General features: G+C 46.1%; 2 protein-coding genes across 5 annotated transcripts in view; one reads left to right on the plus strand and one right to left on the minus strand.

Moving 5' to 3' along the window:
* LOC116892343 (zinc finger protein 14) overlaps nucleotides 1-9,341 on the plus strand; it is a 38,039-nt gene extending 28,698 nt beyond the window's left edge. The window contains exons 2-3 of one of the 3 annotated variants that reach the window (XM_032893983.1): nucleotides 2,444-2,570; nucleotides 6,570-9,341. In XM_032893983.1, coding sequence (XP_032749874.1) covers nucleotides 2,444-2,570; nucleotides 6,570-7,933 — 1,491 coding nt within the window. In that variant the 3' untranslated portion in view covers nucleotides 7,934-9,341. The remainder of the gene's footprint in view (nucleotides 1-2,443; nucleotides 2,571-6,569) is intronic. The other 2 variants (XR_004386942.1, XM_032893985.1) reach the window with 2 other exon arrangements.
* Nucleotides 9,342-24,370: 15,029 nt separating this feature from the next.
* On the minus strand, nucleotides 24,371-60,113 carry Znf568 (zinc finger protein 568). Of its 2 annotated transcripts, none has more exons than XM_032893972.1 (8): nucleotides 59,997-60,113; nucleotides 59,040-59,098; nucleotides 50,613-50,739; nucleotides 50,297-50,392; nucleotides 33,946-33,992; nucleotides 31,275-31,398; nucleotides 29,369-29,464; nucleotides 24,371-25,857 (listed from the first exon to the last, which is right to left on the minus strand). In XM_032893972.1, the coding sequence occupies exons 1-8, from the start codon at nucleotides 60,028-60,030 to the stop codon at nucleotides 24,416-24,418; spliced, it is 2,025 nt and encodes a 674-aa protein (XP_032749863.1). In that variant the 5' UTR covers nucleotides 60,031-60,113; the 3' UTR covers nucleotides 24,371-24,415. The 2 variants fall into 2 exon arrangements, with proteins under 2 accessions (XP_032749863.1, XP_032749861.1); XM_032893970.1 differs by having other exon boundaries at nucleotides 33,946-33,995.
* Between the last annotated feature and the right edge of the window lie 835 nt (nucleotides 60,114-60,948).

The raw sequence follows: 60,948 nt of genomic DNA on the forward strand, positions 1-60,948 counted from the left end.
TGGCCTAGCTGTGGGCTCCCTGCTTGTACCGGCTGTGGCCGGTCCACACGCCTTCCTTCCGAGCCTGCTCCACTATCTGCGGGTTACTTCCATCTTCCCCTCTTAAACCTAATAGGTTTCAGGACATTCATATGAGCCATTCGTATTTCCTGTGGGAACCAGCGACACCTAATCCTCTTTCAAAGTCTCTCCAAGGGTCTGTCAATGGCTTTTTACATCTGTATTTTGTAGTTTTCTCCTAATACAGCTAGATTCCAATAATCAAGACTGGACTATTAATTTATCAAGCTTTAAGGGCACAACAACAGAACACTCAGTTTTAATCCTCTAAGCTAATCTGGCCGCCTCCCAGTCAAAGTCCTCACGATAATTGTATTTTAGTATTGATCTGGCTCTCTAGGCTCCATGTTTTTTCATGTTCTGGATTCTTTCTCCATGGCTAATCCCCACTTCCTTTCTCTCTCTGCTCCTTCCCTGGCTGGGAGGACGTCTAGCCGTATTGTCTCCCCTGAACAGTCATTGGCCGATCAGCTAGCTTTATTGACCATTCAGGGAATAATTGGGGAGCAATATTTATACAACATTGAGACAGGAGATTCTTAGACTAAGGATTGCAAGCAGATATGGGGGCTCAGAAGTCAGCATTTGAATAATATAAGGATAACCTTCATACAGTGCACAATGGTGTCATGCCTACATAGGGCCTTGCTCTCTTCCTTCCTGAGGGTGACCTTTTGTGACCTTGCATGATGTGGGAAGCCTTCCCTGAGGCTATTGTTGTCAGTCTCAGCTGTGCCACATCAGCCTTTAGGTGGCAGACAGCGATGAGAGCAGGAATATACACAAAAGACAAAGTCCCACGTCTGCCTTGGTCACGGCGCTACATCCCTACAGTCCCAGTGCTCAGAGAGTTGAAGCAGGAGGACCTCAAGTTTGAGACCAGCCTGAGTTCCATAGGAAGACCCTATCTCAAAAAGAAAAGATGGATTTCTTCCTGAGAGAAGAACCCCTTAAGAAGCCCTTGTGTGTTTTTATGGGATGTACTTGATTTGAGCAAGATTTCTCAACTTTGTGACCACTGACATTTTGAACCAGAAAAATATTATATAGCAGAGGATTGCCTGTGCACAATAGGTCATGTGACAGTAGCTCAATAGGTCCCTGGAACATGCACACACCTTTCCCACTGTTGTGCCAATCAGGTTGTATCCAAATATGCCTTTTTGAGAAACAAAATTAATCTTTGTTGAAAAACACTGTTGCTACTGTGCGTGGCGGCAATCTGACCCTTTGGGGACTGGAGGCAGGAGGATTACTGTAATCATGGCCTACATGGAGGATTTAAGGCCCACCTGAGTTTATCCCCTGGGTCTCATGTGGTGGAGAGAGAGCTGGTTCTGGTAAGTCGCCCTCTGATGGATACACATATAACGAGTAAATACATGGATGAGGAAGGAAGGAAGCCACTGTCCAGGGTGCTGCCCGCAGAATTTTCATGACATAACTGCAACTTAGAGAAGACATTCCGTGAGACCTACTAGGCAGGGCAGGGAAGATGATAATAGTTACGTGAATTTTTTGAAATTGTGCCAAGTTTACACATAATTGTCTGTCTGTCTGTCTTTTTCTTTGTTTTAGCTAGGGTCTTACTATGTAGCCATGACTGGCTGGCTTTGAAGTCACAGAGATCCTCCTGTTTCCGCCTTCCAAGTGCTCTCTCAAATATCTAAGTATTAGAAGGGACATTAGACATATTTAATGTAACCAAGATGAGATCAAGTTTCCAGCAAAATTTTAAACGTTAAAGAATTGATCGTGCCAGGGAACATGTTTGAAATACAACCTGGCTTTGAAGTGCACCTGAGTCCCTGTGCCTGGGATATTTTGTAGCGTATTTGGAATGAGTTTTTTTTTTTTTTGAAGAAAACTTTATCTGTGTGTCTTCTTGATCTAGGAAGCTGAATGCCGTGTTTCTGTAGAATGTACAATGGGAGCACATAGTGTGTATAGCAGATGACTGCTGTGCCGTTGGCTTCCTTTGTGGGTCTCATCATAGTCGTTTCCAGAGTGAGTGAAAATCTAATCCTGGGCAGCAGATAGCTTGGATGGGGATCTGACGTGATATGGGGAGCTGGCTGTTGTGGTTGTCCTCTGACCTGTGTGCATGAGCTGTGGGATGTGTGTAAGTGCACACACATGGGAAATAAACTTGACTTATGTGCGCGTGCAGGACTGTATAGGAGCACATCACCACTCTGCTTCTGAGACACCGAGTCTCCTGCTGTCTCTGTCACAGTTACACTGTTCAGCCCATGTTGTTTGTGCCCTGTGGGCTCCCACTCCACAGTGTGGCAGTGTGGTCTTCCTTCAGTCTCCACTGTCTCCTTAAAAGTAATGAAAAAAGGAATTTTCTCATGCAGTGCCACAAGTTTCTCCCCCCCAGGGGTTAGTGACGTTCAGGGATGTGGCTGTGGATTTCTCTCAGGAGGAGTGGGAATTCCTGGACCCTGCTCAGAAGAACCTGTACAGGGATGTGATGTGGGAGAACTACAGCAATTTTATCTCACTGGGTGAGTGTCTCTAGCCTGGGGGTTAGCTTTCTCTCCTGTGCTAACATAGCTCATTTCTATTCCATGTTCGGTAGACTGGAAATCGGTGTTTCCATTTCACGCCTAGCCATTTTGGCCTGAGGAGCCCTTCTCACGTTCTTCAGACTCTGCTTCCTTTGTGTCCATGTTTCCTTGGTATCTGGGATTGATATGGCAGAGGTATTTTCTACAAAAGCAGGTTTTATACCGCATTTGCACCCAGAATCAGTGTAGACACTTCCCTCTTCTCTCTGATTTTGAAGGTAATGAATGTGGGCAGATGCGAACTTAAAACTCAGGGAGTTCTGGTTCAGTTCTGGGTAACAGACCTCTAGCTGTAGTGTGTGTGTGTGTGTGTCTGTGTCTGTGTGTCTGTGTGTCTGTGTGTCTGTTTGTCCCTAGGTTCAATCAAATAGTTAAAAGTCCAAGTGAGCTGGAGAGATGGCTCAGTGGTTAAGAGCACTGGCTGATCCCCCAGAGGTCCTGAGTTCAAATCCCAGGAACCACATGGTGGCTCACAACCATCTGTAATGAAATCTGATGCCCTCTTTCTGCGTGTGTGACAACAGTTCACTCATATACATAAAATAAATTTTTAAAAAAGTCTAAGCATTTTGTATTTTCCAGTGGACAGATCTACTAGAAAGGCTGTAACACTGCTTCTAGGAGCGTCTTACCCTCTCAGCCCAGGGAGCACTGTAAAGATCAGAGGTAAAGCTCTGTGTCCTTTGTACTTAGTGACCAGCCGCTGCTCTGAGTGTTGTGCAGTGGCTACAGCCTCACAGCTGCTCCGAGAGAGATGATATATCATCCCCACCACAGATGAGAACACTCTACACTAGAGCCTGAGGAGATGACGTTGTGGGTAAAGCATTTGTGCAGAGAGGAGGGCCTGAGTTCAAGTCCCCAGATGCACAGAACATGGGACAGGAAGTGCATCTGTAGCCTCAGCACTGCTCTGGTGAGATATGGGGGAGAAACAGGAGGATCCATGGAGGCACTTATGCCAGCCAGCCCGATAAACTCAGCAATGAACAAAGACACCCATTTCTTTTTTTTTTTTTTTTAAAGAGAAAGCGCTTTTTTTTTTTTTTTTTTGTCTTTCTTTTTTTTTTTTTTTTAAGATTTATTCATTTATTATATACATAAGTACACTGTAGCTGTCCCCAGATACACCAGAAGAGGGCACCAGATCTCCTTACAGATGGTTGTGAGCCACCATGTGGTCGCTGGGAATTGAACCCATGACCTCTGGAAGAACAGTCGGGTGCTCTTAACTGCTGAGCCATCTCTCCAGCCCAAGACACCCATTTCTAACCATGGAAAACTAGGACATGACCAAACCCACTCAGCCAACAGGGTCTCGAGGGAGGGAATGAGGATTAAAGAAAAAAAAAGAGGCAATTAGACACTATAACATGAATCCAGCAGGTTCTGGTGTGGTTTTATTTTTCCCCAGTCTGCTTTTATATTGTTCTAGGAACATTCGAAGAATATGGTCGGTTCTAAGGCATAAACGAAGTAGTCAAGGAACAGACAAGGCATAAGGCATAAGTCTTATGGTATCCAGGGATTTATCAAGATGATCGAGATCCTAAGCTACTTCCTTGTCCTAGCCCAATGTCAGATTCTGGCCAATATCCTCGAAGTGACACCAAGAGCCCTCCACATCTCTCCATTTTATTTCACAGACAAGACTGCATCTGCCTGAGGTTGTTCTGACAAGAACGCTCTCCTTACCCGTCATTGAAAATGCATTGTCCAATGCAACGAACGTGTGTCTCAGGTTGGTCAGGCTCTGTGCAGAGTCACACAGGCCATTGACTGCCAGCCTGTTCAATTAGTGCCTCTGTCTGGGGACCGATTCTAAGTTTCAAGCCGTGTCCTCCGGCCACCAACATATTGATGTTGTGAAAGGCAAGCTTTATCAAAATGGGCGGGAATAAAAGTATTCCCAGGACAAGACGCGCCAACACAATAAAACTATGTTTGCCATTCCTGACGCTTGACCAAGATGCAATTTCTGACCTTAGGCCACAAATAATCTATCAGCAGTATCCAGAGCATTAAAACTCAGTGAAGCAGCATTCTTTTTCTCCCAATTACAGTGACTGTCATTGTAAGTTTTAGAAGTGACACAAATCCATCCATTTAGCATGGTGTCGAGATGGCCTCTTACTCGTCATCTCTGAAGCTGCTCTCCATTTGGATAGTTTCATAAAGAGCATCGTCCGTTGTTCCAAACACCTGTCTAAATCTTCTGGAGCGCTCAGAGCACTGGTAACATTTTTGGCTAAGTGACTAACAAAAGTGTCTGTCTGTCTTCTCGCATCAAAGCGACTGCAGAACAGTGGTGCCAGCTATTAACGTAATCAAGGCTGTTACACCGGCATGATCAAACCCACTGCCCTCTTGCTTCTACTTAAAGCCCGATTCACTTCTTCCAGCGTGTGTAAGCCTTTTTCAGAATACCAAGGTTCGGAATAATTTACAGGAATCAAGCAGACCTCATCCCTGCTTATCTAATGAAGCCCAACCTTTGACCCGGAGGAGCAGACAGCATTTCACCATTTTAAACAAGAACAACAAAAGAGACCATGTGGTTATGTGTATTAATATAAAGACACTACACCACAAAACTCAGCATCCGTTCCTCATCCAAACAGGCAAACCAGCCAATCCTAGTGGAGGCAGGAGACTGTGGGCATGGCCTCTCTTGTTGGTCTTAAGTTGTTATTTTGTGTGTGTGTGTGTGTGTGTGTGTGTGTGTGTTGAGGAGAAAGTGTTCATGTGTGAGGATGTACATGTGTATGCACATGCATGTGAAGGCAGAGATCTGTGTATGATACCTTCCTCAGTGGTGTTTTCACTTTATTTTTTGAGACACAGCCACAGTGAACCTGGAACTCATTTACCGGCTAGAGTGGCATGTTAGGAAATCCCCAGGGTTCCTCATCTTCTGCCCGCCTGGTGCTGGGATTACAGAAACACACTGCCACCCTGGCTTCTCACATGGGAGCTGGGGATATAAGCTCAGGCCTGCATGTCACATGGTCACTCAGCTGTGGTCTCAGCTCCTGGACGCCTTCCTCCATCCATCTGTCTGTGCTTTCCTCCAGTAGCCCAGAATTCCCAGAGACCCACCTGACCCTGTCTCCTGAGTACCAGGATTAAATGTACCACCATACCTGGCTATGATTCTTTATTGTTTTGGAGACAATGTCTCCAGATCCCAGGACATTGAACTGCTGATCCTCTTGCTTCCACCTCCCCGCTGGGATTATTATAGTCAAGCACCACCACACATCCCTTGGCATCTGTCTGTCTGTCTGTCCGTCTGTCTGTCTATGAGACTGACTCTCTTATGTTGCCCAGGCTGGCTTCTAACTCTTTGGGTCAAGTAGCGCTTCTCCCTTAGCCTCCCTGGAATCTGGGAAAATAAGCAGACATCACACCCAGTTCAGCTTTCCTTTTGGTTTTAGAGATGATCTTACTTTGTAGCTCAAGCTGTCCTGAGACTCTGTGTAGCCCATGCTGGCCTTAAATTGCAGCATCCCCCTGAGTGTTTGGATTGCAAATGTGAGCCTGCTTGGGCTCATTTTCACGTGTGTTGTCTCTGCATCTGAAACAGGGGCTTATTTTTTTGTTTCAATATTCATGAGGTAAGCTTTGGCCACAGTGAACACCTTTCCCCCCTTGGCAGAGCAACTGTATGGCATCGTGAGTGTTTTGTGTGTAGTTGTGTGTCAGCTCCTGCGCTTTTTCCCGTGAACTTAATTATTTTTGGTGCAGGATTTTGTATGGGATATGGGTTTGGGATGCATATAGGTAGGCTTTTTTTTTTCCCCCAGAAATGCCAGTTTACAGGAGATACAGTTCATCACCTACAGTAAGCATTGCTTTAGGCCCTGCTGTCTGTCCATAGAACTTTTCTTCCTTCTAGAACAGGGAACAGTGTGTTTCTTTCTTGTTCTCTTTCAGATCTGGAGTCCAGATTCAAGACTGATACTTCATCTTTAGACAAGGACATTTGTGAAGTATATTCGGTACAATGGGAGTTAATTGAGAAAATTAAAAACCTTAGCCCTCAGGTTTCTGGTCTTAGTGATGATCAGGAACATAAACCCAAGACTGGGCTACAAAAGGAACCACAAGAGGGTTATTTTGGGCAATTGAAAATTACCTCCAAAAAAGTCACGTACGAAAAGCACAGTTTTCTTTCCGAGTACCAGAGAGTTCAGAATGGAGAAAAGCTCTATGAGTGTAAAGAGTGTAGGAAGACCTTTATCCGCCGCTCAACACTCAGTCAACACTTGAGGATCCACACTGGCGAGAAACCTTACAAATGCAAGGAGTGCGGGCAACCCTTCCGACAGCGGGCGCACCTCATCCGACACCACAAACTTCATACCGGTGAGAAGCCCTATGAGTGTAAGGACTGCGGGAAGGCGTTTACGGTGCTCCAGGAGCTCACACAGCACCAGCGGCTTCACACTGGCGAGAAGCCATATGAGTGCAAGGAGTGTGGGAAGGCTTTCCGGGTACATCAGCAGCTGGCTCGGCATCAGAGGATCCACACTGGGGAGAAACCCTACGCGTGCAAGGACTGCGGGAAGACCTTCAGACAGTGCACACACCTTACCCGACACCAGAGGCTTCACACTTCTGAGAAACTATACGAATGTAAGGAGTGTGGGAAAGCCTTCGTGTGTGGCCCGGACCTGCGAGTGCATCAGAAGATCCACTTTGGCGAGAAGCCCTATGCATGTAAGGACTGTGGCAAGTCCTTCAGAATATGCCAACAGCTGACGGTCCACCAGAGCATTCACACTGGGGAGAAACCCTACGAGTGTAAGGAGTGCGGGAAGGCCTTCAGACTGAGACAGCAGCTTGTTCGCCACCAGAGAGTCCATACCCACAAGAGACCCTATGAGTGTCTGGAATGCTGGAAGACCTTTAGCAGTTACTCCCAGCTGATTTCACATCAGAGCATTCACGTTGGCGAGAGACCCTATGACTGCGAAGAGTGTGGCAAGGCCTTCAGGCTTCTCTCACAGCTCACACAGCACCAGAGCATCCACACGGGCGAGAAGCCTTATGAGTGCCAGGAGTGTAGAAAGCCCTTCCGGCTTCTCTCGCAGCTCACACAGCACCGGAGCATCCACACGGGCGAGAAGCCTCATGAGTGCAAGGAGTGCGGCAAGACTTTTAGACTTTATTCCTTTCTTTCTCAGCACCAGAGGATCCACACTGGTGAGAAGCCCTACAAGTGCAAGGAGTGTAAGAAAGCCTTCCGACAGCACTCACACCTCACCCAGCACCAGAAGATCCACAGTGGAACCTGACAAGCCTTCAGCTCTATCCCAAGTCGCAACATGTCAGGAAATCCATTTTAGGGAATAATTTATCTTATGCGTGTAAGTCAGCACAACTAAGACTGTGCTGCTTTAAAAGCCCTCCATCCTCACTTACATGTTACGTATCTTCAGCAAATTCCCATCCAAGAATATTTGATGAGTGTAGAGAAACGTCTAGCCTCATCCATTGTCATCCACATCTAACCACCCTCTTCCAGTGCAACACTGGACAGGACCCTAAGCATCAATGCCTTGTTTTGCTCACTGTCAAAATGGGTGATAATAGCAATCACACATACGATTTATTGATATGTAACAAATCAATAGAAAAACAGTAGGTTGAATAATATACGTGTGTTGTCTAAAGTTTTCCATAGATCAAGTGGGGACCCAGGGTCCTCAACTTCTTTTTCTGTCCGGTGAGGGTCCGTACCTCGAGCCCCACGTTGGGCGCCACTTGCCTCCACCACCGGGGACGCAGTTATTCGTGGGGGTTAAGGGGGACCCATATCTGCAGGAGGAGCGAGACCAAGCAGTGTCCTTGTCAAGGTCTGTTTATTGAGAGGAATGTACAGCATTTAAAGCTCTGAAGCAGGAATTGAAGCAGGAACTGAAGCTTAGGGCGGGGGGAGTACTGGGAAGTGCCCAAGGACATAAGGTGAATCATTAAACCGTGAGATATTCTCCTTAGACAACGAGACTACAGTCTTCTGGGGACATGTTCTTTCTTTGAAAAGGTCAAGCCTTCTCAGGAATCTGCTCAGGGCAGGGCTCTAGCTTTGCCTAGTCCGGCAGTCCGTCCCCGACATCCAGGAAAGCCTTAGTTGGGTCTTTGAGACTTCAGCGAAGGCTGGCTGTCCTCTGACAGGGAGCAGGTTAGACACCTGAACACATTCCTTTAAGAGCTGATCCATTGGGATTCTCAGGTTCTGGATGGCCATCAGCTGAAAGATAAGTGAGGCTCCTGGCCGTATTGACTGTCCCAGGGTGGCTGCTGTTCTCATGAGACTGTACAAGCCAAGAAAGGTGGCTGCTGGCAGGATGGAAGCCAGGTAGCCAGAGTAAGTGATCCTCTATGCAGTCTGATCACAGGAAGAACATCCAGTCATAATACCATGTTCTACTGGTTAAATATGGTAATCAGACCAGCTTACTCTCCAGAAGGTCTTGTGAAACTGGATACCGTGGGAAGTAGGCCGTGAGTGAGGACCAGGTTAGAGCCCACCTGCCGTGCCGCACAGTCGCATGGATGACGTCGTTAACACGTGACCAGTGAGCAGTCATGGTAGCCTGTATCGCACCATAATGTCTTATAATTCTTACAGTCAGTATTGTCAATTCCTGCGAAAGGAAGATGAGCCCACGGACGTAATAAATACAGAAATGCCTCCTTTCACATCTCTGCCTTTAAAAACCTCAAAGTCATTTCTCCTAGGTAAGACCTAGGGAATTATAGCAAATGGGAGATTTTTGTCGCTTGAGCAAAAATGTCATGTTGAAAAGAAACTGAGTTTCATGAGTGTGCTGTTAAAACTCAGCTATTAAGGAATCAGAGGAAACGACTTCTTCAAATTTCAAAAAAGCAGCTCATTTAGAATCCCTTCTCTGAGCACATTCATATTGAATCACGACCTCCAGGATAGCGTTCAGGACAACCGGCTGCCTGGGGATCTCCTTTTTATGCACACATATATGTAAGTATTGGGGCCGGGCATGTGGCCCTGTGGTTAAAGTGCTTGCTGTGTAAGCACGAGGACCCAACCTTGGATCCCCAGAACCTAAGTGAAAGGGGTGGCTCATTTGTAGTTCCAGCCTCTGGGCGTAGAGACCAGATATCCAAAGCAAGTTGGTTAGCAAAGCCATATCTAGCCACATCGGTGAGCTCTGGGTTGGATTGAGAGCCCCTGCTCCAGTGCGTACAGTGGAAAAGTGATTGGCGATGACTCCCGAGATAACCTAGGAGCTCCACATGCACCTGTGCACAAGTCCACCTCCATACACACAAACGTATGCAAATAAAGACCAGGCACACAAATATAAAAAGTTTTATAGTCAATATATGTTCAGATTGCTGCATTTTCAATCCATGTTTCAAGATGGATCTTCTGACAGGATCCTGCTAGTACTTTGGTAATTTTCAAGGTTATGGCTGACCAGTCTTCTCAGAAATAGATGACGGTAGGACACCAACTGATTTATTTATAAATGTATTTGTTTACTTATTTATTTGTATTTGAGACAGCGTCTTACCATGTTGCCTTGGCTGACCTGGAACTATGTGTAGACCAGGCTGGCCTAGAACTCACAGAGATCTGCCTGCCTCTGCCCCTGCCGCCAAGTGGGATCTGATGCCCTCTTCTGGTGTGCCTGAAGACAGCTACAGTGTTCTCACATACATAAAATAAATAAATTAAAAAAAAAAAAAAAAAAAAAAAAAAAAAAAAAAAAAAAAGGGAGCTTTAAAAAAAAAAAAAAAAAAAAAAAAAAAAAAAAAAGAAAAGAAAAAAAAAAAAAAAAAAAAAAAAAAAAAAAAAAAAAAAAACAGACCACATCAGGGAGACGGCTCAGCAAAGTACACACTGCTAATCATGACGACTTGGGGGTCTCTGGCAACCATGGGGAACAAGGGGAGGCCTTTCACCTGCCTGTAACCACAGCCCAGGGCAGTGGCCGCCGCCCAGGGCAGTGGTGGTGTGTGCGTCACTGACGGATCCCTGGACCTGCCTGTAAGACTGTCTGGCAATCACAAAACAACAAAGTGTGCCAGGCATGGGGATGACACCCGTGATCCCAGCAGAGGCAGAGGCAGGGGGATCTCTGAATTTGAAGAACCCCAGGCCAGCTGGGCATCCACAGTGAAACTCTGTCTTGAGTTGGGAAGCTGCTGAGGAAGATACCTGATGTCAACCTCTCATCCCCTCACCTCCACGTATGCTTACACACGCACACACACACACACACACACACACACACACACACCACAACGCACAACACACATAAAAAAAAAAGCTCTGAAAAGCAGTATGTAGACAAGCTTCATTCTTCCAAGCCATGTCTTTTGTGATGGTTTGTATGTGCTCGGCCCAGGGAGTGGCACTATTGGAAGGTGTGACCCTGTTAGAGTAGGTGTGTCACTGTGGGTGTGGGCTTTAAGACCCTGATCCGAGCTGCCTGGAAGCCAGTCTTCTGTTTGCCTCCAGAACAAGATGTTGAACTCTTAGCTCCTCCTGCACCATGCCTGCCTGGACGCTGCCATGCTTACTGCCTGGATGATAATGAACTGAACCTTGAACCTGTAAGCCAGCCTCAATGAAATGTTGTCCTTGTAAGAGTTGCCTTGGCCATGGTGTCTGTTCACAGCAGTAAACCCCTAAGACATCTCTCTAAGTCTAAGTGAAGATTTGTAAAGTTTTACCTCCCAGTGTATAAAATGAGGGCATGATCGCTCCAAGATATGGTTGAGGAGGTTTTTGTTGTAGACGTGAGGGAGAGCACAGTTAGAGGCATCTGGGAGAGTCCAGAGCAGAGAGAGAAAGTACACTGTGCACGGGCAGTAGACTGATCCGGGCCGTGAGAGGAGAGAAAAGAGAGAAGGGCAATCAGACCAAGAGAGAGGACCAAAATGGCCAAAATGATGGGGTTCCATAACCTGAAAGCTGGGAGGGGCAGCCCATGAGCTGAGATGTTTAGGGTAGGCTTCGGGTGAGAAGAGGAGTCAGGGTACAGCGAGGACTTTGTAATAGCCTTGCCATGCTGAGAGCCCACAGGACAGCATCACTTCGGTCCGCCAATAGACACCACAGGCAGCCCAGTCTCTTTTGGACCTGACATCTCAGCCTCTTCTTGAAGATAAGGATGACATAATCTCTTCTGTCTCTGCTTCCTGGCTGAAATGAGGGTGTCCTGTGAGGGCCCAGGGAGGCTGGTCACCCAGAGGCTGGGAAGGGAGAAAGGCACGCAGGCTGGGGACATGTGCTGTGTTCACTGCCCAGGCTTTATGGGACCGCCTGACACGCCTGAACTGCAGGCCGCTTTGACGCAGTCTGGGATGCAGGTTGTGAAGGAATTACCTGGGCCTGGTGAGTTCTCAGTAGTTCTGGAGCAGTTTGCAGTCTTGGATTGATTGGAAATCTGCTGGAACAGACATAGATAGACTGAGGACAGAAGGCGGAGTTAAGGACCTCAGGGGAAATCTATCTTGAGTTTACACTTGAGACTTCCAGGCCTGTAGTTCTGGTGGTTGGAGGGAGACCAGAGGAAGTGGGAACTACACTTATGGGGAAGCTAAGTTAGGGACAAGCAGTTGTTTGACTGGAGCACCTTCCCTGGAATCCCTTTGCGATGTGAGAGGCAGATCCAAGTCACAACTCCCTGAGGCTTATGTGAACTTAAAAAATGATTATGTATTTATTTATTCATGTCTGTGGGTGCACTGTTTCAGACGCGCCAGAAGAGGGCATCGGATCCCACTACAGAGGGTCGTGAGCCACCATGTGGGTGCTGGGACTTGAACTCAGGACCTCTGGAAGAGCAGACAGTGCTCTTAACCGCTGAGCCATCTCTCCAGCTCTATACGAACTTTTTAAGTTTACAAAAGAGATAAAAGTTTAGATGTATTAGCATTGACATTGTTTCTTATGTGCACTGAAGTCCCCATCGTGAGTGTCTATAACAGCAGGAGGAACTCCCATCTTCAAGTCATAGCAAAAGCTAGTTTGGGGTTTGAAGCATGAGCACTCTTTCCTCTGTCTGGAGGGCAGAGACTGGATGAGAAGCACTTTATTTAAAGTCTTAGAGAACAACCAAAAGAAATTTGAAATGTTGAGCTGTGACTATGATGATAACTGCCAGTGCCTACCAGGGCTAGATTACTGGCTTATTCGATCTCCACTGATTAATGTAAAAACTCTGAACTTCTGAAGTCTTAGTACAACAGTTGCACACCTTAAATCTCGTCCTTTACAACTCGCATTTGCCCATCTTAACTTACGTTCGTAAGCCCTCACAACTTAGGTAAACTTTAGACCTTTGCTTTCCCTCCACTCACCATGAGACCCAGGTGGTTGGTAACTGAGAACAATCATCCCCAAAAAAGATCCTTTAAATGAAGGAATAGTCAAGCGTTACATTGAAACGGATTTTGTGAGTTCATCCCTTTCACTGTGAAGTTGGCCAGCAAGGTAACTACCTTTCTTGGCAGGAGACCTAGGAGGTCTAGAAAAGTGAGGTCAGGTTTTACTTGGAAATGAACTGACCAGGCAGCCGCAGCCTTGGGGAAGGAGATTGCCACTCCCTGCTCTTCAACTGATAAAGCTCCAGTTAGCCCTCAACAGCATACGAAGTCTGTCTGATAAGGATAAACTAGGGCAGGAAGCATATTTCAAAATTATCAATTAAAATGACATACTTATCTGCCACCTGGATGGCTACCTGGCTGGGAGCTGGCATTTCTGTCTACCGTGGGAGGCTTTTTTAAATTAGGCCTCTGAGGACCATGGATTAAGTATACCTGATTTCAAATGTTTTATTTTAGTGCATGCTTCAGGCTTAACCTTGAAAACATATACAGAAAACTAAAGTTTGCCCCTACAAATGAATTATATTTGTACTTAGCGTCATGTGCTGGGTAGTTTTATGTTAATTTGATGCAAACTAAAGTCATCTGAGAGGAGGGAACCTCAGTTAAGAAAATGTCTTCTTAAGAACAGGCTGTAGGGGTTGGGGATTTAGCTCAGTGGTAGAGCGCTTGCCTAGGAAGCGCAAGGCCCTGGGTTCGGTCCCCAGCTCCAGAAAAAAGAACCAAAAAAAAAAAAAAAAAAAAAAAGAACAGGCTGTAGGGTCTGGAGAGATGGCTCAGTGGTTAAGAGCACTGACTGCTCTTCCAGAGGTCCTGAGTTCAATTCCCAGCAACCACATGGTGGGGCTCATCACCATCTGTAATGGGATCTGATGCTCTCTTCTGCTGTGTCTGAAGACAGCGACAGTGTACTTATTTATAATAAATAAATACATCTTTTTAAAAAAGATTAGACTGTAGGTAAGGCTGTGGGTATTTTCTTAATTAGTGACTGATGAAGGAGGGCCCATCCCTGGGCTGGCAGTCTGGGTTCTACACGTAAGCCTAGCAAGCTGTGAGGAGCAAGTCAGTGAGCAGCGTCCATCCATGGTCTCTGCATCGGCTCCCGCCTCCAGGTTCCTGCTCTGAGTTCCTGTCCTGATTTCTTTCAATGCTGAAGCAATACAGAAGTGTAAGCCAAATTAAGCTTTCCCTCCCCAGTTGCCTTTGACCATGCTGTTTCATCATAGCAAGAATAATCCTGGGCTGGAGAGATGGCTCAGCGGTTAAGAGCACTGACTGCTCTTCCAGAGGTCATGAGTTTAATTCCCAGCAACCACATGGTGGCTCACAACCATCTGTAAAGAGATCCGATGCCCTCTTCTGGTGTGCATGAAGACAGCTACAGTGTACTTATATATAATAAATAAATAAATCTTAAAAAAAAAAAAAAAGAATAATCCTGAGTAAGGCAGATGGCCATGCGCATGGTTCTTTACATAATAAAGAATTCTATCATTCATAATGGGACTGACCATTAACTTGTCAATTATCTTTCACATTTTACATGTCAGTAGCTTATATAAAGTTAGGGGTTCATAATTTTATCCCTGTTAGGGTATAGCCTTCAAAATTTGAATTGAACATCCTTTAGCATTAAAATCAAACTTTAAACGATAAATACAGTTGTAAAGGCAAAGAGACAGGAGATATATCTTCAATTTCTGCTACTGTGAATAGATATGAGGCATTTATAAACTTTACTTATCAGAGATACTCGTTGGTAGACATTCATCTCTGAGCCAGCTGTTATTAATCTGAGTAGGCCTTTATAATTTTAGGAATTTATAAATCTTATTTATTAACTATTTCTTATATATCAAACATATGTTGCTTCCTATCTAAGATTTTTCCGAATCCTGGTTTTAAGTGCAGCTAGCAAAGACATAAGTGGACAGGCGCACATCTCTAAGTCCATTTCTATTAATCTGAGAAGATTGTTATAATTTTTTATAATTATACTAAAGTCCATCCTAATTAAAAACATCTGGATACCTACTGAAGCCTCCTTATTCTAAAAAAGAGATAACACTGATACTGTAGGATTTATTTAATTTGCTTTACAGCACCATAGCTGGGCAGTTTTGATCTATTCTAGTCCTCTGAGGTAAACTGACTACCTCCCGGCCGAAATCCATGAGATACTTACATTTTAGTATTGGTCTGGGTCTCTGGACTTCGGGTGTGTTCTCTCGTGATGTCTCCAGGCCCCACCTCACCCCCGACCTTCCAATCCTCCCCACCCCCCCGGCTGGCAGAAATTCTGTCCTATTCACTTTTCTGCCCAGCCATCTGTTGGTCATTTTTTTATTGACAAATCAGAGAATAAATGGGGAGCAAGGTTTACACAGACTTGGACTAAGCATTACGAGGCCAGGTCTGGACTGCAACAAAGCACAGGGCAGACAAAAGAGCACTTGAATAACAGAAGGGTGACCTTTATACAAAGCACCACACCTGCAGAGACTTTTAAACCAGCCACCTTTGTTAGAAGGTCTAAGCTAATTTTTGTTATAGATTTTTTTTAAAGATTTATTTTATGTGAGGACACTGTCACTCTCTTCAGACACACCAGAAGAGGGCATCAGATCTCATTACACATGGTTGTGAGCCACCATGTGGTTGCTGGGAATTGAACTCAGGACCTCTGGAAGAGCAGACAGTGCTCTTAACCACTGAGCCATCTCTGCAGCCCTAATCTTAAAGATTTTTAAAATATATGAGCTGACAAAGTGAGCATGATTTTAGAGATTTTTAAATTATACCCAATAAACTTACTAATCCTGAAATAGTTAAACAATGGTGTTAAAGAGATTTTGGTTTTGAGAGCAGAGAGCAAAGAAATCACAGAGATGAAAGAATTAAAAGTGGAAAATAGAAGGAGCTTAGAGATAAGAGACTTTTGGGAATTACAGTAGAGAAAGTTTAGATATGAGTCTTGGGTGTCATTTGTTTGTGCAGTGGTGGAAATTGTTATCATATGAGAGAATGTGAAAATCGAGTGTGCCGACTGTCGGCCATGGATGGAGCTGTACTGAGGCCAAGTCATTTGCAGTAGGTCAGGGAGGCTTTAATGAAATCTGAGCTGAGGAGGACAGGAGTAAAGGTCACTAGAAATCTGCCAGAGGGAGAGCTCCAGTAAGCTCAACAGGGAGCTGAGAGACAGAGAACAGGGTGGCCAGGAAGGAAATGGTCACTCTTGGGAAGTCCATGAGAGGGAGTGTTCAAGTATCCTAGGGAGAACTAAGGAAACTCCTGGTGTGTCGGGGACTGCCGGACTAGGCAAAGCTAGAGCCCTGGCCTGGGCAGATTCCTGAGAAGGGCTTGACCTTTTCAAAGAAAGAACATGTCCCCGGAAGACTGTTGCCTTTGTTGCCTCGTAGTCTAAGGAGAACATCTCGCGGTTTAATGATTCACCTTATGTCCTTGGGCACTTCCCAGTACTCCCCCTGCCCTAAACTTCAGTTCCTGCTTCAGTTCCTGCTTCAGAGCTTTAAATGCTGTACATTCCTCTCAATAAACAGACCTTGACAAGGACACTGCTTGGTCTCGCTCCTCTTTCTCGCCCGTTCTCCCGCAGGTATGGGTCCCCCTCGACCCCCACAAATAACTGGGTCCCCGCTGGCGGGGGCACTGGTGGAGCTAAGAAACTGTGGGGAGGGAGGGGAGGGTGGGGGAGGGAAGGGTAAGTGTTCTGGTAAAAAGATTAGCAATTGGCTCATCCCTAAGTGGACTCAGAGACTGTCAGGGGCAAATGTCCCCAGTCACAGAGGAGAGGTATCCTTTTCCACATGATGACCCAGGAGGGCCGGAGCTTTCTGGCCCACCAGTGTGGCTTTTAGAATTAGACAAAGCAGCTGCTCCAGGGTGACCCCCAGGAGAGGAAGAGAGACATGGCTGAAGAGATGGGAGATGCTTTTGGGCAAAGGGAGAGTTCTGTCGGAGGGAGAGGGGTACGTGTCTTAGCAGAGAGGTGCCCACGTGACGGGCATAACAGACGCCAGGAGCTAGAGAGTAGGTGAGGTGGAGGGAAGGTCAGAGCAGGTAGAAGAAGCAGTTGAAGAGCGGGCCTATAGAATTTGTTGTCCAATATGGTGGGTGACAGAAGCCAATGGAGACAAATAATCCATACGTACCTTAGGAGCTCTGTCTTAGTCAGGGTCTCCACTGCTGTGACAGACACCATGACCAAGGCAACTGTTATAAAGGAAGCCATTTAATGGGGCTGCTCTACAGCTTCAGAGATTCAGTCTGTTTTCATCAAGGCAGAAAGCAGGGCAGGCATGACGCCGGAGGAGCTAAGAGTTCTACATCTTGATGCAAAGACGGCCAGGAGAAGTCTTCCAGGAAGCTAGGAGGAAGGTCTCAAAGCCCACCCCCACAGAGGTACACTTCCTTCAACAAGGCCACTGCCTGGGCTAAGGATATTCAACCACCACACGCCATTCCCTGGCCCCATAGGCTTGTTCAAACACTTGAGTTGATGGGGGCCATACCTAGCCATAGCATAATGCAAAATATATTTAGTCCAAGTTCAAAAGTCCCCTGTCTATCACAGTTCCCACCATGTTTAAAAGTCCAAAGTGTCTTCTAAGATTTATGCAATCTCTAAACTGTGATTTCTAAAAAAATAAAAAAGCAGATCACAGACTTGCAACATATTATTTTTCTTATGTGAAGGCGTGTTCTGGCTATATGTCCACCACTTGCATGTCTGGTGCCCACAGATGCCAGAGCTGAATGCTGTATCCCTGGGCCTGGAGTTATGGATGGATTCTGAACCACTCTGGGGATGCTGGAATTGAACCCAAGTCCTTTGGAAGAACAGCCTTAACCAGTGAAGCTACCTCTCCAACCCCTCTTTCTACTCTTAAAAAAAAAAAAGACCTTTACTGAGTGACCTCATTCCTTTACCCTTTATCTATCATCTATCTATCTATCTATCTATCTATCTATCTATCTATCTATCTATCTATCTATCTATCTATTTGCTGTTTCCCACCTGCCCACTCTGTTGCTAAGGCTTTCCATTGGACCTTTAATTTGGCTTACTGGTTTTTTCATTTCCAGAACGATTTCAGTTTGCCTTTTTTTTTTTAAACCTTATATGCATCGGTGTTTCGACTGCATGTATGTGAGGGCATCGGATCCCCTGGGACTGTAGTTACAGATGGTTGACAGCTGCCACGCAGATTGGGAATTGAACCCAGGTCACCTGGAATAGGAACCAGTGCTCTTATCTACCAACCTCTCTCCTGCCCTAGGTTGGTTTATCTTAATTCTATTTTATTGGATTCTATTCTATTTAGGATTGATTTTCTTATTTTCTTTATTTGCTCTTAGAGCACATATGTCTTCCTTAAGTTGCTTAAAAGAGTAATTTAGAATTGTCAAGTTCTTCCAAATCATTTTCACTGGGAACCTGTTGTGTGTAACAATGAAAAAACCAACCCACACTATCGCCATTTACTCTCTGACCTCATCACTAACACCATGCGGCATATACCCAACTTCTCAGGGTTCACTTGCTCAGGAACCCCCTTACATTCCCAGTCATCTGCCCCCTGCGGCTAGCCGTCACAGATCCCTATAATCCAGTGAAATCAAAACTCTAGAGGCTTGTAATTTATCAGTCAGATTTGTATCAGTAAATTCTCAACCCACAGAACTCCCACATAATGAACTCAGAGCCAACTGATATTGATACAAGCTGCCTGCCTAGACTGGACAAATTGTCCTGTTATTCTATCCCTTCTATGATATTCATAGCTACCTGTGGCTATTTCAAGCCATGTTGATCTGATTCATCCTCTTCCTCCATCTTCTCTGTCCTTTTTTCTGTCTGTCCCCTGTCCTCTCTCTGAAACTCTTGGCCCCGCCTTCCTTTTTCATTGCCCAATCACCATCAGTATGGGCTTGGTAAGACATGTTAGCTTGTTTTCTGTTTCTGCTATGGGACTTCTACATCTGGAGTTCATTTTTTGGTTTTCCAGTGGAGCGTACAACATACGGACTTGAGTCATGGGCTCAGGTGGTCTCCTCTGAGCAACTGGTATTTAGGGCCTAGCTTCCCCTGAGGTCTCATTTTTTTTTAAGGTTTATTTATTTTATGCATACACTGTAGCTGTCTTCAGACATACCAGAAGAGAGCATCAGATCCCATTAGAGATGGTTGAGAGCCACCATGTGGTTGCTGGGATTTGAACTCAGGACCTCTGGAAGAGCAGTTGGTGCTCTTAACCGCTGAGCCATCTCTCCAGCCCTGAGGTCACATTTCTGTCCTTGGTCATCTTTGGTCTTGTCTGTAGCCAGACAGACCCCACCATGACTTGTGCTGGGGCCATGGAGCTCCCTCTGCCTGTGCAACTCACTCCAGGCCACCTCAGGCTTCCTTTCTGAATCTGCAACTTCCATAGAAATTTTTGGAACACCCTGTAGGTCCTACTTGGGTCCTAACAGTCACCTTCTGTTGGGACTTCACTGGTTTTGGCAGACATGTGCCTCCTGAGGTGGCCCTGTGGGTCTCGAGGCTCTCACTTGTCAGCCTTGGTAATGACGACAGTGTGGTACTTCCCGACCATGCCGGAGTGCACCAGGCCTGTGGCTTTTACACTAACTAGCTTGACCAGCTTGTAAGTGCAGCTCCTTGGTTCTGCTGACTGGTCTTTAAATGAAGTCTTTATTACATCCCTCGGTGCTGACATGTAGATGCTATCCGCTTCTGTTGTTCTCTCATGAATCTAACAATTGCGTCTGTCCTTGGCAATCCCACACACGTCTGAGAGAGTGAGCTGTAAGAGGATGCAAAGACTTTACATCGCCCACGTGTGATCTGAGTTTGGTTTTATAGACACCATTGTCCTCAGCTATGCTCTCCGCAGACAAGAAATGGCTTCACAAAGACTTCACCATACTTTTCTGAAATGATTTATTTTATTTTATAAAATCTCAACCCAAACCAAGCAAACACAAACCCACGCTTCAGAAATACTGGGCTAACATTACACATAGGGAACCCATTCTCTGCGTTTTTAGGCAGGAAGATTAAAGCCATAAAATATGAAAAACTATTTGAGGTAAAAGAGATTTCAAAAACAAAACTAATAATACAGATAAACACTACTTAAAACGGATGGGAAGGCACACCTTACAGGCTTGATGTGGCCAGTTGTTTGTTTCTGTGAATGTTTTATTGATACACAGTGGTATCCAGTTCTCTCCTGACCAGAAACACACTGACGCTTTGGAGTCTGACATCATTTGTTTGGGGCTGTGTAGTGCACCACAGGACACTGAAAAGGATCTCTGGCCTCTGCCCACTAGACATAAGCAGCAGTCATCTTTAAAGTGACAAAAATGCCCCTGGACGTTGGTGAATGTCTCCTGGGGACGTGGGAGAAGTGGCTGAGAACCGTTGGCTTGTGCAGGATGCTCTACGTGGCAAAGGCTGCAGAAACACAGGCCCCGCCTGAAATACTCACTGTCTGGCCCTTCATAACAACGTCTGGTAACTATGACAGAAACAGGGGCAAATGACAGATACTAGACTAGACAACAAACTGCCCATGTGTGATATGATCTCTTAGGCCTATTACAAAGTGAGACAGATAGCAATGTGCAATTCACAGAAACAAAGCTCAAATGACCTGCAGGCCAGGGAGACACTCCACCTCCCCAGCCTGCAAGGAAGTGCAAACGGAAGGCACGTTTTTCAGTCCTGGTTAGCAAAGTTGAGAAACACACTGGTTCCCGTGAGCTCCACACGGAAACAATAAGGCACCAAGCACATTTTAAGTCTGCTTCACTAAGGCAGTTTAGCTGCTCTCTAGAGACAGAGGCAGCCACCTGAGGTAAAGCATGGTTTCTTTCTCACTGCTGATGGCGAGGCTAACGTTTGCCAGGAAAGAACAGGCTGCACGCACGGGGCCTGTCTGTGCTATGAGACAGGCTGTGAGTAGTGACTAGAACCAACCCTTAGGACACCAGTGTGTGAGAAAAGGAGCCTGTATTCCTGTGTGCACAATCCCACTCTCTACATTCTTCCCCGCCTAGAACCTGCGATCAAGACAAGTCTAGGCTTGCGTGCGTCTCCACAGAGAATGGCAGTGTGGCACCCACTATTAGCACTCAGCAAACAGTGCACGCATGCCGCTTTCTAAGTAACTCACTGCAGGATATTTTTGGTTTCAGGGGCATCATGATACATACAATTGGGAGAGGACATTCAAGTCTTGGAAAAATACTGTATATAGGAGCAGAAAATTAAAAAGCTATCTTCCCAACTCTAAAATCGGTACTAAAAGCACCCTTTTAAAATGTTTATTAATTCAATTCCTATAAAATGTGCAAGTTCTCCTCTTAGAAGAAGTTAAAATTTTCAGATAGATCTATTAAGTTAATACACTAGTGCAGATTAACACTCAGTTATTTCTCCCTTTTAAAAATTACTTTATGGCTTGGGAGCTGGCTCAGTCAGTAAAGTGCTTGCTGCATGCGCAAGCCTGAGGCCCTGACCTCCAAATCTCCCCAGAGCCCACATGAAAAGGCCAGGCGATGTGTGCACCTGTGTTGCGTTCCCATGCTAGGGAGACAGAGCTGAGTGAGTGGATCCCTGGGGTTCACTGGTCAGTCAGCTGAGCCTAATGGGCAAGTCCCAGCTCCTCCTGAGACCCCGAATTAGAAAACCAAAGCAGACGGCTGAGGCAGGACCCTAGCCTGACCGCTGGCCTCACGCCTGTGCACCCATGCCCACATGCTGCCTCAACTGTCATGATTGCTCTGCAGAAGCTGTCAAGTCATTAGCAGCTTTCACTAACACAGGAGGTGATGCTCTGCAGGGAGATGGCAGACTGCTCTCTCCATGGCCGCTTACAGACCAGGAAGGACAAGGAGGGGACTTCACAGCTGACTGTACAGTCCTCACTTGCCCAAAGCACCTCGCTGCTCATTTCCTGGGCTGCTGGGTACCATACACTGATACGGGCTGGTAAATATCCGACTGGATTCCCAATGCTGCTGCCCTCCCCACATCTGGTGAGGTTTGCTGCCTTCCCACCTGAGCGCCTCACGTCCTGAAGAGGTAGAAGGTGTCTGAGCTGTCGGGTGACTGTTTTAGAGGAAATGAGCAGCTTCTCCTTGGCTCTAACTTCAGTCAGGAAAACAATACTTTTCCAGGATTTAAGATATACTATAAAAAGCAGGATATAAAAACACACTATCAAATGCTCTAAGTAAATATACTACATCTTATTAAATTTAAGTTGAATATATATTTCAATAATATGGCTAAGAAAATACTTCGGAGAATAATGCTTCTTCATGTCAGATATACTATAAAAGGCTGGATATAAACATCCTACGTTACTGAAACTGAGTATATCTGGGTAGAAATATTCTTACATGCTGCATTTCCAAGCATTATATATACGGTAAAGATCTGAGTACTAATGTCAGTGTCTGCATTTCTATTCTGTAGGTCCAGGAAAAGGAGAGCTCGTGGTTCCACAATGCCACAAGGCCAATGACAACGTGTGTCCTATGGCAGTCTCAGCCCCAGACAGCAGGCACCACCTGGTGGCATGATGTGCTCCCTGCAGCTGGGAAGACCATGTCCCTGATCTCTTTACTAAGCCCATGGTGGTCTCCTGCCCAGTCAGCCACACCTGAGACCATGGCACAGCCAGGAGAGCAGGCAGGAGACCGATTAACCTCGGTGGATGGGCAGAGCCTACGCTGTCTGCTCATTCGAGCCGTATTTCAAACTCGCTTCATGTCCTGCACAACACTGTGTTTGTCTCATCTACTCCAAGCTTTAGCTTTGCCAAGTTTAATGTTGTTCGTTTGTCAGCTGGAGTTTTTATTTGCTCTTCTGTTCCTTAGAATAGTTACTGAGAACTCCCGGGACTAGGAACTGTAACAGGTAATACAGAATCCTAGACCTTACAATTCCCATTTTTTACACTATGATGGGAAATTCATTTTCCTCAGAGAGTAGTTTCAGTCAGTGTACAAATTTCAATATATAGTGTAATTTATTCCTAACGGACCTTCAGATATAAATGTATTTATATCGGCATCTTTGACATTTCCTATGGAGGATTGGATCTTGGCTTTACTTTAAGCTTTACTATTTTCCAGTCCTCTCGTGTATAGATGACAGCCTGGCTTTTGTTTATGAAAGTTCTGAGACTTCAGGCTACCCACAGACTCACCAGTAGACCAGGAGGGACCTGAATTCCTGTCCTGTTCCTAGCTCCCAAATGCCTGGATTACAGGACATAGGTAGCACCACAGGGAGGCTCAGGGAGGCCTTAGTAAATTATCCCAGTCCCTTCTCAGTGACCTCACCACATTCCAATTATGAGGCTTCTGACCAGCAGAAGGGTAAACTATAAAAGAAAGCTGTAAGTCTTTCTTCCTAAGAATTCTCTAACAGTCAGAGACGAGGCACGGTGTCCCTCCAGTTACTGGACATGTAAGGCGTTCCTCTTGTAAGACTGTTATATAAATTTCACAGTTATGATAATAACAAAGAAAGCAGCTATATTTGGCATAATTTTTTGTTTGTTTTTTTACTCTAGAGTCTCCAAGCTAGCCTCAAATTATCTTCCTACCTTCGGTTTCCAGGTGCGTACACTATCACAGGCGTGTAACAGCACGCCTGCTGCTCGTGGCACTCTTTAGACACTAGCTGGACGCTATTTCACAAACTGTACGCACCCTTAGAGCATAACTAGAAACATGGGGCTGACACTGCTACTTTACAGAAGAACTGAGTAGTCAGTAAATCATTTGCCCTGAAGACATGTAAAAAGTCAACATGGCCGAATCCTTTCCACACTCCAAAGTTCAAATTAACTGTATAAACTAGCAACCATTCCATGAACGTAGAGTGGGTGTGGCAAGTGTACTGCATGGTAGCATTAGTGTGGCCTGAGGTGTGACAGAAGATCGCACTTGGATACTGAGTTCTCTCACGGAGGGCTGGCCCGGGGCAGGAGCGGAAAGGCTCCAACCGCTAATCTCTCAGACATGCCCACTGCCCTCCTGAGGTCGCAGATATCCATCCCCAGGCCTGTTTCTTTGGCTCTAGCTATGGAGAGGCATTCCTCCTCTCTGTACATTCGTGGAACTTTCCAGTTTTTCATCAACTAAAGCTTTATGATAAATTCTGAAGCAAGTCCCGATTTCTGTGATTATAAGGTTTCTTTCTGGTGACATGTGACCAATCACTCTGGACATAACTGGTGTTTGAGTATGAATTCTAGTGCCGATGAGAAACCCTGAAACTTTGTCTTCGCACATTTGTCAGCCACCACAGGGTTTTTAAACTGTATGGGTTTTCCGAAGGCAGCTCACTCACTCCTCTGTCCCGTGTGAGTCCTCTGATGCTGGGTGAGGTGAGATCCCCGAATGAAGGCCTTCCCACACTGCTTACACTTGTAGGGCTTCTCCCCGGTGTGGATTTTCTGGTGTCGACTGAGCTCTGAGCCGCGGCCGAAGGTCTTCCCACACTCCTTACACTCGTAGGGTTTCTCCCCACTGTGGCTTCTTTCATGATGGGTTAGCTCTGACCTGCGAATGAAGGCCTTCCCGCACTGCTTGCACTTGTGGGGTCTATCACCAGTGTGGACTTTCTGGTGTCTAAGGAGCTCGGTGGTACAAGTGAAGGACTTCCCGCACTCCTTGCACTTGTAGGGTTTATCACCAGAGTGGGCTCTCTGATGTCGGGCAAGCTCTGAACCACGACGGAAGCCTTTGCCACATTCCTTACACTTGTAGGGCTTCTCACCAGTGTGAACACTCTGATGGCGAAGAAGGTGTGAGTCGGAGATGAAGCCCTTCCCGCACTCCCTACACTTGTGGGGCTTCTCTCCGGTGTGTGTCATCTGGTGGAGGGCGAGCTGGGAGGCACAGCTGTACACCTTGTCGCAGTCCTTGCACTCGAAGCGCCTGGCCCCAGCGTGAGTGAGCAGGTGGAGGCTGAGCTGGGTGTCGTAGCGGAAGGCCTTGCCACACTCCTTACACTTGTGGGGCTTCTCCCCGGTGTGGATGCGCTGGTGCCGGACCAGGTGCGAGGGGCGCATGAAGGCCTTCCCGCACTCCTTGCACTCAAAGCACTTCTCGTCGGTGTGAACTCTCTGGTGGAGGCTGAGCTGGGCGTTCGAGGGGAAGGCCTTCCCACACTCCTCACACTTGAAGGGCTTCTCACCTACATGCAGCTTTTGATGGTGACTGAGCTGGGAGGGCGTCTGGAAGGCCTTCCCACACTCCTTACACTTGTGCGGCCTCTCACTGCCCTGAGCACTTGGAGGTTTCGGGGTGTCAGAGCCACAAGGGAGGGCGCTTTTCTTATTCTCACTGCCTTTTCGGCTTTCTTGAGGTCTTTGGTGCACTGCCATGTCTGACGTGCAGCTAAAGACCTTCCCACTTTGTGCGAACTCACTGCCCTTTTCCTTACTGTGACTTTGCCCACGTTCACTGGGAGGTGCCTTGCGCACGGGCATTTTCTGACATTTCTCACACATGCAGGGTTTTCCTCCAGGGTGAGCCTCCCTATGGGCTGTGCACTGGATGGAACCAGGCCTCTCGACAGAGGGTACCACAGCTTGTCTCAAGTGTCGCTCCTCATGGACCTGCTGACTCTCCAACTCGCATGTGACCTCTCTGTTACCTCTGGCCCTGCTGTCCTCAAGGCTGGGGCGTGTACGTTTTTTTGCCATCTTTTGTTGTGATGTTTTAATTTTGGAACTGTCCTTTGGAAGGAAGTTCTTGGTTTCTGTCGTAGACTCCCAATCTGTAAGACAGTAAGAAGTGGAAGGTTATTTCCACACAAATAATACAATGATAAGTTAAACAACTTGTAACCCAACATTGGAATTAGGAGGAGGGAGCTGAGAGATCGTGATGACAGCCCCTTTAGGGGACTGTGAAGTCTGGCATTCCTTTAGAATATTCTGGCAGATACCTTCCAATATGGCTCACGGGGTTACTCTGCTCTGGCCCCTAATCCCAGCTACACATGACCCTTCATAGACTAGGGAGCTCGGCACTACCTGCTGTTGTTATAGAGCACATTTATTACACATCATCTCATCTTTTCCAGTACTATGAACCATGTCAAACGCGTACAGGAAAAGCAAACAATCCCATCACCCAGACTGTTCTGTGCACTGTGCTCCATTTGCCTTCCTCTGCATTCGGCATGACACTAGGTAACTTCCATGCTGTCCCATTTTTCGTGGTTTCTCCTCTTAAAAAAATCTCTCCAATACACTTTTTTATTGCCACCCCACTGTAACTGGCTTTTATTGCCTTACGTAACTTTGATGTAGCCAAATTCCAATAGTTAATCCTCTCAGCTCCTCTCTTAGCTACCAGTTGCCCCCATCCCCACCAGATAGGGTTTCTCTGTGTAGCCCTGGCTGTTCTGGAACTCACTCTGTAGATCAGGCTAGCTTTGAACTCAAGAGATCCACCTGCCTCTGCCTCCTGAGTGCGGGGACTGAAGTTGTGAGCCAGCAATACCACATCTTTTATCTAATGCCAGTGTTCAAAGTGATGAGTTTGTCATGGCATTTCCTCACAGGTGTGCCACTATGGTCTGTCTGTCCCCTCCTTCCCCACCTGACCTCCTATGTTAGTCCTTGTTTCACATCACATGCATCCAGTTCTCTGTCCCTTCCTTCTTAAGCTAAGGCTGCTCTCAGGGTTCTGTGAACCCCTCAGATTTTCCTCTGAGCAATCTACCCCTCCTGCCTGGCTCTCTGGCTAGATGCCCAGGGCTGAGTCTTGTAACATTTCCGCTTTCTCCTCTTAGAATGATACAAGATTTACAGCTTGGCAACAGTGATATAGACAAACACTACATTTCCCAGACAGCCTTGCAATTCAGCTTGAGCACACCTGTGCTTGAACGGCAACCGAGTGGCAAACCCATACACCATCCATCCTCATGGCATAAGTGCTAGGGTAAAGCTGGGCTCTGCAGCTCTGCTACAAACTGCCTCGGGACAGAGGCATCGGTGACCTGTGCCTGTAGCACCTGATGGTCCTAGACCCTCCATTAGCTTCTTGCCGATACTCATTAAGCTCACATCCTCCACACACTGCTCTTCTCACCTCCTTCAGACTCCCTCTCTCCTCAGGTCCGCTTTGCCCCACCCATGTCCTTCCTTAGACAACCATCCCAATATAATATAATATAATATAATATAATATAATATAATATAATATAATAGAGCTTATGACTCTCTGACTTAAAACACAACTACTTCAATATTTTATTGCCTCTTAAAGAGCACATATGCAATCATTTTCCTCCCACTAGAACATGCAGTCAATCTGACTGCATGGGCCTTCCCTTGTTCACTGTTCAGTCTGCACTAAGACAAGGCTGTAGAGCGCTCAGTCCAAGCCTCGTGCACATAAACAACAAATGTAAAAGGTTTTCCCACTGTTAGGTCCAGAGAAAGTCAGACAAATGGTTAACTGAAGTGACTGACACATCAAACAGACGCTGGCAGCCAGGTTCTCCAGCATGGCTGAGCTCTGCACGCACCTGTAACAGAGCCATCTTGGCTGGCATGTCCCCTACTCATGTCCTCTCCTCTAATCCTCTCCAAGCGAGGCTTGCTGTCCTGCCCAGCTTCTCCTCTCCTATTCAGTCTAGCCATTTCTGCCCTCGGTCTCATGGCCTCTTCCTACGCTCCCCCCCCCCTTCTTCTCCCTGGCTCCCTCCTTCCATGGCCTGGGGTTCAGCGTGGTCTCTTCCAGCTGCTTCTCCCTGGCTGTGCTCTCCTGTATATCCACAGCACAAACCTCCACCCACACCTACAGCCCTTGTGTCCTCACTCGTCATTTGCCTATGAAAAGCTTAAACCTAAAAGGTTTCATTGTTGAAATCTAGCACTGAAGTCATTTAGCATAAATTCTTTTTCTGTGCGTGTGTTCATGCGTACGTGTGTGTGTGTGTGTGTGTGTGTGTGTGTGTGTGTGTGTGTGCGTGCGTGTGTGGGGGGCGCGTACCTGTACCTGTGCATACAGAAGGCAGCTCATCCGTTACCCTGGGCTGGCTGACTAGTGAGCCGCGGGAGGCCTCCTGTCTGTCTCCTGAGACCAGGATTAAATGTACGCATTACCAGGCCTGGCATGGATGTGAGCTTGGACTGAACTCGGCTTCTCATGCTTGTGAGGAGTGTGCTCTACTGGCTGGAGCTATCTCTCAGCCTTTAACACAAATTCTTAAAAAAGAAAATGTTCTCAAAAGTCAGAAAAAGGAAACTTTCCCAGCTAGTTCAGTATTACCCATAGTTCTCTTTGGATGTGTGCTTTTACACAAGAATTCTAAAACCTTTTAATGACAATGATCCTAAGTGACAAAAGGGACAGCATCATGACACTGTATCAGTGTGAAAGTGAGCAATGTCCTGCCTGACATCACTAATGGGAAATGCCACATCAGGGCAGGCACAGGCTCTACCAAGAATGGCTGCGATGGATACGCCAAGTCAACAAATACTAAAGCTATCCCGCCACGTACTTTACACGGATGAGTTTTATGATCCATGAGGCATATCTCAATGAAGGTATTTAAAAAAGCCAAGAGAGAGGGTTGGGGATTTAGCTCAGTGGTAGAGCGCTTGCCTAGCAAACCGAAGGCCCTGGGTTCGGTCCCCAGCTCAAAAAAAAAAAAAAAAAAAAAAAAAAAAAAAAAAAAGCCAAAGAGGGCTGAGATGGCTGGAGATGGGTTCAGGATGGCTCAGATGGTAATGACTGCTCTTCCAGAGGTCCTGAGTTCAATTCCCAGCAACCACATGGTGCCTCACAACCATCTGTAATGGGATCTGATGCCCTCTTCTGGTGTGTCTGAAGACAGCTACAGTGTACTCATATACATTAAATAAATAAATTTCAAAAAAATAAAAGCCACAAGAGCTGGACAGAGTGCACGACTTTGGTCCCAGCACTCAGGAGGCAGAGGAAGGCGGATCACTGTGAATTGGAGGTCAGCCTGGTCTACAGAGCAAGTTGTAGGGCAGCCAGGGATGCATAGGGAGACCTTGTCTCAAAAATCAAAAAGCCAAGAAAATTAGATTCAAAATACAGGTAAAATGCTTGTCATGGGTTCTTTCTGGGGGAATGGTAGGAAGTGTGAGGAATACCAGTGTGAGAGTGGGGAGTAAGAGTTCCTGACCTTGTGCTAGGACACACACCCCCCCCTCAGTCAGGCCTTGCCTGCAGGCAGTTTTCCCAGAGTGCCTGGGTGACATCTGCCCTGCCCCCCAGCCCCACAGCCCATCACTCACCAGCACGCCACACTTTTGTCCCATTCCTCATAACCATCCAGGGCTCCTTCCCCTGCTCTAGAAGGGAGACCACACGTGGCTTCCTATTGGCAAGACCTGTCCAAAGACAAAGGGGAGTTTATTGTGCACTCAGAGTGGCTGCAGTCCTAGTGTTAGCCTGCACTGCCATCACCTGCCTCAGATATAAGAGGACTTTGCCTCACCGGTTCTCTCTGGTCCCAGGTACAATTCCTGGCCAGCATCTCTCCCTCCCTCCCTCCCCGTCCTTCTCTGTGCCCCCACTCTCCCTTCTTTAAACTCATGGCTCTGCTCTGTTCTATTAGTCTGTATACATGTTTACTCCTCTGCCTCTATCCCTTCTCCATGTCCTTACTCCCCTCCCTTCCCCTAAATAAACCCCCTTATACCAGATATGCTGCATGGCAAAATTACTCAGGTAACCTGGCCTCATTACATTTCATTACACCTAGCAATCTAGAGGCAGAGGCAGGTGGATCTCTGTGGGTTCAAGGCAAGCCTGGGCTACATAGTAGAAATTAAGTCCATGTTTGCCATGAGAGAAAAACAGGTCTCGGCCAAGAAAGGGGAAGTGGCCAAAAGCCCCACTCCTAACCCAGAAGCTATTCTCTGGAACTGACAACTCCCACATGGGAAAAGTTAAATTTTCTCCAAAGGACTCTCACTGAGCATAGAAACCGCACTTCCTGGCAGGCCCCATGCTCATCCAAAACAAACTCCAGGGTATAGCTGGAGGTTCTGCCTCTTGACCTTGTCTCTGAGCCTTTCCCCCTTTAAACATTAGCAGATCTTTTGCTTATACATTATGGTTTCCGAAGGCCTTTTATGTGTGGAAATGTGCCCCCCCCCTCTTATCTCCGGCCCCACCTCCATTTGTTCAGTCCTTTTGTGGCTTATTTTCTTTTTCTTTTTTTTTTCTTTTCTTTTTTCGGAGCTGGGGACCGAACCCAGGGCCTTGCGGTTGCTAGGCAAGCGCTCTACCACTGAGCTAAATCCCCAACCCCTGTGGCTTGTTTTCTAATGACAGAAAGAAAGACTGGATTTGGGGAGGGGGAATGTAATCAGCATATTGAATGTAAAAAGGTCTGTTCAATAAAAGACAGAGAGATAGGGGACAGTGTGTGTGTGTGTGTGTGTGTGTGTGTGTGTGTGTGTGTGTGTGTGTGTGTGTGAGGGAGAAACTGGCCCAGTAGGATGGCTCAATGAGTAAAGGCCTGGCAAACTAAATTCTGTCCTTGGAACACATGTGAAGGTGCATGGCGAGGACTCATGCCACAGAGTTGTCCTCTGACCGCTATGTGCATGTCACCCCACACTCATAACAATAAAGAAAAATAAAATTTCTAAGGATCAAAACGAAGGAATGTTAAAGTGCCGGAGAAGATCACATGCTTGCATGCACATGTGTGGGTGCACAGATGCGTAACATCATTCATTTAATCCAGAGCTTAAAAAGTGCTCATGACAAACTCGACAAAAGCTATTGGTGGTGGTGCATGCCTACTTCCCCAGCACCTATAAAGCTGAGGCAGGAGGACTGTCAGTTTAAGATCATCCTGGGCTACACGGCAGACTCTGTCTCAAACAAAACAAATCAATAGGAAGTGGAGAGGTGGCTCAGCAGTCAAGAGCACTTGCTGCTCCTGAAGAGGATTGGAGTTCAATTCTCACCACCCACATGGTGACTCACACCTATCTGCAATTCAAATTCTAGGGGATCCAATGCCCTCTTCTGGTTTCCACAGGTACCAGGCACGCACGTGATACACAGATATAAATGTAGGCAAAACACCCACACACATAATAAAAAAGAAAAAGCCAACATTCTCCATAAAGGACATGAAGATCACACATGGCACTTCTGAAGTCTGTGGGTGGGCGAGCTTACTCAGTGAAAGCAGGTTGCTGTAATTATCCAACATCACAGCTCGGTACAGATTCCTGTGGGAATGGTGCAAGCACTCCCACTCTTCCAGAGAGAAGTAAATGACCACATCCTCGAACTTCAGGTCCTGAAACCACATACAGACATGCTGTTTGTACAATTAAGACAACAGACAGCAGAGAAGACAGTCCCTGGAATACCTGCTGCGCCCTGACACGGGCAGGTCAGTGTGGGAACAAAGAACCCACCTGCTCCTTGGCACTGCAAATGAAGTCCATGTAACGTGGTGTTTCTCAATGGAATGGAATTGTACAATTGGACAGCACCCTCTAGTCACTGACTCCATGTTCTAAAGCGCACGCGCGCACACACACGCATACGCACACACACACACAGTGCTCCATGTCTCTCTTCTCTGCACCTATAAAAATCTGTCCTACATTTTTACATCTAAATAGTCTCACTATGGGCTCTCACATCCATGACCTAACCTGAACACCTCCTGTCTCATGCTGCACTGTTCGCTCCAAAGAACTTATGACAGTCACACCTCCAACCAGTGCCCCCACACTCAGTCTCTATGTACGGAAACTCAAGAGTGTATAAAAGAGTCTTCTACAGTGAGCAACGATGGAACTGGAGATCAACTATTGGGCTGAGCACTCTGATCTGCCCTAATAACTGCAGGAAATGTATTTCCCACTGAGGACAGCCTTTTTAAAAAAAATAAAAAGATTTATTTATTATATGTGACTACACTATAGCTGTTTTCAGACACACCAGAAGAGGGCATCAGATCCCATTACAGATGATTGTGAGCCACCATGTGGCTGCTGGGAATTGAACTCAGGACCTCTGGAAGAGCAGTCAGTGCTCTCAACCATTGAGCCATCTCTCCAGCCCCCTAGTCTTACTTTTAAAAACAATGGCCTAGTAAATGAGAGCAGGTGAGCTGTCCCTGTCCCTCCCAGGATGCAGCACTGAGAGCAGCCTGCATGCTGCCTAGGTAGCATAGTAGTGCTGGTCCTGAAGGGGAAGCCATGGGGAGCCAACCCCAAGTGTGAGAGCATGGGCGTATTGGTTCAGCCCCTTGCAGGCTACACCACTTGGGAGAGTGGGCTGGAGCCTTGAGTGGAGGGGTCTGTGTGTGTGTGTGTGTGTGTGTGTGTGTGTGTGTGTGTGTGTGTGTGTGTGTGTGTGTGTGTGATGGAGAGAATGTAGCAAAGGCAAAGGGTAGATGATGGGAAAATGAGTGGGATGATGTGAAACTTCCAAAGAACCACAAGAAAGTTAAAAATAAAATAAAATAAAATAAAAAAAAAAAACAAAAAACCCAAAGACCTAGGAAAGGGGGAGTCACTGTCACCAGCTGTGTAACCACTGGTGACCAAACCAGGCACAGCACAAGTTCAAATGCAAGAATGACAGCTTGCTGTAGAGGCTCATATTTTTAGTCACAGCATTAGGGAGGCAGAGGCAGGAGGATCTCTCTGAATTTGGGTCATCCTGGTCTTTAAAGTAAGTTCCAGGCCATCTAGGGCTGTACAGTGAAACTCTCTCAAAACAAACAAACCAATGTGTGAGTCACACAGATAGCCCTGGTTAAACTATGGGTCACAAAACGAACCTGGGAAAGAGACTGGGGTGCTATTGGGATGGGAGGAAGATAAGAGAGGGTCGGGAAAGAGTTACCAGGATGTATTCTATACCCACATGAAACTGTCCAACGAGCATCATTCAAAAGAAAAAAGAGGGCTGGAGAGACGGCTCGGTTGTTAGAACAGAGGTTGCGGGCTCAATTCCCAGCATTCAAAGGGCAGCCCACAACCGTCTGTAATTCCAGTCTGCGGATCCACCATCTCCTAGCTTCCATGGGTACCAGGCACGCATGCAGTGCAAAAACACATACATATACAGGCAAAATACCCACGCACATATAATAAAAATAAGTCTTAAAAGGTAGAAGATTTTAAGTCACCACACAAATGTCACCTTAAGGCTGGGACAGGTGCTGTGGCATGGCCGTGGCACTCACAGGCTCACTGCAGCCCCTGCCCAGGCCCGATCCTGCAGCACCATCAGCACTAATGGGACTCGGGGTAAAAAAGGCCTAGAGGGACATCGGGCAGTCTGGAGGAGGAGACAGGGAAGGCTGAGGATGCATGTGATCAACAGACGCTATTGTCAAGGAGTAAATAACGGTTTACTACTGAGAACTAATGACATCGCCATAGTTGTCTCACAGGGTTGTGCCTAGGACTGAACAAGATCACAATTGGGAGGACCCTCACACCACCATGACACAAAGTGTTTAAGCCGGTGGTTTCTGTCAGCATGTCCATGCACTGGAAACAGAGTCTGGGGCCAAGCATATGCAGAGCCAACAGACTCTGAAAGCAGTAAGCACTGGGTGCCTTCTGGGTGACTAATGTTCTTATCAGTTCTCAACTTTTCTACAGAAATCTTCTTTACTAATGTGCATACAGAACGCAATCAGGGTTTTCCATCTTGTGGGAAAATGAGTTGAAGAGGCCAGGCCTACCCTAGGCTGTTAGAACTTTTAACCAAGAATGTCATCATTGCAGTGACAACACAGAGGCAGCATTCCTCAATTTTCAGCAGCATTTAGAAACCAAGAAGCTTTTCCACGAACCAAGTGGCAAACTCGGCTTACCTTGGCCATGTCCTTAGAGAGAAAACTCTTCATTCCTCCTCTTGCAGCTTCTTAGAAAGAGAAAGAGGTAGGAAATGGTTAGGATACTGTGCTCAGAGAGATCCTCCTGCACCTACCCCCAAGAGGACAAAGAGGCCAGCCCTCACCGCCTTCTCCCACTTAGTAGAGGTGACCTTATGACCCAGATTGGGATCCTGGGGCAGAGTCCCAGATAGAGCTCTATTAAGAGAGAGCCGTCTGCAGCCACCATCTGTAACAAGTCAGATCTCATCCACCGCTGACTTAGGTAAGCAGGGCTGGGCTTGTCTGGTTAGTACGTGGATGAGCGAGAATCTTACTCCACGGTCTTCAGACCCAGCATTTTACAGTGAGCCCAAGTCTGGCTCTAAGGCACTGCTGTCCGACAGTCAGTGGCAGCTAGCCTGAGCGAGCAGCATTCACAGCACCGAGATGTACCGGGAGGTGTGGAGAGTGGCGGTAGCTGTGGTCCTTGCTGCTGGGCACAAAACCATACCATGAGTTCAAAGGTTTCCTACACAGTAGAAGCACATGCTAGTCCGTCTCCAGCCAGTGTAGACCCAGCTCCCGAAGGCAAACGTCCACTGTGCTCACAGAAGGAAAAGACTGCGTGCCCTGGGGCATGGCTGGTCCTGGGCATCATGGAGTGTCCCATATACTCATCTACTAATGTCCCTAAGATAGGAGCAAGGAAGAGGAAAATGCAGCAACCAGAGCCAGGAGGAGCTCTCTTCCTTCGGTGTCCCTTTTGTGCCCTCTACTAAGTCCGACATCCGACCAATCACAGCTCACGCCACCTCAGTCAGGTCATCAACTGTAGATGGCAGCCTTTCCTGGCCGACGGCTGCTCAGTTCCTCTGGACTAGACGCACACTTAAGCGACTCTTAGTCCTTCATAGCAATCTGCAGCTAAGCAAATGAGAAGATGCACAATCCTAGTAGCTGACCGTCAGCACTAACTGGCTAGTTAGTGGCTATATCAATCACTTTTCAAATTTAGGTGCATCACACAAAACAGTCTTTACCTAAATAGTAAGTTATGGCTGGCTGTGTGGTGCACGCCATTAGTCCCAATATTCTGGAGGCAAAGGCAGGTGGATTGAGGTCAGCCTGGTCTACAGGGGGAGTTCCAGGACAGACAGAACAACGTAAAAATAAAAAACATAGATAATATCTAAACACATGTAACAAGAGAAAACGGACAGTTACTAGCAGCCTTTACACTGCAATTGGGTACGTGTTATGCTTGAGGGCAGGGGCTTCCTTTTCAAGAATGCGCTCTGTGCCACTGTCCTTGGACATGCGTGTACAGGGCCGCTCGTGTCCAGAAGTCTTACAAGCAGGGCGGCCTAAGCCTTCACTCCTGAGGTCGAGCTCCTCAGTCGTCCCCCGCCCCCCACTGCTGCCATGCCCCAAGTCACACAGACGGAGCAGAGCAAGCCAGTGCCTCCTGGGCTCTATCGTCCCCACTGCCTCCTGCAGCCACAACCCAGTTTTTCATGAAATCAATCATTCCAACCAGTAAGGTGCATTTCTTCCTACTCATTCTCTTTCTTAATCTCCCCCCGCCTAGTGTGAGTCCTGCGAGCTACCTGACAAAGTAGCTGAGTCTGAGGAGCTATGTGACCTCAACGCATAGCCCTCATAGCCCTCATAGCCAGTTGACCAAAAGTTAAAAACCACGGGAGCTTCTGAGTAGGGGCAGTGTCAGAACTCACTTTTATTAGAGAACACCCAGATTATGTCGGCTGCACCAAGTGTATGGGCACAGACAAATGAGAAGTCACCTTCATTAGTGACAGCAGTCATCCCATAGGACACGCCTTACGCTTACTGCATCACCTCCTGTCAACCATCTCTCGGGTGGACTTCAAGTCTGTCATTTTAATATAAAGATCAAACAGGCTCAGGGCTCCTCATGGTACAGTTAACATGGCTTACTTCATCTTCAGTACTGGTTTCTTTCCTTCTCTTCCCCTCCCCCATCCCTCTGACCCCCTATCTCAGGTTTCCTGTCTGGAACTCTTTCTGTAAACTAGGCTGGCCTGGAACTCAGAGACCCGCCTCCCTCAGGCTCCTGAGTGCAGGGACTACACGTGTGTGCTGCCACAGCCCAGCCTTCCGGAAGGTAAGCTGAGAGCGGGTTTTTCTGGAAAATCCTAGTACTGGGTGAGTGTGTCCTCCAGGCTTGGAGCAAAACCTACTGCCTTTCTAAGGACACCTATTCTTCCTTGGTTTATCATCTGTGACATCTGTCATGCTAGGAACGGGGTTAAAGATTCATGAAGATTGTTTCTTATTCCTCTCAAGTGGATAAAAATCTCATAATGGGTCTCAAACACTTTACACACTCAAGACACCTTCACACAGTTAAGACAGCAAAGGGACATGGTTCCTAGGTCACAGCCTTTTCTGCCTTGGAAGCTGCTGTCCTCTCTGCCATTGTTACAAAAGCCGGACCTGCAGTGTGGTGGTCTTGGGAGGCTGATCTCAGAGTTCCAGGACAGCCAGGGGTACACAGGGAAACACCATCTTGAAAAACAAAATAAAACAAAAACCAAACAGGAAAAAAAAAGCCCCTCTTTCTAAAAAACCCCAAATCCCTCTACTGGGGATGGCCAATGGCCACAAGCCTTCTTCCCTTTGTGAAGCAAGCAGCCTTGCACAGCTTTGTCCCTGCTCTGATCGGGGCCAGCTGCTCGGGTTAACACCCGGGTTCTCTGCTCACTTCCCAAGCTGGTGGGAGTGAACACTTGCTGTGCAGCCAGGGCCTGCCTCCAGAAAGGCACACCGAGGAACCTGCCACCTTGACCTGGTGTAAAAACCCCACCACACCTACACTTGCAGCTCCCTTGGCCAGACAAGTACCAAGTTCTCAATCCCTCAAAATGTCCACCCTCTCTCACAGAGTCCTTGACAACCTAACTCCCTTCCCTCTGTCTGCATCTCCTTAGCTGCCCTGCAGTGCCCATTAGCAAGAGTGGAAAGCCCAAATGGGTCTATGTCTCATTTTTCAAAAAAGATTTATTTTATGTATATAAACGCTGTAGCTGTCCTCAGACACACCAGAAGATGGCACCAGATCTCATTACAGATGGTTGTGAGCCACCATGTGGTTGCTGGGAATTGAACTCAGGACCTCTGGAAGAGCAGTCAGTGCTCTTAACCACTGGGCCATCTCTCCGGCCCCCATATGTCCCATTTTTAGCTGGAAGTGACAGCTACTTCAGCAGCTGCTTCAGGAGCATAACTGACACCTGCGCCCATGTAACTGTCTAGGGTGACTCACTGTCCATTGACACAATTCCTAAGACTTCCATGATAAGTCTTTATCCACCCATGCCCAGCAGGAAAAGAACGACTCAATTCACAAGTGTCCCCCTTCATCTGGCTAATTAAAAAAAAAAAAAAAAAAAAAAAAAAAAATGGGGTTGGGGATTTAGCTCAGTGGTAGAGCACTTGCCTAGCAAGCGCAAGGCCCTGGGTTCGGTCCCCAGCTCTGAAAAAAAGAATTAAAAAAAAAAAAAAAAAAAAAAAAAAAAACAAGGGGTTGGGGACCAGTGGTAGAGCAAGCAACCGCAAGGCCCTGGGTTCAGTCCCCAGCTCCGAAAAAAAAAAAAAAAAAAAAAAAAAAAAAAAAAAAAAAAAAACAAAAACAAAACCAAAAAAAACCCAAAACCCTCAAGAATGTTAGCTAGAGGCACACCAGCGTCTGACCGTCCTCTACTAACTTGCTTTTCTGGATTCCCGCTCTTCCCCACTTCCAGGCAAAGCCTGCCTCCAGGTCATAGAAAGCCTCACTCAAGCTACTGGTTACCCACCCTTCAGACGTGTGTAGATAGGAGTCCTAGAACCTCCCCCTTCTAGGACAGACAGAAGGGACAGACAGCCACTCTGAGGCACAGGGCTGCATTCCTGAGAGCCCCCCTGTGTGTGTGTGTCTGTCTGTCCTCTGTGACGTTAATGACTTTTAATAAGCCTCATACATAAAAAGAAGAGAACAAGGCATCGAGAATCATGCGCAACGGATCTAAAATGGGGAACCAGTGAGCTTCTGCCAGGCTCACTAACAGACTATATTAGGAATACCTGGTGAATGCAAATGGCTTTTTGTGTTGTTAAATTTAGTTGGAGCAGAAGCAGCGCCTGAGGTTAGTTACGAGGGACAGGCGGGAACAGGTGTCAGTCGGCTCCTGAGGCAGCTGCTAAAGTTTCCCACCCGCCCTCGGGCCTGTTTTGTGCAGCTGACACCCATTTGTTACTCACTGGTGTAGTCATCAGTCAAAATTACCACTGTGACCGAATTCCCATGGTTCGTTGAGCTAAGAAAACAAACCATGCGGATGGAATCCACAGCACAGTGAGTTTTCATAAACACACGCCTCACACTTCCCAGGCACCCTCACCTCACTGTTCATCTAGTCAGGAGAGATGAAATGCTTCTCTGTATGACACCTCCTGCACACGCTATGGTTGCTTTTTCTGACAGCCCAAACTGTAAGCTGTTCAGCTGGTCACCGACAGGTGACTAAGTTAGTTGTGGGAACATTACTAATGGAGAGAAGCCACTGAGACATCAGTGTGGGAAAGCTCCCAGGATCTGAGCAAATGAAGGCAGCTGCCACAGATACCGACAGTGCAGGATTCCACTTACATGACACCATAGAATGCGCAAACTAATTCACCAAGACGGAAGCTAGAATTGCTGGTTTTAGATTGGAGTCTTGGAGGGATGGGGCAGAGGACACTGTCAGAAAGTGGACTAAATATTCTATTTTTTCTTCTAGGAGTAGAGACATGTCTCTCTGGGTAAATTTATCAAGATGCAGACTCTTTTAAATGCTTCCACTTTTTAAAAGGAAAAATTTTAGTCTTTAAAGAAGTAGATACAGTTTCTGGAGTCCAGGCTTGGTAAAGAACCGAGAGAAGGAATGAGAGGTTACGCAGACTATTTTGGAGCAAAAGTAGGGAGCAGCTAATACGCTGGCTTCTCATTTTGAGTTTATGAGGCTTGGGAACCTTTTTTAAACTCTAACAAAACGATTTTAAAAACCGACATCTTCTTGGACCCACCTAAACACTGCGACCCAGGGGAAACTATTCCTCCCAGTTCTGAGACACACACAGGCAGATGTGCAACCACAGAAAACAAGTCATGGGGTAGAAACCCCACACTCCAGCTGACGGATTCCCAGCCGGCTTTACTGAGCAACGCCAAGTCCCAATCTCAGGAGAGCACCCAGACAGTTTGATGAGTTTCTTAAAAATAAGGGGCTGGAGAGATGGCTCAGTGTTAGAGCACCCGACTGCTCTTCCAGAGGTCATGAGTTCAATTCCCAGCAACCACATGGTGGCTCACAACCATCTGTAAAGAGATCTGATGCCCTCTTCTGGTGTATCTGAAGACAGCTACAGTGTACTTATATATAATAAATAAATAAATCTTAAAAAAAAAAAAAAAAAAAAAACCCAGGATGGAAAAAAAAAAAATAAAGTGGATTTTATTTAAAACATAAGGGGGCGGTATCCATTTTGGTTAGTCAAGTTGGCCTGTAGCATTCTAATAGGATTCTAATGCCATCACACAGATTGGCATGCCAAGGGCACTTTGAATGCTAAATACAAGAGTGAAGAGACTGACTAGTTTGGGTGGCTGAAACATTACACCCACCCAGCAATTTCCCTCCCCTTTTCTACAAATCCTCAGGCAATGCCATACTTGCATCTGGCAGCTCAAGTTTCAACATTTCAAAGCAGAAGGGTTGAGAAGCTGGCAAAATGAAAAAAAAAAAAAAAAAGCAAGGAAGAAAGGAAGAGAGAGTAAACTGAGAAGTGTAACCGACAGAGGCAGCTGCCACTGTGGCAGACCAGAGACCAGTCTCAGGTCAGTTTTTTCTTCGCAGTTGCTCTGACATCTTCCCAAGCAGGCTGTGCTCACTACGCTCTTGAGCAAATGTGCCCAAGACTCAGGACAGAGAAGCCTGGAGAGCAAGCAGACGGGTATGCTTTGATCCTGCTCCTAAGGGGTCCAGGTGACCATGGAGAGCCACAAACTGGGGCAGGACTGAACCTCGAGCAGTGGGGTTTCCTTCTCCTGACCCGCACAGCCTCAGCAGCTACAGCACCTGTCACGCTCCCCGGCAACAAAGCCCAGCAAACACATGCCAAGCCTGGCTTCCATTGCCCCTCAGTGTGTCTGAGCTGCCCACTGTCTACTGAGCAGCATACACAAGACAGAAATAGGTAGCACCAAGAAATAATTGTAGTTGTCAAAGGTCTGTTCTCTCTCTCCAAAATTTCCGCCCCACTCCTAGAGTTCCAACCTAAGCCTGTCTAGCATCGGGAATGGCGAGTGGTGGAAACAAGCACTCAGTCAGGCAGCAGGCCTTTCCGGCGGGGAAGAGCCTCAGTCTGAACTCTAGCTGCCTCACCAGGTTCTTAGTTGAGACCACAGAAACTCTCCACTGTGCCTCTGACAGGAGGGTGGGAAAGTCACCTTCTGAAAAGCACCCAGACTTTCTGTTCCTCACAAGGCCAGCCCTAGGAGCCTTATGCAAGAGCCTAACCTTGTGGGGTTTCATTGACGCTAGCCTGAAAAAGGGGGTTCATTGCGGCCACCCGCTTTACCTACAGGGTAAAGCTCAGAGGCACTGTAAAGGTCACAGTTTACTGGACGATGGAGATCAGCTAATCCCTTCACATCAGGTGAGAGAGCAGGGGCGACTCACTGGAAAGGGAAAAAGTGACTTCAGAATGGAGATGCTCACAAGATTCCGGGTTTCCTTCCTCTGCCCACACCTGACCACTATATCACTATAGGTCTGTTTCCTGGAGTTACTTTTGTCAAGAAAAGTCTAGTTTTCAATAAAAAACAAATTGCAAGGCACAGTAAAAACAAAACACCAGAGTTAGTACAAGAACCCAATTCAGGTATGACAAGACCATTACAGTTGAGCAGATGGGATTTAAATAGAAGGGCATGCTAACGGCTTGGGGGAGGGGGGTGCGTGGCGGATAAAAATTCCAAAAAACATAAAACAGGAACCAGTGGCACAGATCAGAAATACTGCAAAGGAAACAAAGAATGCCTTTGTGGGCATACAGCTACAACTCATGTTTACAGAGAAAATCTCTGAGCTCCTGCATGTTTTGGTAGAAACTTCAAAAGCTAATAATAAAACAGGGAAAGGGAGAGAATATCTAACTCCAGAAAAATTATAAAAGGGTTAAAATATGAGATACAGATTCAATACACAAGTAACTTTGAAAACAGCAAAAGGTCCAGAAATGTTCACTGGTAAACTTTACCAGACAAGAAAGAAACCACATCAGTTCTGAGGAATTGCTTCCTAACTCATCCTGGATAGGCCATTCCTAACAACAAAAAGACAGTTACTGTAAGACACAACCAACGGCGGACTAATACATCTCTGAACACAGACGCAAAAATCCTGAACAAAACATCAATCAAAGTCCAACCAGATACAAACAGAACCACGCACGCACGACAACCGAGAGCTGCAAGTGTTTAATACGCGGAGGTCTGTCAACGTGACCCATCGCACCGATAGGCTTAAGAAGCAAATCCCAAGGTCGTGTCAAAAGATACCCAGACAACCATGATGAGATTCAGTGCACGGGCACCATTTCTCTCTGAGTACTCGATGCATGTGTGTGTGAGGCAGACACCGTGTGTCACACATGGAGGGCCCAGGCTAATTCTGGGCATCTCCCACTGCTCTCCTCCACCTCAGCTCTCAATCAGGAGCTTCCTCACACTGGTAGACTGAAGAGTTTCAAGAAACTTCCTGGTCTGCTCTCCGACAAGGGCTGGGGCTACAGGCACGAGCCACCTCACACGGCTTTTGTATGTTAGGGCTTGGAATCTGAGCTCAGGTCTTCAGGCTTGCACATCAAACACTTTACCCATTCCATAAACACAACAACATGACAACAAGAACCACCCCCAAACTCTCAAGGGGCCAGCAAGATGGCTTACTGGGTATAAGATACCTGCCACCAAACCCAACAACATGAGTTCAACCCTGGGATGAGCTATCTCTCCAGTCCCCTTAATGAAGGCTTTTTTTTTTTTTCTTTTCTTTTCTTCTCTTTTCTTTTTTTAGTGCCCAGACATCTTTACAGTCACTTCACTGAGGCCTGATTCCCACTCAGGTCTTGGTGACTCAGTACTGCTCACATGGGAACCTAAGGGAGTTCATCTTTTCTTAGAAGACGCTCCCTCCAGTCACCCTGTCTTAGTTCCATGGCTCTGCTTTCTTGTCTGTGCTGCTTCTGTTCATTTCTGTGTTCAAACGCTGAAGCTCCCCAAAGCATCAGAACATCAGAACATAGCTCTCTCCTATCCAGTCTCACAGCTTGAAAAATCAGTCAAGAGGACCAGGAGTTCTAAGACCAGCCTTGGCTATATAGGAAGTTGGAGGCCAGCCTGGGCTACATGAAACCTTATCCTTAACACCACCACCAACAACAACAAAAAGTTAAGAAAGGAAAACATCATTGGACATTGTTTCTTTAGATTCAAGACCTACATATACAATCTGGACAAATCTTTGGTGGGTGGAGGAATGGAATATGCATGGAGTTCAGAAAGCAACTTGTGAGATCAGCAACCTGTGATTCAGATCTCTCCTCCAACCATATGACCCCAGGGATAAAATGCTTGCTGTCCTGCTTGGCACAAGGGCCTTTACTGGCTGAGCCATCTCAAGTCTTTGAGAGAAGCTGAGCCTTCCATACTTAGAGGACTCCAAAGTGGCCAGGGAAATTAACAGCTAGGGAACTAAAGAAGGGGAAAATCATTTCTGCTATCGCCTACTTTAGGAAAGACAGACTGGGTTTTATGTTTAGTCAAGTCCCGCTTTTGAGATCAAAAGTCAACATGCTTCCAAGAAGTGTAACAAAATGGAGCATCTTTCTGTCTCCCCTTCATAATAACCTCTGCGTCCTGTGATTCCCCTCTCGAGCTCCTGACCCGCTCCACTGTGGTCCTGACACTTCTCTGGTTTCTGTAGTCACCATGTCATATATCACACCTGAAGACTTGAAGCTAGAACTACAGATGAGAGACAAAGTCTTTCTGGGTCTGGGTTACTTCTTTTAAAAGTCCATCCACTTACCTGAAAGCCCAGAATTTACACTGTTTACAGCTGAACAGTACTGTGTGTAAATGTAACCCGTGCTCATTATCCACTCATCTGCTGACGGACATTTGGATTGTCCCTGTTTCCTGGCTATAATAGATAGGGTGGCCACCGACACTGCTGGAGGAGGGGCAAGGGACAAAGAACACCAAGCTGGTTGATAAAGCCTCAAGGAATCATCCTCCCTCCCTCCCTCCTTCCTTGCACTTTTAGCATGATAAAACAGATAGTTTCCATATTTAATCTGTTTGGCGTTCTTTCACACCTATTGGATCGGTGGTCTGCCATCTTTAATTTTGGAAAGTCTTAGCTATTAGTTGTCAACATTTTTGTCCCTTTATCTTTTCCTTCTTCTGACAGTCTAGTGACAATTATGTCATCAGTTTGAAGAACTTCAGCTGATACATTTCCAGCGGAGTGTGTCTTTCTGTGGCTGTGCTCAGTAGGCTGAAGATTCTTTTGAGCCGCAGGGGTCTTCCCATCCCTTTGCTTACTACTCATCTGCTTGACACTTCCCACAGCAGCCCTGAACACTTCAATCACACTTATCTTAGTCTATGTCACAACCATGTCATTCCTGCAGTGTGTATCCTCCTGCTGCGGAAGGAGGGGAAGTACTCTAATTTTACAGCCATACTGAATGGTCGGCAGCGGAAGAGACAAAGGGAACAAGGAACAGAATAAAGACCCCAGAATCAGACTCAAATAACTACAGTCAGTTGGCCTTTGACAAAGGAGCACGGGTAACACAACAGGGCAGAGACGGTCTTCTCAACAATGTGTTGCAACAACTGGACATCTGCACCAAACCAACTGTGTCTAGACACAGACCTTACACTCGTCACAAAGCCAACAACCACAGCACCAAGGATAAGCACAACGCTGTGAACAGGACAAGGCCAGGGCCATGGCGGGGGGCTGGAGAGAGGGTGATAAGGACAAGGGCCTGATCAATGAAAAAAAGCAAGCTGAGTGCCATTAGAACATCAAAACTTCTGCTCCGCAGAAGACTCAGGCGAGAAGACAAGCACAGACGGAGTACGCACAGCAGATACGGGAGAAGGATCATCATATGGCATCATGATCATCATATGGAAGGATCATCATATGGCATACTCAAACAACACAGAAAACAAGCCAGGCAGTGGTGGCACACTCCCTCAATCCCAGCCCTTAGGAGGCAGAGGCAGGTGCACCTCTGAGTTCAAGGCCAGCCTGGTCTATGGAGCTAATTCCAGGAAAGCCAGAGCAACGCAGAGAAACCCAGTCTTGAAAAAAATAAAGCAAAACAACCCCCAAACTCCAAACAAACAAACAAAAGCCTTACGAGGGGAGGTGTGGCTGAACATGCCTGTGGTTCCAGGTGGCTCACAGCCATCTGTAATGGGATCTGATGCCCTCTTCTGGGTGTCTGAGGACAGCGACAGTGCACTCACATACATGAGATAAATAAATCCTTAACAAAAACAAAGGATGAGACAGTTCAAACTATCCTTCCTAAACACAACCACGTAAGTTGGCATGTGACTGCTGGACCTGCCCTCTGCGTGTCTGAGCATCAGACTCAGAACTAAAGAGGAACCATGCATGTTTCTTCGGAGACTAAAACAGGCAGCGAGCACCCACAGCTGGAAAGCATTTCTTTAGTTCAACCACAGGTACTTTCTTGATCATTTTTCGAGAAAGAACTCCCTCAACAGCTCACTCCTTTAGGACTAACTTCTGGAAGCTTAAAAGGCAGAGTTTCTTTAGTCCTTCTCCAAATTTGGTGAACCATTTACTTTCCTCACATAAACCCCTGACATAGCCGCTAGTCGCTTTCTTTGCTGTAACTGGACCTTACTATACCGCCACTTACACCTCTGTGTAAGAAAATGGCTGGGTCTCTATAACGAGGCAGGAGAAAGGTTTATTTCTGGAGAAAATGAACCAAAGAGGCTCTAGACTTAGAAGCAAGCAGATGCAGAAGGACTCAGGTTAACAAAAAGAGTAGGAGTGATTTAATGTTTATATACTGAATGCTGAGACCTCCAATCCTTTTCATTAGTGTCCTGCAGGGTGCTTGGCATGTGCCTCCAGGTACACGGAAGTTTAAAGAAAAGAACCCTGGTATTTGGGACACTGAATAAAACTTTTAGGTTCTGATTTAACCAGTACAGTCCACTACTCAAAACAAACATGAAAATTTGTATTGACTTTTTTTGATCAATAGATAAGATAGTTTTCCTAAAGGTGGGGAAGATAAAGTGAGATTAGCCACTGTAGGATCTGCAATTTCTATTGATTTTGGAGAAAACTAAACATGCATAGAAAAAAACAAAGAAATTGGGCTAAGGAGATGGCTCAGTTGGTAAAGTGCTAGTCTTGCAAGCAGGAGGACCCGAGTTCAATCCCCAACACTCACGAAGAAACAGAAGGATCTCTCTCTCTCCTTTTTTTTCCTTTTTTTCAGAGCTGGGGACCGAACCCAGGGCCTTGCACTTGCTAGGCAAGCGCTCTACCACTGAGCTAAATCCTCAACCCTGAAGGATCTCTTTATAACTCAAAGGTCAGCCAATTTAGCCCAACTGGTGAGTTTCTGGCAAAGAGAGGTTCAGCCTTAAAGGAAATAGATGGCATTTCTGAGGATATTTGTCCTCCGTCCTGCACACACCATACAGAAATAAAAATAAACTGTACAAAAGGAAAACAACAGCTCCATGAGAGCAAGAGACACAAACCACAAGTTCTTTTTCGCCTCCATGAACTCTCATAGAATCCTGGTAAATCTGTGCATTCTATATACCAAAGCCCAATTTTCATAAAATAATAATTATGAAAGCATTTGAAGATTAGATTGTCCCAATTAATTCCAATCCAAAACTGTTAGTAAGTATGAAGAGAATGTCAACTACCTAGTTATAATTTATTTTTATATATGCTTAATGAATGAGCCATATTTCCAATAACAAGTATACAGTGACCCAGAGTCAAGCCCCCTCTAATGACTGTCATTCTCAGACAGCAGGTGCTGTCATCTTGTCCTGTGGGTTTCCACACCTGTGAGTGCCATCAACGGTGAGGCACAGACTACGTTACACCTGCTCCGTTAGGTCTCCCAGGGATCTTTGTAACTTTGCTGCCTCTACATACAAGCCAAACGACACACACAATGAAAGAAAGAACCTTTCAAAGTCCTGCAACCAACTCAGGAACCGATTAGGAAAACAAGACACAGGTTTCCTCTTGGAGGGGAGCGGGGCTTCACAGTTAAGTACTGGATACCAAAGTGTGAAAGCAGCATCAGACTCCAATCCCTCTGGGGGAAGAAGAGCGGCAGGACAGGGACACTTACTGGGGACTGAGCTCAACATTAATTAATTGTTGAGTCCCCAGGTGAACGGAAAAGACACAGAGAGTTCTACAGTTCTGGAGGCATTGAAGATAACACTCCCACACTGTTGTTTCTAGAGCTAAGCGTCAGATTAAGGAGATGAGCACAGACATATCAGGTAGGCACACAAAAGGAAAGTGTCCATATGTAACTTACAATGACCTGAACCTGAAGGAACGAGGGTCCTGAACTGCACGGTGTCACGGGGGAGGGCCAGGGATGATAACATAAAGAAGACACAAAGCCGGAGTGAGGACTGCGAAAGCTATGGACCATGCCGGCATCGTTATTAGGCATCTTATACACTGCTTGCAGAGAAGCGGACAAAGCCAGCAGCAGACAGCTGTCACACAATGCGATGAAGTCAGCAGGAAGCTTCTCAAGGAATGTACAGAGGAACACAGGCTATCTTGAGTGTGCACAGATCGCTGGCCTTGGGAATGATAACCACAGCCCTTCCTGGGGAAAGAGTCTGTTTCCAGGAACTGAAATCTTGACTCCCTTGAGACCCTGGACCCTACCTCAGCTCTTGTCAAGTTTACCCATGGGCAAGAACACAGATGTTACTGTTTCCTTGTCCTTCCAACAGAGTCTCTGAAGTTTTCAAGTAGTCTGGTCCCTAACAGTCCAAGGGAAGTTGAGAAAAGGAGTCATGCAAAACGCATTTTATAAAACAAGAAGAAATAAACAGTGAGTGAGACCCAAAGAAAAATCCAAGGGAAGAAAGAGGAGAGAGGAAAGAGGAAAGCTATTTCCAAGAAGGGTGCTTTATTAGATAAATAGAGCAGAGGTTTCCCTGATTCAGTATGGTGCATCAAACACATCTCACTCTATAGAAAGAAAGAACAGAATAGTACATCCTCATTGAAACTTTTAACTCCAGAATAGGGCTAGAGAGGTGGCTCAGTGGTTAAGAGCACTGACTGCTCTTCCAGAGGTCCTGAGTTCAGTTCCCAGCAACCACACAGTGGCTCACAACCATCAGTAATGGGGTCTGATGCCCTCTTCTGGTGTGTCTGGAGACAGTGACAGTGTACCCACATACATAAAATAAATAAATCTAAAATAAAAACAAACTCCAGAATATAAGCAAAGAACAGAAAATGGGTTGATTAAGGTAGAGAAGAAGTCCAGAGCTTACTTCTCTCAGATAAGATATCTAGGAAACCGAGTTCTGCCAAACATAGACAGGTATTTTCCAACTCTGACACAGTGGAAGGAGGCGCCTAGCTGACTTCACACGGCACTGACAAAGGGCAGAGGAGAAACACTGAGTAAGCAGACGCAAACAAACTTTACTCTGGAAAAACACGCTGTTGGCACAGGAGGGTGGGAGGGACCAGAAGATAAAAGAATCATGAAGATGACAGTCCCTTCTGCTTGGGACAATGGGTAACCAACTTTGAACCTGATGGCATGGTCAGTGTGAAGCACAAAGACTTTCTATCGGCTCAGAACGTTTTTTTTTTTTTCTTTGTAGTGGATGCAGGAGAAGATACCGGGACAACGAGGCCCTGACAAACAATGAGAATCAGAAAACCACGCCATCAGATCTGTATAAGGACAGTACAGAAGCAAAACCCCAAAACAATCTCTGGGCTGACGGAGGTGGCTGCAGGTAGAACACTGGCGTAGAATGTACACACTGGGGAGGGTGTGTGTGATTCCTAGCACTGGAAACAACACTAACAAATGTGGGGAAGGAAGAAAGACAATCCACAAGTCTAAAAGACACTGATCACACTCGGCTGCGTTTCTAAAGCCTTAAAGAAAACACAACAAAGCAACTCCCCAGACACGAATCCCTGACTACTTGTGTGGATGATCAGGCCAAGTGACCTGAGGAGAAACGACTGGGCTTCTTTCCCAGCAATATTTAAAAGTGGAAAACGACACAGAACTGACAAAGGCTCACAAGATACTACCCACAGTAAAACTGTGGGAAAGAAAATAAGGCTTAAGAATTTGTTACAGGGGCTGGGGATTTAGCTCAGTGGTAGAGCGCTTACCTAGGAAGCGCAAGGCCCTGGGTTCGATCCCCAGCTCCGAAAAAAAAAGAACCAAAAAAAAAAAAAAGAATTTGTTACAGCCAACCTTGTCAAATGCAGTAATTTAGAAAAGTATTCTGCTGGAACTGGATTTACAGTGGATACGAGCTGCCCATTGTGGTGCTGGGGACTAAACCCAGGTCCTCAGCAAGGCACACGCTGTTACCTGCTGAGCCATTCTTCTAGTACTCAAAGGTATTTTCCTACACACAAAATAAATTATAGGCTGGGATGTGGCTCAGTTGGCAGAGGACGTGCCCAGCATGTAAGGCCCTGGGTTTAATCTCCAGAGTCACATAAACCCAACACTTGAGGTAAAGAGGCAGAGGGATCTGAAGTTCAAGAGATTTCAAGGACATCATGGTCTCTCTAGAAATCCAACAAAAAAGAAAGAAATCAAAGACCCATCCGAACACACACATGCTAACTTCTAAGATCCATGTACATAGACTTTGTTTTGTACGTTGTTACAGGCCCAGCTTCAAACAGCATTTTATTTTTACTGCTATTACTATAAATGGACATTCTTTTTTTTATGTCCTCTTAGTTGTGAGGTATTCGTGAAAGGTATTAGTTTTTGTGTTACCTTCCTAGTACCTCACTGGATTCTTATACAACTTGACACACCTTCTCAATTGGTCCTAGCATTTTCTAGGGATATAATCCCAACATCTGTAAATTCAAATGGTTTTATAATTTCATTTCTAGTTCTTTCAAAAATGTTTTTAAATTTTCATTTTGTATTATTTACTTCCCAAGGAGGCCAGAGAAGGCATCAGATCCCCTGAAAGTGGAGGTACAGACAGCTGTAAGCTGCCATGAGGGTGCTGGGAACCAAACTCAGGTCCTCTGAAGAACAGCCAGTGCTCTTAAGTGGTGGCCATATCTCCAGCCCCCTTTCAATTCTTAAAGAACTTGTTTTTTTTCTGTCTAATACGAAATAACAATAAATAACATACAAAATGTTAAAAAAGAGAACTTAGAAAGCTCCACTTCTCAAAGTAGACAGAAGACAGACAGACAGACAGACAGACAGTTTGGCAAACTCATACATCGAGTATAGTCCTAAGGAAAAAATCAGCATGGTTTTTCCAAAGAAGACAGTTAAATCTAAAATACATATGGCAAAATAACCAGGAGAGCTCTGGAAACAAGGGAGTGAATGCGGCTGAGAGAGAGAGGACAAAGTGTACTGATGAAGGACACTGTAACGTGTGTTTTTGGATGGTTAGCATTTTTTAAGCTAGTAGGCATTTGAGGAAGATGTGGATAAGTGGAAGGAGAGCCACAGTACTGTCTAAGGCAGGAACGCAACCTTCAAAACCACGGGACTAGTGAGGCCTATGCAGTACAATGGAAGGCGCCACTCACTTCAGAACACAAGGTGAAGCCTTCCAGAGTGCAGTGAAGCCAAGGACTAAGACTGTGTAAGAAGAGAAACTGTGAACATGAAAGAGGAGGGGTGCAAGGATCACAGGAAGGTACAATGATCACAAGGTAAGCGGAGACACACTGGAGGGCGGGCACGCTGAACTCACAGGGGTTCTGCCCTTCTGGAAGAACACAACTCCACAGAGCAGCCATCCCTAGAGTAGAAATGTCACACGATCTGACACGTGGCCCGTCACGCACACACCTCTCATTTAGGAGACTAGGGCCATTAGCGCAGTGTTGGGAAAGGGGAACGGAGCCCTCACCGAGCTCTGTCACATGGCTTTGTCGTTAAGAGCCTCTCCTCACTCCCTCACCTGGAGAGCGTCTCCAAAACATCTCCTCCTCCAGCACCCACGGCTCCTCTTCTTGTTCCAACTTGAAGATCACATCTGGTTTGGTGACATGACAACCTGGTTCAGAAAACAGGAGAGAACTTGCATGTTAATGCTGGTGACATCTACAGATATGGGGCTGGATCCGGTGTTGAGGACTTAGGAAGGAGAATCAAGGAACTTGCACACTGACACAAGTATCTACCCTCAGGGCTGGAGCACACACGATCATGAGGGGAGGCTCCTCCAGCCAACTCGGAGGGAAAAGCAATGTCAGTGACTGGAAAGCTCTCCTTACCCACGGTCACTAGGTTGCTGTAGGTCTCCAGCATCACATCTCGGTACAAATCCCTCTGAGCAGGCTTCATTTGCTGCCATTCCTCCTGGGTGAGGTCCACAGCCACATCCTTGAATGTCACTGTTTTCTATAGAAAAAAAAAATTCAAATTAATCTGAAGCCATCAAAATTAGGGCTTGTGATCAAAGTAAGTAAGAATCATTTGGCTGGTAACCAAGGGCCAGTCCTCATATCTGCCAAGCTTCACGTATACAGAGGGGCACTACATGGTAGTGAAATATCCTCTAAGGCCACTGAACCCGAGTCGGCGAGCATTCGCTCACGCTGTCACTAGCGACTGAGCTCTACTGTGAGGGATGAAATAGCAGAGCATGACTCATAAGGAAGGGGCGCAGACCTGACAGGCACTGAGATACTCCACTTAGCAGAAGGGAACGGGGCAGAGCAACAGGGAAGAGAGAGAGGCAAGAAGAAAGGCATGAAGATCTGAAACGGCAAAGGTGGAAATTCCTACTGCACTTCCAGATAAAGCATCCAGTATGCAGTGAGACATATGACGTAAGGAGCAGAGAATGCAGGTAATCCGTCTAAACTAGAAGATAAACCCATGGCAGCAGGCATGAACGGTTGACGAGAACATGTTTTTCAAACTTAGGGTCAAATATCCCAGTAGTTTTATGTTGGCTGGCCTCTTTCCTTTACATTGATAATAGAAAGCATGCCCCATCACTAGCTGTAGATGTCAGTTTCTTACTTTGTGTGAGAGAGGTTATGCAAGTACACTCCTTGATATGGGTGGGGAGAACAGGACAACTAGAGGAGTCGGTTCTTCACTTCTCCTCTGTGGGTCTCAGGGACAGAACTCGGGCTGTCCGTCCGCCTTGCACACGCTAGGTGAGATGCCCTCACTGAGCTCCAAGCCCAGCTCAGGAACCGCAGCCAGCATTCCTCCTGCTGAGCCATCACACCAGCCCTGCACTTCTAACTTATGAGTTTTCATTGGTGCTGGTGTGTTTAATGTATGGGTCACAGCCATTCTTAATCCACTGCAGCCTAGAGAAACGAAGAGGTTGGTCTAGGCAGTGTTTTCCTGGACACAATATGGGCCCTGGGCACTCCCACATCCATCTATCCACCCACCCCCACTCCCACCTCCACAGTAAACTAAAGAATATCAAATTATAAAAAAAACAAACTAGGCCAACAAGACAGCTCAGTGGATATGGGCACTTGCAACTAAGACTAACCACCTTGTTAAAAGCCTAGGACCCACAAGGTGGAAGGAAAGAACTGACTCCAGCCAGCTTCCCTCTGACCTCCATATCTAAGTCCTGGCACATGCCTTCTTCAAACACCAATTAGCACATGAAATGTTTTTGTTGTTTTGAGACTGGGTTCCATTATGTAACATAGTGGATCAAGCTGGGCTTGAACTCACAGATATGTGTGGGCCTCTGCCTCCTGAATACTGGGATTTAAAAGGGGGCTAACACCATGCCCAGAAAATAAATGCAACTAAAAGAAAGAAAAACCAAGGCCAAGGGTGGAGGCGCAGGCCTTTAACCCCGGCACTTGAGGCTGAGGCAGGTGGTTCTCTGACTTCAAGGTCAGTCTGGTCTACAGAGCATGCTCCAGACAGCCAGGGCTGTAAAATAGAGAATTTGGTGCAACCCCCTCCTCAAACGACAAATCAATCTAAGTGGGCAATGGCTCTCAATACATATTTCTTTGAAAACAGACACAATAAGCCGCATGCAATGTTAAATATTGCCAGGTATTATACATATGCAAATCAAACTCACACCGGGGCAGATGTCATATACAGCAGATGGCTACAGTCAAAAGAACAAATGACAGGGCTGATGAGGACACAGAGAAATTACATCCCTCATGTACTGCAGGGGGGAGGTAAAATGATTCAAGTATTTTAATAATAGTTTTTAATATTAAAGGGATGATTCCTTAAAAGTTTAAATTAAACATGAGACTCACCAATTCTGTACCTAGATGCACACACATGAGAAAACTGAAAATGTCATGGCTCAGTGGTTAAGAGCACTGGCTGTTCTTCAAGAGGACCCGAGTTCAATTCCCAACACCCACGTGGCAGCTCAAAACTGCCTGTAACTCACCCTCATACAGACACATGTGCAGGCAAGACACTAATGCACATGAAATAAAAATAATTTAAAAAACGTGTACTCGAGTGTTCTAAGCAGGATTATGCATAATCGCCAAAATGTGAAAGCAGCCAAAAGTAGGCACGCGCCTACAATCCAGCACTTTCGAGGCTCAGCAGGAGAGGGCAAGTAAATTCAGGCCAGTCTGGGCCACACAGGGAGAGCTCATCTCTAAAACAAAGATGGAAATGACTCAAATGTCTATTAGTCAACAGACTACATGTGGTATACACACAATAAAGTACTAGAGACTTTCATTAGGGATGAGGGTATACGTGTGTGGTATATATACGTGCGTGCGTGCGTGCGTGCGTGCGTGCGTGCGTGCGTGTGTGTGTGTATGTATGTAGGCCAACAGTCAGTCATGTCTGCTGTCTTTGTCCTGAATACAGAGCTCACTGATTTCAGCTGGACCAGAGTTGGAATTACAGGCGGCCACCATTCCCATCTGGCTTTTACATGACTGCTCCATCTACCCAGCTGTCTCCTACAACCTACTATTTAGAAGTTGAAAAAAGAGTACTAAAGACCCAAAGATGGCTCAGTTGGCAAGCATGGGGAACTGAATTTGGATCCCCAGCACCCATGGAAAAAAATCCAAAGACAGCCTAAACCACTAATCCCAGAATTAGGGAAATGGATGAAGGAAGCTCCAGGCTTGCTGACCAGGCAGTCTAGTTGATTTGGACTTCCGGGGCGAGTGAGGGAACCTGTCTCAAAAATAAGGTGGGACGCTTTAATCCCAGCACTTGAAAGAGGCAGGTGGGTCCTGTGAGTTTAAGGCTAGCCTGGTTTACACAGTGTTTCAGGCAAGACACTATATGCACTGTCATGGTGGAAAATAATTTAAAAACTGGTGTCCCCTCTGACCTCTGTAGATGCACACACATGCACACCTCCATGACTACGTTTACCCAATGAGACCCAAGGTGAGTACTGATAGGAGCTGCAACACAAATGAACCCTGAGTTGTGTTAGATGACTCTATTTAAAGGAGAAGATGTAACAGGCACACAGTTCTCACAAAGACTTATGCTGGCCAACTTTGGAGCCCTGGGAGGAACTTGGAAGTGAGAGTTAATAAACACTGTGTTTCTTTTTAGGGTACTGAATATGTTCTAACAAATCTGTGGCCATGAACTCAATTGAAAACAGTTCTGAGTTAAGGCTCAGTTCAAAGTTCAGGAAGGTCTCTACGTTTAGGATACTTTAAATCAGCATGAAACAGGTCAGTCTGGGCATGCACAACAACCTGAGCTGATTCTCAGGATGCAAAAGCCAACTTCCTGTGCTACTGTGATGAACTGACCATTAAACACACTTCACACGCTGCTTGTTTCTCACATGCCATCTGCTGAGGAATCTTAGTGCATGGGTGGGCAAATGCTCAGACACTCCTGCTCCTTAACCTCTGTACTCTAGCCATGTGACCCAGGGAGCTGCAGCCCTCACAAGCTCCAGGCAGAACAGACCTGCACAGCACGCATCAGCCCCAAAGCAGAGCTACCCGAGCAGTTACCTAGGCGGGCCCAGGAAGGACAATAAGCTCTGTTATGTTACTCAAAAAAACAAAGCACGGCTGGAGAGGTGGCTCAGTGGTTAAGAGCACTGACTGCTCTTCCTGAGGTCCTGAGTTCAAATCCCAGCAACAACATGGTGTCTCACAACCACCTGTAATGGGATCTGATGCCCTCTTCTGGTGTGTCTGAAGACAACAGTGCATTCAGATATATAAAATAAATAAAATCTTTAAAAAAAAAAAAAAACAAAAACAAAAACAAAGGACGTTAGGGTAACTGACACATTCTGGGCTGGAAACCCAGTTTCATGGTAGGAAGATATTCAAATAAAGCTGGATTTAGATGTTCTCACTGGTAATGATGCCATGGATTCTGACAGGGAAAGCCCAAAGCCTGGCTACAAATTCACTGTGCAACCCTGACCAATATCTCCTCTGTAAACCTCAATGAAGGTTCTAGAAATGGATCACCCCCTGGAATATAAACTAATATAAAAAGTGCTAAACAAAGCCAAGCTACTCTTTCCCAGTCAGTAAGTCCCACACAAAAACAAGATAAAAATCACAACTGACAAAAAAGAAAAGCCAAACGACAGGAAAACATAAAACAAAAAACGGTCAGGTGGCCTCTGGCTTGCGCTACAGTCAAGGATGGCCTTGAGTTCCTGCTCCTCCCTCCTGCCTCTGCTTTCCAGATGCTGGGAAACAAATGAATGCCTCCATACACATGTACTGCTACTGCTGGGTCCTGAGGCCAGGCTCTGTGCACGCTAGGAGAGCACTCTGTCAACCCAGCCACACCCAGCCTCAGTACTGTACAGCTTAGTCCATATTCTTGATGTGGTAACTCTCTGTACACACTCACATTCACAGCAAGTAGCAGGAGTCTTAACTAATAAAGCACAGACCCATTAAAGCAAAGATACAACCAATAGAGATAGGCCTTTGGCAACAATGTGCATTTCTTTACTCTTGGGTACCCGATCAGAGTGGGAGCACTGGAGTAAAATGAGTCACTGAACAGACTCATAGCTAATTAAGTCATTAAGTTTTATTCTTCCTTCCTTTTAAGAAAACCAGACTCTGGCAATAAGTGTTAAGATCTCCAGAGTTCTCAGTGTTTCCACAGCGCCATCCTCTCCATTTGAATAACAGATCAAATCTCGAAAGATAACAAGGTTTATACTGCCAGCATAAAGGTGGTCAAGAGTCAGTCCTGTGGCATTACACTGGCTGACAGCATTTTATACAAGTTCTTTCATTAAAATCGCGTAAGTATTAAATCAAAGTCTTTTAAAAGTCCACACATTAGTCCCCATTTCCAGCCATTCTGAATGTTTTGTTTTCAAAAATATTCTAGACTTGGTTTGAGTACATATCTAAGAATAATACTTCTTAATTGACAGAAATATCTGTAGATTATGGTTTTAAAAGTATTTGCATTGTCTTGGGTTCCAGAACTATCATATAGTTTTTTCTTCCACACCACACCAGGCCCAGCTGCTCTGCTTCCTGCAGGCTGGGATGAAGGCCGTGCCCAGCCTGCTCCGTGACAGCTGAGTGTCCTGTCTCTGCACCCTCCCTCCAGTGTCCGCCTTTGTCCTCCTTATTCATGTGCCTGGGTATCCAGAACTGAGAGCAAACAAATGCAGTAGCCTGAGCAGCCTGGCTGCGCCTCTGACCTCGGTGGGATGACCTGGTTTTCACCAATAGAGGAGGTATTGGCTTTTGGTTTATTGTGGGTGAAAAGGTATGTATGTACATGTGTGAACAATTTCTTTCTCCTTTTCTGAGACAGGGTTTTTGTATAACAGCTCTTGCTGTCCTGGAACTCATTCTGTACACCAGGCTGGCCTTGAACTCACAGACACAGAGATCATCCTGCTGCTTCTGCCTCCAAAATACTGAGATTAAAGGCCACCATGCTTGGCTGTGAACAGTTTCTTAACACTTGAAGGTCTAGGCATTCCTTTTTTTAAAGTTTTAATGAATTGATTAATTATTATTTATACAGCATGTGCCTGCAGGTCAGAAGACGGCATCAGATCCCATTACAGATGGTTGTGAGCCACCATGTGGTTGCTGGGAATTGAACTCAGGACCTCTGGAAGAGCAGTCAGTGCTCTTAACCACTGAGCCCAGGTCTTGGCATTCTTAACTTTTCTAACTTAAAGTAGTAAAGGACTGACAAGATGGACAAGCGGTAGGCATGGCGGTGGCCACCACTGATCTCAGCGCCTGGGAGGCACAGGTAGGTGGACCTGTGCGAGCTTGAGGCCAGACTGATCTATACAGTAAGACCCTGCCTTGAGACAAAAAAAAAAAAAAAGGACAAACAATGGGGAGAGGCCATTGGCAGAAATGATTGTTTCTTTACTCATGGTACACCATTAGGATGTAGACACTAGTGTTGGTTGGAATCCTAAGTTGACTACACACTGGTACTTGATTATATAAGCTTCTTAACCTCCATTTTCCACTTTCTTTAGCTGTAAAAATTAATGTAGGGGTTGAGGATTTAACTCAGTGGTAGAGTGCTTGCCTGGCAAGCGCAAGGCCCTGGGTTCGCTCCTCAGCTCTGAAAAAAAAAAAAAATGTAACGCCTATAGCACAGACTTCTGACAATGGTTATGTATTAACACACAGAGTTTATAGAAGAATAATTTGTCACAAAGCCATGCTACACAGCACCACAGAGGGTTGAGTGGCATGTAATGTATTCATACACAGTTAAGAGCTGCCCTGGGCAACATCTACATCCCAATTCTATAACAAGTTTAAAACTGGTCATTGCTCATTAATTGGAAATATACCTAAAAACTGTTAAGTGTCTTTTTATAACATAATTTTAAGTATTTGTTGGCCATCTGTATTCTAACTCTTCGTATTCCTTATTCATTTTTTTTATTTTGTTAATTATTGTTTTTGAGAACTACTAGTTTTCCTGACATTTGTGTGTAATGTGTGTGTGTATATATAAAAACATTTAAAAAATACCCCTTGCTGCTTCTCATAGCAAGAGTGGGCTTTACTGATGTACATTTCTGATAGAAACTAGGCAGTCTCCTCCCCTAACTTCTAGGCTACCCTGAGGCACTGGACAGCATCAGGGCATCCAGAGAGCAGCTCAGGGGGAGAGGCGACAGCTGAGGAGAACACAGGAGGCCAGCTACCTGTGGAGCACTCACTGGGTCCCCCTGGCGCCCTACATTCCTTTGGAAGTGACCCATGATAATCCTCATGTAGATGATGAAATTGAGGCACAAAGAAAGTGAGAGACTTCTCCTAACATGGTCGTGCACTTTAGTCACCAGACAAATGTGAACTGAAGTCTGTTAGGGCCAGAGAAACACTGGCAGCAGCAGGGAAAAGTCTTATGACAAGAGCCTTTAGGTCAGGGGTTCTCAACCTGGGTCAGACCCCTCTGGGGGTCACCCAAGACCATCAGAGAACAGATTTCACATTATGATCAGAACAGAAGCAAACTTAGTTATGAAAGAACAACGAAAATAACATTGTGGGAGGTGGGGTCACCACAAGGAACTGTATTAAATGGTACACTGTCACAGCATTAGGGAGGTTGACAATCACTGACTTAGGTTATCTAGAAAAAAGAGCATGTCTACTCTTTGACAATAAGAGCTAAAGAAAAAAGCAGCCAAGAGAAAAATGCTCAAAATACAGGAATGAGCAACTTCAAACAGAAACAGAAAGAATCAAGAGTGAGGTAAACAGAGAACATTAAGACAAGAACACTGCACTGAGCCAGTGAGATGGTGGCTCCGTGGGTAAAGGCACCTGCCACCAACCCTGATGACCTAAGTTTGATCCCCAGGACCTACAGGGTGGAAGGAGAGAAGCACCTCTAACAAGGTGTTCTCTGACCTCCACAGTTAGCACAGTGGCGTGCCTACTGCCAGCTCTACAAATAAATAGGAAGTGTAATAAAAATTGTTTAAAAAGAGAATACTGACAAGATATGGTGGCACATGCTTTTCATCCTAGCCCTGGAGGAGCTCGTAAGTTCAAGGCCAGCCTGGTCTACAAAGCAAGGTCCAGATAAACCAAGGCTACAGAGTGAGACCTTATCTCAAAAAACAAACAAAAATAAATAAATAAACAAACAAACTAGACTGCATCTTCTAAGACAAAAAATGAATGAATGAATGAATGAATGACAGAAGGCCATAAATATCAGAACCGCAAGGGTGCCACAGAATATTCATATAATTTAGTTCAACTTCCCATCAAAAGCTTAAACTGGAAAAAAAGACCAAACAAGCAAACAGAAAACTGGAAGATTATTCCAAAGCAATATAAATATTCCACTTACTCCTCTATTTAATTTTTCTTTGGTCAAGACTGATTTGTAAAAATTGAGCTTAAAATAACAAAAATCAAACTATTTTAGAATTTCTTTTCTGGCTTCAGGAACAATGAAAAGCTTTTGCTTTCCTTAAATTGTGTTTTCCTCAGGAAGTACTGGCCACAGAAAGGACTTCAGCTCTGTCCGCTTGACTCTACTTCACACCAGACTTTGAGCCCACCCCACCCGAGAAGTTCTGCTCATACCTATTCCTTCCGGCTGTGCCCCCTCCCCTGCTCTCATGTTTATCTGCATTTTCTTCACTTAATTCCATTCATGTCCCTTCCCCCAGCCTAGTGACAGATTACAGCAGCTGCACTGTGAACAAACCCTGCAGAGCGAAAATGGTGTTTAGAACGTACAGAAGGCCTGCTCATGTCCTCTTCTTCCTGGCCAAGTGCAGAATCCTCGGAACACCAAGCTGAGGAAAGAGAAGCACAACAGATTTGCTCAGAGTTCCCGACAAAGGAATGTGGAGATCTTTCTGACCAGATGGTCTAAGATCCCCTAGAAACTTGATCCTCAATGGTTAAGTACCACATCAATCTCCAGAGACTCTGAAGTGCACGCTGTGTGATGAGATCCCTGGGAGGTTAAGAGCCTACCTACTGGCTATATAGCAACACAGTATATTTCTTTAAGAAAGAGAAGAGCCCTGATGTGAATTATAGAAAGTAAAAACTTAATAAATCAAAACTTAGCGATATATAGGTGTTATTAAGAAAAGCAGTGGTTGGGGATTTAGCTCAGTGGTAGAGCGCTTGCCTAGGAAGCGCAAAGGCCCTGGGTTCGGTCCCAAGCTCCGGAAAAAAAAAAAAAAAAAAAGAACCAAAAAAAAAAAGAAAAGCAGTGATGAGCACCCAGATAAAAATGTTCTAAGTGGCTGGGAACAGAGGCAGGGATAAGGAGTGATGAAACAAGAGACATTACTTCCGGTTTATAACGCCACTTTTACAGTACACTGAAGTTTCTCTAGGAAAAGGATGGCACCAGCAAGACGGCTCAGCAGACGAAGGTGCTCACCTCCAAGCTGACAACCTGTGTTCTATCCCTAGGAGAGCATCAATATCTGCATGTTGTTCTCTGACCTATACACACGCTCTGTGGTACGTGTGAGCCTATACACATGTGCATACACAGACACGGACACACAAAGTAAGTAAATGTAAAATTCTGTCACATTAATGAAGTGAAACTGGTCTATCCCGTACACTCAGTAGTGCCCTATAAACTTCTGGGACAGGAGCACCAGGCCTCCTCGCTGCTCCCTGAATACAGCTCTCCCACAAGCCCACGCGCTCTTCCCTGCACCACCTCACCTCTTCTTCCGGCCATCTGGGACAGGCGCTCCATGCCCCGCAGCTGTTGCTGGTATTTCAAGGTTGAGACGGTCTTTAGTGCCTGTCGAGACGCCTGCAGGTCCAGTCCACCCTTTCCCAGGACCTTACAGCTGGTGCTGTGGTCTCAGGTCAGTTCTCCACCCACGACAGACATCTGCTCTCAGCCATCTTCAGGCTCACAGCACAGACCAGCCTTAGAGTTGGGAGGCGGGACCTGTGGGTTTAGACCAGAGATAAAAGCGGCCTCATGGGTTCTCACGGGCTCTGTCATAACGAGCCGCAGAGACAGCCCCAGCAGTCACTATCTTCTGGTATTTTTTGCGGTTGTCTAAAAATCACATTTTTGGACATTGTGATGCACACCATGCACAACATGGCCCCCAACACTTATTTCCTTGTTTGTTAACTCTCTCTGCAGCCAGAGCTACTAGATGTAAAAACCGGTCAGGGTAATGAAACACTCAACAGAGACGCGGAGTCTAGAAACAAGACGGTGCTCGACCATCTCTGGAGTCATTAGTGTGGCCTCCATGCAGAGACAGATGCATGGCTGCATAACAAAACGTACTGCTTCAGCTTGATGACCTGAGCCTACGCCTGGAACCCTCCACATTAACAGAGAACTGACTCTAAACTTGTCCTCTGACCTCCACCTGCATGCTGCGACTGACACGCGAGCACCTCACAAGCACACATGATAATAAAGGTTTTGGGAAATACTTAGACACAGAAATCCCTGGTTGAAGTAAATGGAGGTGCATCAAAAGGCCAGCTAGGGTGGGACTGGGAGGGAGGGATGGGGACCAGGAGCAGTGTCTGGGATGGGGGGGGGAGCCAGATATTACGATAGTACCATTCCCTACATGGCTGCCTTGGTAATGACTTCATTTGAAATAAAAATTATAACCATGTCACATGATACTAGACGTCA

Source organism: Rattus rattus, chromosome 2, assembly GCF_011064425.1.
Source record: "Rattus rattus isolate New Zealand chromosome 2, Rrattus_CSIRO_v1, whole genome shotgun sequence".
NCBI classification, from domain to species: domain Eukaryota; kingdom Metazoa; phylum Chordata; class Mammalia; order Rodentia; family Muridae; genus Rattus; species Rattus rattus.

Coding starts and splice junctions, on each gene's coding strand:
- Znf568 (XM_032893970.1), bottom strand. CDS start 60,030: ATGGAGCGCCTGTCCCAGATGGCCGGAAGAAGAG. Junction 33,996..50,296: donor GTTTTGGAGACGCTCTCCAG/GTGAGGGAGTGA, acceptor TCTCTTTCTAAG/AAGCTGCAAGAGGAGGAATG. Junction 29,465..31,274: donor CAGCAACCTGCTTTCACTGA/GTAAGCTCGCCC, acceptor GTCTTTGGACAG/GTCTTGCCAATAGGAAGCCA.